A 69,587-nucleotide genomic window follows, 5' to 3' on the forward strand; every position below is an offset into this window, starting at 1 on the left:
CTCATCCAGTGCTACCCCCTGCCATGGGCAGGGACACTCCCTCTGCCCCAGGCTGCTCCCAGCCCTGTCCAGCCTGGCCTTGGGCACTGCCCGGGATCCAGGGGCAGCCACAGCTGCTCTGGGCACCCTGTGCCAGGGCCTGCCCACCCTCCCAGGGAACAATTCCTTCCCAATATCCCATCTATCCCTGCCCTCTGACAGTGGAAACCATTCCCTGTGTTCTGTACCTCCATCCCTTGTCCAAAGTCCCTCTCTTGGAGCTCCTTTAGACACTGGGAGGGGCTCAATAGTCTCCCTGGAGTCTTCTCCAGGTGAACAATCCCAACTCTCTCAGCCTTTCCTTCTAGCAGGGAATCCTGCCTAACAATGCTTCCTTAGAAAGAAAACAGCTCCTTGAGTCCTTATGGGAGAGTCTGGAAGGCCCTGGTTATCCTGGGAAGGACATCCTGCGGGTTGGTTTGGAAGAGGGCAGAGGTGTTCTGTGCCCTACCTGTGATTCTGATTGTAAAAAGGGATATTAAATCCCTAACACACCTCAGTCAAGGGAAAAGGTGGTGAGTAACAGCAGCTTGAAACCCCCTGGGCAAGCAGAACTCCCCACAGAGGAAAGAAGGGGCCAAACCCAGCAGCACTAATATAGAGATTTTATTTCAACTGTATCGAGTTGTACAGCACATTTTGTTTGTCACAATGCCATCAAACTGACTGGAGTTTTTGGCCAGCACATTGTGACACTGGAACTCACAAGAGCTAAAAGCAGTTTGGACTAATGGCCTGAATGGAAGGGCCAGCAGTACCTGGTTTCTGGCTTCCTCATTACTTGCAGTCATTCCAACACGTGCAAAACAGGAGCAAGTTTTTTCTGCCAGGCCAGTGATCACGCTTCCATGTCTGGCAATGACTGCAAGGTACAAGGCAGGGGAGAATCTGAAGCAAGGTGCCTTCTCTTCCCAGAGCCAAGTTGGTTGTTCCCAGTATGGAAAAGAAGCAGAGTCTAAGTACAGGGTCTTCAGAAGATGAGCTTCACTTACACATCAGGATTTACAAAACCAGAGGCTGACAAGTCAAAGTGCAGGAAAGGGTCCTTATTTCTTTCCTTCTGATGGAGATGACAAACCATTACAGAAAGATCTGGGAGATCACAACAGTGTCGATTCCTTTGCCTTGTTAGCAGACCAATCAATGTCCTTTGCTTTGTTAGACCAAGGTCCTCCCTGCCACATACTGAGTCTCAGCTCCTGAAGTGCAGAATATATTGGAAAGAAAACCTACATTTCTGCAAAGAAACGGCCCACTTTCAAACTCTTCTTCCTGACTAGTATCCACAGATGCCTTACAGAGGAGGCAGGATGGATGCTCCCCAAGGGATCAAGGGATTACAAGCCCACTTTATAAACCATTCTTCCTTTCTAAACCCAGTTCTTTGTCCTTAGGATGAGTTGGGATTCCTGCTCTCTAGTTTAAAGAAAAAGCAGAGAGGCATTTACAAGTTGGCAACTCTGAACTTTGACCACTGTACAGGAGACAAAAAAAGAAGTCAAATTCAAGAGGCATTTCAGGTAGCACTGGGGCAAGTCAGAGAGATTGTTTCCACCACTGAACAAATGCCACATGTCATGGTTATCACTGCAGCTGTACATCCTAAAGTGAAAAGCACAGACCGTAGTGTCTATGTTAGCCAGTGTCCTTCCCCACCCCCATTTTGGTATCGATGCTTCATTCTCCCTTCTTCGGGTTACATTAAGTGCACAGAAATATATAGCAGCATTTGGACTGAAACCCTCACATACACCAGACAGCACATTCCAGGAGGTAAAACAACACATTATGGCCTATACCCTCAAGGTATCAAGTTTTCCGGATAAAGAGCAGTAGGAAGTGGAGAGCTGAGGGCAGAAAAGGGGAGGAGGAGCAACACAGGAACACGAGTTCTGTTTCCATGCCAGGAGAGGATCAGGGTGCCATTCCTGTGTTAGCACCAGGCTGTGACACAACTGCAGACAAAGCAGATGGGCAGAGCAGAAGTGAAAAGCCAATCTCCCATCTCCCCATGGTGCTGGGGGCAGGGACAAAGTCCAGTGCGACACCGATCCCAGCGGAGCCTGAAAATGGGCACAATCTGCTCAGCCCTTTTCAGCTGGAATGAATTTCTCTTCAGAGCCCGAGAGAAAATCAATTAGTGATGGCCAGTGAGTCTTGTTCACCAAGCTGATCGCAAATCACACTCAAGAGAAGAAAATCTGCTCCAGGCTGAGGCCCTTCTGATGCCCATGGGACCATCAGGAGCTTGCCCTCTTCCTTCTCACAGACAAGCCTGCCTTTGGAGAGGGAGGTGGTTCTAAACATGCCTTTCTATTGCTTTGGGGGGACTTTGCACAGGCAAAGAGCTGTGAAAACATTGCTTTCCAGCCCACAAAAGGAAGAGGTTGTGATCTTCTCTCAGCCCTAGGCCATCAGGGCTACACCACACAGGCCCACCAGCTCTGGGGTGGGAACACAGCAAACTCTGATCTGAGCTCCTCTGCTCCAGCCTGGTAGTGAGGCTGCTGCAGACAGTGCATTCCAGCTTGGTGTTCAAGTGTTGCACCAAAGGCCTTCACAGATACCCTGGAGGCAGAGTCACCCTTCAAACCCACAAGAGAAAAGGCTGGGCTTAGACAGGTCCCTTGTCTGGCATTCAGCTGGAAGCTGTGGCAATGGGTTTCTTCATATGTTGGCTCATGAGCTCCCTGGCACGAGACACTTGGATATGGTCATAACAGGAGTTACAAACGAGGACAGGGTCGTACAACTGCTGATCAGGGATGGGCAGCTTCAGATGGCAGCAGGTAGCACAGAACACATTCCCACAGTTCCTGTCAAGGAGCAAGAAAACCAGTGAGAAGAGAGCTGAGACCATGACAGCAGAACTTTAGCAAGCGCAAAGGGTCCAGGTCAGGGCAAAGCACCAGCCTGACTGAGGACTGTAAATGTGTTTTTTATACTGTGGTCAGCAGTGTGAGCAAACTGCTAGTGCTCACAGAGACTCACTGCTGTCCCAGAAAGGGATCAAAGGCCTTGGAAAAATAGAAACAAGAACAATGTAGAATGGAACTCTGCAGGGAAGTGATGAGGCCTGGCGTGTAGTGGAAAGACCTAAAAGCTTCTCCTGGGAGCTGGAGGGAACAGACCTGGCGAAGGGGCATTTTGTGACACCAGGCTGAGGGGAAGAAGGGCCCAGAGCGCTGACATTTTTACCTGCAGTGGTGCCTCCGTTTGGCCAGCCAGAACTCACAGTCGCAGTTGAAGCAGTGTGAGGCCATGTGGTCTGGGACCCACCGCGTGACCTAGGGCAGACACCAGTTAGCTCCCATGTAAAGACCCCATGACAGCTCTGGGCAAGCTGAGGGTGGCTTTGGGCCACACCTCACAGTCAGCCTACCCAGTCTGAGCCATTAGCAGCAGAAGATGTGTCAAGGACATGCTCACTGCCTCACTTCCAGACCACTCTCTGCTGCTGTGCCCACCCAGGTCAGCTGCAAAAAACATTCCCTCCCACTGCATCACAGCTCCATGATGGGATGCATACCTCAGTCTCCTTCTTATCCACAGGTTCCCAGCTTGCTTCTGACAAACAGTCCTCACTGTGGTCAGAACAGAAATCCTCCGTGTCGCTGCCATCTGATTCCTTAAGACATGTCTGCAAAACAAGACCACGTCACCAATCCCCTCTGCTGCTGGGCACACACTCCAGGGCACACCCTGCTCCACACACTCTGTGCTGGTGAGGGACATCTGGCTGGCTCCCGATCCCCCAGACATGGGACAAAGCATCCATGAGTGTGTAGGAGGTTTGGTCCTCAAGCAGCAGAGATACCTCTGGGTGGAGGAGGACATGGCCAGGACAGGGACACGACTGATAGAGGAACCATCTTTCCCACCCCCTCCCAAAGGTATGGAGAGCTGTGGGCTGGAGAGGGAGGTGTACAGGGGTACAGGGACCCAGCGTGGGGTGTGAGCGGCCTGTACTCACAAAGTCATCCTCGTAGTCCATAGGGGGCTCGGCTGGAGGGGCGCAGAAGTGGCGAATGTCCAGGCGCAGCTGCAGCTCCCGCACCTGCCGGCGCAGCTGCTCCACCTCCTGCTTGTAGCTGGCCTCGATCTGCCGCAGCCGGTGCTGGATCACATCCGTGGGGAATGGCAGCCCGTCGTCGTCCAGGTAGAGAGGAGGCACAGGAGAAGGACATTTTGGCGGCAGGTGCTTGGGACCAGAGGCTTGTTTCAGGTGACAGGGCAGCCACAAACGGCTGGGCTTCCCGAAATGTGTGCTCACATGGCCAGCGCAGGCTGAGGGCTTCCCACCTTCCCTGCCAGACCACGGGCCACTGAGGCACAGGCCCGGGGCCCGCAGGGGTTTGCTGCTCAGCCTCTTACTGCAGCAGCCATAGGAGAGGAGGTGTCTGGGTGTGGGCTCCCCATTGGGGAGCGATGTCACCATGCCTTGAAAACTGTCCCAGTTGCACCCCAGGAAGGAGAACTCGCTGCTTTGGCTCTGGGAAATGGGCTTGCGCCATTGCTCCAGCAGGAGCCTCCCTGGCTGGCCAGGCTCTTCAAAGGGCATGCTCCGACCAGCATCACCTCTGCTCTTGTCTGCATCTGGGCATGGGATACCCAGGGCAGGGCCTGGGATGTCCTGAGAAGGGGTGCCTGGTGTCAGGGACTCCTGGCTGGAAATGTCTGGGCAGGTGGAGATTCTTTTAGGACAGCCTCCTCTGTTAGACACAGTGCCAGCAGTCTTCAAAGGTTCCTGGGGACAGGTTTCCAAATGCCTTCCAGAACTGGTGGAAACCTTGTCACTGTTTTCCTGTGTGGAAGGATTTGGATCTGGACCTCTGCCATCCAGTTCCTCCGTGAGTGTTCCATTTCCCTCTTCCACCTCCACAGGGATGCTGCTGGCTGGCACAGCAGACTGGCTGCCCAGCTGCCTGCTTGGCCCTTCATGCTCAGCATGGCTGCTGCCTTGCAAGGGAGGGTTCTCCTTCTCCTCCTCCCTGGGCTGTGCCTCTCCTGTGGCCACTGCAGCACCTTCAGCCCCCTCAGTGTTGGCATGCCAGGCTTCCAAGCCCACCCGCACCTCCTGACAGTGGTTGTTCAGGTTGGGGTCACTGGATGTGCGGGTCAGAGGGCTGCTGGAGTCACAGGCTGAGAGCAGGTCATCCATAGATCTTGTCTTTGGTAATCTAGAACCCAAGAGCAAAGCAAATCTCACAATAAACCTCCCAAAACTTCCCTGGTTTCACTCAAAACTGAGATGAGGGCAGGGAAATATTCCCCATTACAGCTCCAGGGGTTGGTGGAGATGGGCAGTGCAGCTGCAGGAGCTGAAATGCACAACATCACCATGTGGCCTCCTGCCTTTGGGGTGCAGCAGGGACCTCAACTCCTTCTTGGAGTGGCTGGGGCACTGCTACAGAGCTCTTGCTCCCACAAGGAAGATGAGGGAAACTACAAGAAACTACAAGAAGGGCAGGAAGATCTGTGGGTATGCAACACCCTGAGCCTGAAGCTCTAAGCTCTTACCTGTCCAAACACCTGCCACTGAAGTCCTGGCTCTGAGATCCGGGGGGCATGTAGATGTCCATGTCCTCCTGTCCCAGAGGATGTGGCGAGGAGGCCGGGAGGTACACGGCTGTCCAGAGGTGCAGGGCGCGCACATGGCACACGGGATGCAGCACCTGCAACACCGTCCGCGTCAGATCCAACGCCTCGGAAACCCCTTCAGCCCTCCCCAGTGCCTGCCAGGGGAAAAGCCTGGAAAGCAGGGTCAGGAGCTCTACTGACCTGCTCGGATCCAGGCATATAGAGCAGGTTGTGGAAGTTCTTGTTGCCAGCCCGCAGCAGGGACCACACGGAGCACGTGCGCTTGTAGATGTTGTGCATCTCGCGCTCACAGGGGCTGTTCCCCAGGAAGGTCCCGTAGAGGCAGGAATAAGTGTGCTGCACCAGCTTCACCTGTGGCACAGAGGGGGAAACACACTCAGAGCCACGGGGAAAATGGACATGCCTACAGGAGACATGTCTTCCCTTCCTCTGGGATGGCTCATGTACTGCCTGCCCTGGGTGACCTCACTGCTGTCCTGGCTTCCACACTGGGCAGGACAGGGATCACTTCAATTGAAGGGAAAGTAACACTCAGCTGATACCAAACCCATCCCTCTAGAACCAAATGACTCTCTAGAACCCTGTCCTGCATTTTTTGTTAAGACAGAGATTAATTTTTTTTCCCCTATTTTATTTTTTTAAAAATATTTCAGACCCATGTAGCTCTGAGATATGCAAATGAAACCAGTACTGCTGTTGGCATCTGAATTCCCTGGGGTGGAAAGGGACTGGAGAATGGATTCAAGAAAACCAGAGTATATAAACCCTCTACCACCCCTTCATGGGAGAACACATTTAAACTAAAAGAAAACGAATTTAGATGAGATGTTACAGAGAAATCGTTCCCTGTGAAGGTGGTGAGGCCCTGGGCAAAGCTGCCCAGAGAAGCTGTGGCTGTCCCATCCCTGAAAGTGTCCAAGGCCAGGCTGGAGCAATCTGGAGTAGTGGAAGGTGTCCCTGCCCATGGCAAGGGATGGATGGAATGAGATGGGCTTTAAGTTCCCTTCCAACCCAAACCATTCTGGGATTCTGTGATCACATCACGATGTCCCAGGTTCTGCAGACCTCTTTTCTTTCAACTCCAGTACTGTAAAACATCACGACCAGACACTGTCTCTGCTCACATGTATTTCTTACCAGAAAAGCTTCATTAAATTCGAAGAGGCAGGGAAATTGCTTCAGTAGCTGATGAACAGCATCCAGCCACTGGAGAAAAACTGGGCACTGCTCGTTCTGATCCTCCACCTTTTCCTGGTGTCCACAGCGATCCCCAAACTTGTGACCAAAGTCCAGCCAGTCCGATTCAACGAGCACCTGGAAGCCCTATGATTAAAAGAAAAAATAACTGCAGAGACTTTGCTGAGGACACGTGGCAGGACAAAGCAAGCTCCAGCCACCAGGAAAGGCTAGGAGGGAGGCTGCTGCGGTGCCTGGTTTGGAAGCAAAGCTCACCAGGACTGGAGGTTTCCAGACACAAACTAACAGTTGTTATGTCTATGCAATAACCAGCTCAGAGAATCTAGAGCAGGGAAGCAGCTGAACTTTGAACACAAGATGGTATGTCACACAGCACTTCCCCAGGCTGTGCAGAGGAATGAGGAACAATTCACCCAAAACAGGCAGGAAGAGAACAGAGAAAACTCAACACCCACCACAGCAGCTCAGAAACACCACTAAGCTTATTCCTAAATGCAGCACTGCTCCTTTCCATGGGGATTCTGAGATAAAAGTTGCCTTTGAACAGACATGAACTGCACCAGAGCACAATCCTACCTCCATGGTCCTGTAGTAAGGGTCCAGGAGAATCTTTGCTAGCGCCACAATCTGTGGAGTTCTGTCCCAGCCGTCAGAGCAGTGAACCAGCACTGGACGCCCTTCTCTATCCACAGCATTGGAGACCAGCACTGCTGCCTTCAGCATGACAGACAGATGCTGCAGCCACTTGGTGCTCTCCAGGGCTGAAAGCCAGCTGCAAGCAAGAAAAAGGCAAGAATGGTTGCTTAGCTGTCTACTGAAGAAATAAAAATACATCTTAACTTCAGTTTTCTTAGAGTCCTCAGTGAAAATCAGTCTTTTCTAAAACATGTCCCAGAGGAGCCAGGGAGCCTGGAAAGAAGGGCAAAGAATCCAACCCCAAATTTAATTTTTCTCAAATAAAACCTCCAGAGGATACACACAACCAAGTGACACTGAGACAGTGCCACAACCCCTTCTGGATTAATGGATCTAAATCAGCAGCATTCAAGCACTGTGGACACTTTCCCATGCCTCCATTTTCTCAGTTAGAAACCTGGGACAAAAAAAAGGAAAATGGAGTGGAAACCCTCCCCAGGTCACTGACGCATATGGCATCAAACTCAGCTAGAGAAGAGTCACTCACTTGCTGGGGTCTGGCACTTGACTGCAGACAGCACGCAGATACTGGAAGCTGTTCCGGATGGAGTGGATGTTGGCCATGCCCATGAACACGACTTCACAGTTGGGGTAATACTCTGATACAAGAGACAGGAACATTTAGAGAGAGCTACAGCAGCTACAGAACATTCCGAGCTGGAAGGGACCCACAAGGGTCATCAAATCCAACTCTGCTGCTACTGCAGCAACTGCCTCCACACCCCAGTGCAGCCACCCCTCCCACACCACCCCTGGTATTCATGGAGTCACTAAGGTTGGAGAAAACCTCCAAGGTCGTTGAGCCCATCCATTTCCCAGCACTGCCAAGGCCACCATTGACGCACGTCCCCCGGTGCCATATCCACGGAGCTGTTAAATCCCTCCACAGACGGGGACTCTTAACACTGCCCTGGGCAGCTGTGCCAGGGCCTGACAACACTTCAATGAAGAAATTTTCCCCATATCCAACCTAAACCTCCCAGGGCACAGTTTGATGCCACTTCCACTCATCCTGTGCCTTGTTCCCTGGGAGCAGAGCCTGACTCTCACCTGGCTGTCCCCTCCTGTCAGGGAATTGGGCAGAGCCAGAAAGTCCCCCCTGAGCTTCCTTTTCTCCAGGCTGAGCCCTTCCTCAGCTGCTCCTGGTGCTCTAGACCCTTCCCTAGCTCCATTCCCTCTTCATGGTCTTTCTTGTCCTAATGGGCACAAAACTGACCCCAGTGGCCAGATAAGGGGGACTGTCACTGCCCTGTGACATTGCTGCTGGTAAAGCTCAGGTATCATTGACCTGTTGCTCACCTGGGCACACCTAGGCCCATGTTCAGCTGCCGCCAACCAGCACCCCCAGGTCCTTTTCTACTGGGCAGCTTTCCAGCCACTCTGCCCCAGCCTGGAATGTTCCAGTGGGGCTGTTCTGAACCAAACACAGGACCCAGCACATGGCCTTACTGAACCTCATCCAATTGGCCTTGGCCTGTTGATCCAGCCCATCCAGATCCCTCTGTGGGAACCGGCTCCCAGAGACCAAGCACCAAAATGCTGTCCCAATCCCCAGCTGTGCCCTAAGAGCCACTGCCAGGCCCAAGAGGAAGATGCTTTGGGATGTTCTTGGCCCTTGGTACCTTCGCATTCGCAGCCGCCTCCCTTGGCCCTGTTGGCCACAGCTGCCGTGTAGGATCTGGCATCAAGGATCAGCAGCTTCTGAGGGGTTCCTGCGTTCTCCACGCCTGAACACGCTGTCAAGGATGAGTCTGCAGGGACACACAGGGACTGAGATCCCGGCACCTTCCTCCCTTCCTCCATCCCAGTGCCACCGTGAATGAGCCCAGAGAGCCACCCACACACCACAGTCATGGCACGATTGGGTCCAGGTTCTACCCCTGGACACTGGGGTAAAGCCCTGCCCTGGGACAGCCCTGGCAGCCCCTCTGCGACGTCCCCACTGAGGAGGGCTGGCAGGAGCCATCTCACCGAAGTCGGCGTCGCAGGGCTCGCTGCCGTCGCTGCTCCCGGCATGCGGCGCGGCGCCCGACGCCCTCGCTCCGGGGTTCAAGGCACAGGCTTTGGCAATGGATGTCACCAGGTACTCGTCGTCGGCGTTCCGCCAGCCCCACCAGCTGATCTCGGGCTGGCTGCAGCGCGCGATCACCGCCCCGTTGCGCACGTGTCTGCGGGGAACAGAGAGCCCCGCTGAGCCCCGGCAGCGCAGGGCCGGCCCGCCACACACTCCCGTGCACAGCCACACCGCAGCTACTCCTGGCTGCAGCTGCTCCAGCTACAGCACTGACTCTCAGCAAGAAGTGAAAAAGGGCAGGGAATCTCAAATAACCATTTTTGATCACTGCAGCACTGACAGAGAGGCTAAACTGGACTTATACTTTTATTTACAATAATATAGAATCATTTAGGTTGGAAAAGACCTTCAAGACCGCCAAGTCCAATCTCTGACTTCTATTTATACATATTAATATATCCTGTAGCCTATAAATAGATAAGATAGATATTACTGTATATAGATATGACTGTATTTATAAATTAAACCGGAGAGAAGAACTTAAAATCATTATGGTTGTATTTTGGGAAAGTAATAGTTATTTCACAGAATCATGGAATACTTTGGGTTGGAAAGGAGGTTGAAGATCATCTTGTTTGACCCCTTTGCCATGGGCAGGGACACCTTCCACTTGATTTTAAAGCTGTTCTGTTCTCTCCTCTTTCTTTATTTCCTCCCTCAAATTACAGACCTGTTGTTAAACCATTTCACTTATCACCTGTAAGTTGGGAAGATGAGCTCACTTGGCATCAGACCAGGGAGTTTCTGGGTGGAGGCTTGGTGTTTATCAACAACCCCTAAATGTGAACCCTACCCTGGCTGTGCTTACTGATGAGCAGGCCTGAAGTAAGAATCAGTGCATTTCTCACATGAACACACTGGTCAAGTCATTCCCAAGTGGCCTGGAAAGGGAAGGGACTGTGATGTGACAAAGCTGCTGACGATAGAGAATGACCCAGAGAGTGTGAAATTTAGCATTAATAAGTGAAGAGTATTTACAGATAATCAAAGCATAACCCCAGCTGTGACACAGAGCAGTTTGGTGCAGATCCCAAAGACTTTGAAGTCACTGGGAAGCTCTCAAAAGCCTCAACTCAGTGCCCAAGAGAAGCATGAAGGTTAAGGATCTGCTAACAGTTACTGGGAAAGGAGTAAGAAATAAAATATTATGGCTTCACATCTTAGCCATCCTAAAATGACACAAGTTCCTCTCAAAAAGGATCATGTTGTAGTCGAACCAAGCTCCAGAGATGGGTGGCACAGACACAAGCAAGCACTGGAATGGTTATGCCATGTTTCAGAAACACAAGTATTTCTTGGACAAGAAACAAAACCAAGAGTGGACTCACAGGCACAGTGCAATGTATGTGGAACTACTAACTGGTTCCAGCACTTGGTGGCAGGTTCACCAAGTGACCATGAGATCGTCACCCATTCTCCCAAATGGGTGTAGGAAATCTAAAATAGCAGATGCACCAGGAAAGAGCACCTACATCCCTATCCTGTTTGTTACGTTTTCCTGAGGTTCTGCTCCTGCTACCTGGTCCTTCTTGGAGATGGGAAACTGAACTCAACAGCCCTGAACCAGACCCACACACAAACCATGCTCAATCATCCCACCACCCCTGCTGCAGCATTTATCTGGAGACCACAGAGTCAGGGCATGATTTGTGGTGGAAGGAACCTTAAAGCCCATCCCATTCCACCCCCTGCCATGGGCAGGGACATCTTCCACTGTCCCAGGTTTCTCCAAGCCCTGTCCAGCCTGGCCTTGGATGCTTCCAGGGATCCAGGAGCAGCCACAGCTGTGCCAGGGCCTCACCACCCTCACAAGGAACAATTTTTTCCCAATATCTTATGTCACCCTGCTCTCTGTCATTTTATGTAGCTTCCTTAATGACATCTCACAGATAATAACAATGAAGACTTTAAACTGAAGCCTTCCAAAGAAATAATGCTCATGTCTGGCCAAGTCAAAAACCGTGGGGACCCTTTACTTTAAGTGCTGCTCTGTTTTGCTAGGTGACTTACAGAGCAGTCACTCTCTGGAGATCTATTCCTGCCTTCAGGATCACTCAAGGATGGATAACAGAGAGCAGCAAAGGCTTTGTTTATGGTAGTAAATGAAACAGAGCCAAGGTGTGGACTTAAGCACCAGCCTGTGATCATCCAAGCCTGTTTGTGAGCCACCCACAGCTCCTGGCCTGTGCCAAGCAGCACTTTCCCAGACAGTGCCTGAGCACGTTTTTTGGGAAAGGCAGGTGCTGTGCCAGGGACTGCTCCCAGCAGGCAGCTTGGGGGGCAGGACAGGGTGCAGGGCACTGCAGCTGCTCCGGGCAAAGCTGCCGATGTGGCCACGGTCACGCTGAACTCACAAAATTCTTGGTAACACAAACCTCTGAGCACTGAAAAACGGCTGGGGACCTTCAAGGGACACGGTGACCTGCCAGTAAACAAGGAAATGTGGCAGCACCAATGAGTGTGAAGCCACCAGCAAGCAGAAAGTACAGCAGGTGCCAGCAGAGGAACCAAAACCACAGCTGAGCTTGCAAGGAGCTTCCCATGGCAGGGGAGCACCAGAACTTGACTCTGGCTTCCCTGCACATCTCCCCAGCATGAGCACAGGAACCATTTAAGGTCTTTTCTTGCCTGGGAGTTTTGGGGAGGTTTTTCTCAAAGGAAAAAGTTTCTTTCTTGAAACTGGAATGTCAGAAAGTGCCAGAGTGTTTTAACTTATATGGAGCAAATTATTCTTTAGGGATCCTCAGTTTAGTTTTAATGACTCAAGACCCTTTCATGGTCCAAAACTGCAATATGAAGTGCCTCTGTAGTTTATCAGTCGAGTTTTTCCTCACAGATTCATTCTGAGCACAAGGCTAGAGTACATCTGATACTGTCAGCATATGCCATTGAACCTCCAACAATCCTCCACAATGGATTAATACCCAGTTTAGTGGAAGGCAGCAGGGGGGTTGGAAGTAGACAATTCTCAAGGTCCCTTCCAACCGAAACCATTCCATGATTCTGTGATCTCCCAAGTCTCTCTGTTATTTCCTGGACAAGTCAAGGAGCTTGGCTTAAAGCACAAGAAAGAGCCTGGAGAGGGTTTACTGAGCTGAGCCTAAAGGTTCCCAACCAAGATGTGTGTGTATAAGTGCTCCATTTCCCAGACCACTGGGATAAACTCTCGTCTCACTGTGGCAGGATGTGAGAGCCCGAGAGCCAGGCTCAGCCATGGGGTGGAGCAATGCCCGCTGTCCCCTGGCAGGGGATGCAGAGCGTTGGGAGGAGCATTCCTGCTGCCACAGGCCCAAGGTCTCCTCAAGGTGGCTGAGCAGACAGAGCCAGAACAGCCACACCATGCCTGTCTGCCTCTCTACTCAGCTAAATAATTGATTGCATCCTTTGCCTTGTTTTAGAAATGGATTGTGCCTGGAGGCTTCTGCATCTCTCCTGTGCATCTCCACTGAGGACTGAGATGGAGACCTGAATTTCTGTTTTGCTTAATAGCTAAATTATACTTTTTCAAGAAATCTGATGCTGTGGTACCTGTGGTGTCATGTTTTACAGCTCTGACTGTGACCCTGTGAGATCAGCATTATCCAAAAGCTCTACGGTCTATCAGAGTCCCTTGGCATGCAGGCACCCATCCATTCTCTCCTGAGCTCCGAGTGAGGAGGAGAAGCTGAGTGACAGGCTTTTCATTTCCACACAGCACAAGGCATTGCAGAAAAAGCCACAACCCTCAAGGACCCTCCTGCTCCAAAGACTAATCTTCAGGGCAAAGACTAAAAAAAGTGCACGAAAATCAGAGACACATGGGCAAGCACTTGCCCCATCTTGTAACATCACTTGTCAGCATCTTCTAATCTGATCCCAGGCTGCAAAGGGTTGTGCTCAGCTCATAAATTACTGGGTACCATTACAGAGATGTAAAGCAAGGAACAAAATAATTGCTGGAGTAGGAAAAAGACATGGCTTTGCCCTCGGGTGGGGAGGCACAGTGGGACAAGCTCCAGCACCAGGCCATTTTTAGCAAAACGAATCACAAATACAATTAACTTCTTAGCTGAGTTGGCTACAAGGAGGGAAAGGCTCCATCCGATAAGCTGTGCTCATTCCCACTCTGCTGCAGAACTGAGTTCCAGAAGGAACACACAGTGTTTTGCCACATCCAACAGCAAGCCATGAAGTGTGATGATGCAGAGTTAAGGTACCTGTAAATTCACTGGTTTTGCTTCCTGACTTTTGTATTTTCCAGTACAGCTCTGATCTTTTAAGGTTTTTTTATATATGGATTTGGTGACTGCTAACACACAGTCTAAGGCTACAAACCATAATGTACATTTTACAACAGCACAACTGCCTGGGTGCCCCTTTCCATCAGCCTCCCGTTGGTTTCAAACACATCAGTCTCCCAGGAGACACATTTAATGAAGAACCTGCCCCTACCCTGCATAGCCCTGCTCCATTGACTGCATGGCCTCCTCCAGATTATTTCTGGAAGGCTGGTTATAGAATTACAGATTTTTCTATAAACTTGAAGGGATCCCCAAGGATCATCCAAGTCCAACCCCTGTCCCTGCACAGACACCCCAACAATCCTGCCCTGGGCATCCCTGGGAGCTCCTGGAGCTCTGGCAGCCTCGGGGACATGTACATTCCCTGGGGAGCCTGGGCAGTGCCCAGCACCCTCTGTGGGAACAACCTTTGCCTAAAATCCAACCTAAACGTCACTGACATAGCCATTCCCTTGAGTCCTGTCCCTAGTCATCAAAGAGCAGAGATCAGAGCTGCCCCTCGTGAGAAGCTGCAGATTTGGGCATTCCCACGTCTGTCCAGGCCTGCACACCCTGCTGAGCACAGGGCACCCAGCAGGATCCTTTTGGCTCAGATTTCTTTGCAAAGTAGCAGCCAGACAAGGACCAATGTGTGGAAAGATTTTGAGAGAACTTTAATTTAACCTCATCTTGCAACATCTCCCATAGGAGGAAAGTCACCCACACCTTCAAATCTGACTGAGAACAGCAAAGGACAGTTCTGGAACACTGCTTCTCTCTTCTGGAAAACACCCTGCTGCAGATGGTGCTGGGAGAAGGAGCCTGGGAGCATCTCCTTTGCAGGCAGAAGGCAAAAGGATAAACAGTTCTCCTAACATCCCTGTCCCAAAGCCCCAGCAGGACTACGAGGACACGGCAGCTGTCATGGGTTTGGGGGAGAGAATTTGGGTTTGCATTTACCTGTACACCACCACAGGGATCCTCTTCCATGACCTGAATGAAGCCACATTCTCCAGCTCCTTGTCAGTGATCCAGACAGGGACCAGCAGCTTCTGGGGATAACTGGAACAAAGTCTGGAGAAGAGAAAACATGAAAGGCAAGATGAGGACTGAGCAATCAAAAATCTGCCCCAGAGCAGCTCACATTTCCCCAAACTCAAGGTGCAGGACTTTGGGGCATCCTGCTCATATCTGTCTCAGTGCAGCCTCAACATGTGAGACAAAACATGCTGTCAGGAATGAGCTGAGAGAAGACAACCTCTTTTCACCTCAGGCCTCACCTCTGGGCTCATACTAAGGATCCTAGTACTTCTCAGGATGCCTTTGGAACAACCTCTGGATTTAAGAATTCATGAGGATTTAGGGGAATAGTCAATAATTTACATGGAATTTTTGTTTTCTTGTAGCAGGCACACACAGAGCTTCTGGTAAAGAATGGCCTACCACTTTCTGCCTGACAGAACACGACACATTGTTCAGTGAGGAAGACACAAATCTGCCCAGAAATTTAGCAGTGGGGACTGGGAGTATGCAAATAAAGTGACAGGAGTGAGATCTACATCATAACTTGTTTGGTAGGGTGCCAGAAATCAAATTCTTATAGCTATCTGAACATGTACCAGTAGTGAGAGAAGAACTCTGAGAGCAAAGACCACTGCCAGAGGGCAGGGTGACATGGGATACTGGGGAAAAATTGTTCACTGGGAGGGTGGCGAGACCCTGGCAGGGTGCCCAGAGAAGCTGTGGCTACCCCTGGATCTCTGGAAGCATCCAAGGCCGGGTTGAAGAGGGCTTGGAGCAGCGTGGGATAGTGGAAGGTGTCCCTGCCCATGGCAGGGGGTGGAATGGGATGGGCTTTAAGGTTCCTTCCACCACAAACCATTTTGGGATTGTAGCACACACAAAATTCCAGGAGTGCAGGGGGGCTTTCTGGGTCCTGCAGCTCCTCCCCTGCCCCTGCTGCTCCCAGTACAGGCCAAGGGCAGGCTCAGACACAGCAGTGCCTGGGAGCTGGACCAGCTGAGCCCCTGCAGCCAGGCAGGCACAGGAGGGTACACAGCAAGGAACAACAAAGAGCAGCTCTGGCTCAAGGCTATCCCACATCATTTAGCAGGAATGTTTCAGGGCAGATGGGGAGCAATGTGAGGAAGATGACAGGATCCAGCCAGTAAGCTCCAGAGGGGGGTCTGGTGTTCCTGAGCCCAGGCTATTCCAGCTGATGGCAACAGGCACAATTCAGTATTAGTTTATGGTGCTAGTGAAGAACTGCCTGCCACATCGGAAAATGGCACTGCAGTGTCTAGACAGCTCCTCTGAGAGCCCCAGGCAGAAAGCAGGAATGGCTGAGGGATAAAAACAATTGGGTGAGTATGAGGAATTCAGGAAGCAAAATTAAAGCTGTCAGTTAAGAAGATGAAGACTAGGTTGTTTGTGGTAGGATGTCTGGGCTTGGACAACTCTGAAATGCCTCAGATTCCATAAGTAAAGGTGGTCAGGAAATTAGAGAAGCAGTGAAGCATGACTGAAGATGCAGGAATGTGGGAGGGGGTTAGCACCTGCTCAGGTCTGGAGGAACTTCTGGAATCGCTGAGTCTATACATGAACAGGCTTTACTGAAGTGCAAACAGTTCCCTGACACCTCAGATGAAACATGGGTAAGTTTTAAAAGTACAGACTGGGGAGAGATAGTCCAGGAGAGGCTCAGGAGTGTATCTTCCAAGAGTTAAATCACTAAAACTCTGTAGCCTTAGGAAAACAGTAAGATAGAAATCAATAAAATTCAGGTAGGAAACAGGACATCTTTAAGAAGTGAAGCCAAATTCAAGCAGGGTGCATAGAAACAGACAATAAGGTCAAGACAAAGAGACATGTCTTTCTAGGCTAGAATTCCAGAGGAATACAGTAGAGGAAGTGAAAACTCAGGATAAGCAACTCTGTTGTCTTAACAGTATTTTATAAACTGATACAAGGAAGGATATCTGTGGCGCCCTGAGTTTCAGGGTACAAGCTTTATAGGAAGGCCGAAATAGGCTGAGCTTGTGAACAAAGTGTGGGCAACTTCCAGAGGAAGGTGGGGGTGACCAGCATCCACCAGAATGTGCATGGATCAAACCCCAAGCCTAAAGAGAAACAGAACAGCATTGAGGCAACACTACCAACCCCTGCAGTGACAGTAATGGCATCCAAAGAGAAGAGAAGCAGAAAGCCTGCAAGGGCAGAAATTCCCATGGGAGACTTGTATTGCTTCCACACAGAACACACAAGTGTCTGAACCAAAGGTGACATTTTCAGACACAGCCAGGTGTTTCTCAGTGCTCGCAGCAAAATCATACAGAAGTCTCTGACTCTTCCTTTGGACCTAAGCTGCTCCAAAGTAGAATAACTGAAAATTCCCTTTGTTACAGCATTCATGACTCAGTAGATTAAAAAATGTTTTTAGAGGGGATAAGGCTCCCACAACAGTAACACCACCACAAAGGGTTAAGTTCAGGGCACTTGGGTTTTGAGTCAACATGGCTGTTGGGAGGGAGGTCACTCTCCATGTGTGAGAGCTACCTGAAACATCAGTGAATGAGCAGAGAGGGCAGATTTAGATTTTCAGAAGGGGTTTTTTTAAATTTTCTGTGTGCCTGTGTTTAACAGGTGTGTCGCCATAGAGCTGAAGGATGCTCCTCTTAGGAAACAGCTGCTCTTGAGAAGATAAGAAATAGCTCATAACCTCAACGATCATTTTTCACCACAACGGGAGTCCTAAAGGGAACCACCTGCAGTGGAGTGATCTGGAAAGCTCCAGAACCAGCCTGAGCCAGACAACGAAGGGAAACAGCCTTGAACTGTGAGGTTTGATGGCAGGAGAGGGTGGCTGGAACAACACAGACACAGGAATCAGCACCTGTGAATGAGTATCAATGGAGAACCTTCTTACCACAGAGATAACAGCAAGGGAGAGGAATCATGGAACACCCTGGGGTTTGGAAGGGATCCATGAGCCCAGCCCCTGGACGTGCACAGGACACCCCAACAATCCCATCCCGTCCCTGAGAGCCTTGTCCCAGATCTTGTTTCACAGAAGGCAAACACATGTACCACTAACAGTCCTCACAGACTTACTGTCCACACGTTCCTGGGCAAATCCAAGCAGGGACGGTAATTATCGCTTTCCAATGGTATGTATAGTATCAAAATTTATAGAGAAGCATAAAAAAGACAAAATTTGAATTAAGAGCAGTCTCAGAGACCAGTAGGAAAACCATCTGGCTAAAGCAGTAACAGAACTCCAGGCAACTTTCTCCTCATAAACTTAAAAGTTAAATAAAATCACAACTGTAAAAAGATGAAACCTAAAAATGAGCATCAACACTGGAGGAAAAGTGTTTTTGGTTTTTTCCTTTTTTTAAAGGAACTACATGTGTACCAAACACACCAGTACTAAGGCTGATATGAAACAACTACCTCAGAGAGCCTGTATGGACCAGATGGGCAATGCTGGAGTGATCCCATTTCCCTGGGTATAAGATCCCTGAAGATGTGAGAGCCAGGGAGAGACTGTGTAATAATTTTATTATCACTGTACACTTTTATCAAGACTGAAGGAGTGGTTATTATAAGCTTGTATTGCTCTCATTTTACAATGGCTGTCGCCAGGAAGGAGGTAATAGTTCCCAGATAAGGACATCTCGGAACAGACTTGAAAGACAAGGAACAAAGCCATTACCTTGGAGTATCCTGTCTTTAACAATGCTGTTTTGCCAATGCAGGGAAATAAAAGATAAAAGGACTATAAACAGTTAAAAAGTAACCTGATCTCTGTGAATAGAGGCAGGTGGTTATGATCAAAAGCCAGAGCAAGATTTAAAGCCACACTCCCCCAGCTGCAAGAGAGAACTGGTTTGAGTCGCACAAGGCAATTACACCACCCCTGAGATCCCAGGATGTCTGCAGGAAGCTGGGACCTGCAAGGATCCCCAGGGAGGAACCTGGCAGGTGGAGGGAAGCAAAGCCAGGCCCACGCCCAGCTTGCTGAGGTTTGTTTTAAGTCCTTTCTTCCCTGGTTTGGTTAGAAATCAAACACTTTTCTTCAGAGAAGGTGGCTAATGGCTGTGGATTATTGGCCACAAAGCAAAGCACAGATGGTCAATGGAAGCTGAACTTCCTGAAATAGTCAGAGGGAACCACACCCCAAGACCCAGCAGGGAAGAAGGCCCGACATACAGAGACTCTGTCTAGGGCAGGGACCTACAGGCTGTGCACTCCATAACAGAGAAGTTCAGGATAAAACTTTTATTTGGCAACCTTGGAGAAACTGTGTAAATGCCAGCAAATTCATGTGAACAGTCCCAAAACAACAACGTGGTCAGTAGGGCAGAGGTAAAATGGAAATCACCCCCCAAATTTAGTGCTTGTGGCCTGGATTCTTCAGGAAAAGAGAACAGGCAGCAGGTTCCAAAACTGGGATTTCCCCAGTCCAGTGTGTCTGAGATTTCTTATGGTCTCTACAGGAAACCAGTGACCTAGAACTGTCCAATCCATAGGTGATGGGGATGCCTGGACTGGCTGGAACAGAGAGGAAAGGCTGAGGGATATCAGTGGTTTCAAGAACAGGATTATAGGAAATGCACAAATGAGTATGTCCATCAAAGTCTGAAATCCCATTGGCTTAATATCACCTGCTGCAAACAGTGCAGCTGCCCTTCTCCAAGAGTCCTGTGCTTCTGCTGGAATAGATGGCAGGCTAGAAACACTGACTGGTGGCAAAAGGTCTCTTCCACTGTGAGAGTGGGAAAACTTTGTAGAGATCTCCACCCCAATGCCACCAGGGAACACTTTCAACACTGGCTCAACTGAAACATGACACCATAGTGATGGAGAACCCCCTGTGGGGATGCACCCAGCACACCACCATGTTCCCAGGAAATGCTCTTTTTCCTTCCACACTGTGAAGCTCCCAAGGTGCACTTTGGGGCTGCCACCTCTTGTTCTGCCATGTGCCACTGCCAGAAGTTTTACTCCATGCTCTTTGTGAATGCCTTGCCAGGAGCTGGAGGCAGATCACCCTTCAGCTTCTCCTGCTCTGACTGGGAAGGAGCCTCGCTCATTCCAGACTCCTGAACCTGCCAACAGCTCTCCCACTGGCTAACCCCAGCTCCTCATAGAGCTGAACAGCTGCCTGAGTGTATGAAAACTGTGACTGTTATGTCAAACTGAGCATTTCAGAGAGAAGGACTGACCTGAAAGACAAACCCACAATGGATGAACCTCCAGACTCCCAAATGTTTTCCATGAGGAGTAAGAGCCACCACATGATAAACTACATGAGACAGCATTTACAGTTCCTGCTAGCTCTGATGTTTGGGCTGTATTCCCTCTCTAATTCCACAATATGAAAGGCAGAAAGAAAAGGGATCTGGCTCATCCTCCGATCAGCCTGGGGGCTGTCAAGGCCAGGAAGGAGGGTTAGATGGAGTCTGACTCACCCACTGCTCCGCACGGGGATTACCAGGGGAAAAGTAAGGCAAGAGGAGAGTGGGGAGGGGCTGGTGATGAAACACTCACTTGTAGTTGTTGTTGATGTCAGAGACGCGCCAGGCGTTCTGCAGGTCGAAGCCCATCCTCACCAGCTCCATCTCGAACCGGAACCTCACGTGGTCCCCTGAGGAACAGAGCACAGGAAGTTACTGACAGCACAGAGGAATCTGAACCTGTTTGTGGAACTCCACAGCAACTGTCACAGGCTGGAGAGAGTCACGAAACCACAGAAAGGTTTGGGTCAGCAGGGACCTCAAAGCCCATCCTGTTCCACCCCATGCCATGGGCAGGGACGCCTTCCGGTATCCCAGGTTGCTCCAAGCCCTGTCTAGCCTGGCCTTGGACATTTCCAGGGATCCAGGGGCAGCCACAGCTGAGCACCCTGTGCCAGGGCCTCTCTATTCCCTGATTCAAAAATTCCTTTCAACAACCCATCGAACCCTGCCCTCTCTCTTAACACTGTTCCCCCATGTCCTGTCACTACCCACCCTTAGAGAAATCTCTCCCTCTTTTTTATAATCCCCTTCAGGCCCTGGAAGTGGCTCTGAGGTCTCCCTGGAGCCTTCTCTTCTCCAGGTGAACACCCCCAGCTCTCTCAGCCTGGCTCCAGAGCAGAGGGGCTCCAGCCCTGGGAGCATCTTTTGGCAAGGAGAAACTCCAGGACAACTGGATGGCAGAAGGGATTGTGCTTCAGAAGCCAGGAAGACTTGTCCCTCAAAGGGGTACCCATGCTTGTTTTGTCAAGTCAGATCTCATCTCAGGGCACAGAAACAGCCTCTCCATGTCAAGGGGGTGTATGGGGGTTAACTGAACACACTTCTGCCCATCTGGCAGAGACAGCTTCAAAAGTGGATGTCAGGAACCCTATGGCAAGGAGCACTGAGCACCCACCTGAGGCAGTTCCTTCCTCCAGACTGCTCTCAGATGCTGACTCAAGGTTTCCTCTCTCATGTTTTAGCCTTGCCCCACTAATTCTGGATGCCTTTGTTGCTCCAGTGTCAAATCTTGTTAATAAATAAATACTGCAAAGCTCTTTACCTCAGCCATATCCTGCAGCAACAACTTGAACTGGTGAGTTTATTTACACTAAACACTTTCCCTAAAGGAAACACAGCAAGTATCTCTGATTGCTGGGGTTTGGGGTAAGGACATAGAGCTTACCTTTCCTCTATCAGCTTCTCTTGGAATAGGTGTACTACTGAACCCCACCCCTCCATCTCTCCTGTCTTTGGACATTCGATTCAGGCTACTACTGCTCTCTTCTAGGATCAGATCATTTTTCAGTCTAAAGCCAGGTTTCTCACTCATATAATCCCATTTTTAAACAGCTTCATCATCGATAAGAAAGCAACTGCAAGTGAACTTTGTGCTCCCAGGGAAGGGAAACTCCCAGTCCACACGAGGGCACCAGCACAGCTCTGGTTTTCTCTTCATGGACTCAAAGCTTTGATTTGCTCTGGTTTTCTCTTCATGGTCTCAAAGCTTTGATTTGCTTTGATTTTCTCTTCATGGACTTATCCAGTGCCAGGATGAGCCAGAGCTCTCCACAGACCTTATTCTGGGAATGTCACAGCATTTTTGGGTGTTGGTGAAGAGATGCAGATGGGCTCATATTAATTAGGCTGCCTCAAAACTGATGCTATTTGCCACTCCAGGACAGGACTGCCTGAGGTCTCTATCACTGTGATGAGATAACTTAAGTATGGGATGTTTTCTCTCTCAAGGAGAAAGGGAAAAGTTGCTTCTGTGTTGCTGGTTCAGAAAGGTTTTTGTTGTGTTTATAACTAATTCCTTTCACTGTGCTTCTTATCCAGCAGCATATGGCCATCAGCTGGATCTCTAGGCCAGGCACAGGATGACCCAGGGAGGCAAATTTGAAACTGGACAGGGTTTATGAACAAGAGCTCAATTGCAGTGCAGTGCTGCTTGCCAGAGCAGCAGGAAGGTCCAGGCCAGGAGCTCACCAGGACGGCAGAGATGTGCATGCTGATCTTCCTCATCCACACACACCCCCAGGCACCAGGCGTGGTAGGCGAACGCAAAGAGGTCCTCGGGCTTGGCAGGGCGGGCAATGGCTCGAGTCAGCCTCTTCAGCCACTCCTGGCACTGCTTGAAGGTGGAGAAATGGCACCTGCACACCCAAGGCAAATCACCCTTAGTGGGGACATTCACACAGCCAGGACTGAGACAGGAAAAGGAACACGGCCCCAAGCCTTAGAACCATGACCATGGGCAGCTCAATTCCAAAGGCATCACAGGGGGAGCCACCAGAGCTGGTCCCAGCCTGCAGCACCAGCAGCTGCACCACAGCAATAAACGAGATACCTGATCACTTTGGAGTCTTTGCAGACGATGTGAAGTTGGAACATATCCCGACACTCCACACTTTCCATCATCCTCAAAGGCACCTGTGAGGGAGGGACAGATGTAGGGCATGACACCACAGGCCAGAGCAGCCCCAGCAGCCATGCCCGCAGGCTCCTCACGCCGCAGCACAGCTCCACCAGCCACGAGCTGCTTCTGGGAACTACAATCCCACTCCCAGGGTTATGGAGCTCCATGAGTCAGCACAGAGCTCTTCCATGATTATTATTCTGACTTCTGCTCTCTCTCTCTCTCGGTGATCTCCCACTTGGGGCCAGTTCCTGACACAACCCACAGGTAAGTGGGGCCAAATAACAGCTACAGTATGGGACGGCAAGTAGTGATATCCCACTTGGGGCCAGTTCCTGACACAACCCATAGGTAAGTGAGCCAAATAACAGCTACAGTATGGGACAGCAAGTCAAAGCAGTGAGAGAAAGCCTCAAGCTCCCACTGCCTGACTCTGCACTGGTGACAAGTCTCATTAAAATTGGCTTGCAAGAGACCTCAACAGCCTTAAAACCACCAAAGTTATCGCTTGAATTTAAAGAGAACAGCAAAGGAAAGACCTACTTACTATCCAAAGGAAAACCCCATCCTCACACTTAAATACACTAACAAAACAGCAACTGCACGCCCAGGCCTGGCATCCTCCAAGAGGCACCAGGTAAGTGGGGCCAAATAACAGCTACAGTATGGGACGGCAAGTCAAAGCAGTGAGAGAAAGCCTCAAGCTCCCACTGCCTGACTCTGCACTGGTGACAAGTCTCATTAAAATTGGCTTGCAAGAGACCTCAACAGCCTTAAAACCACCAAAGTTATCGCTTGAATTTAAAGAGAACAGCAAAGGAAAGACCTACTTACTATCCAAAGGAAAACCCCATCCTCACACTTAAATACACTAACAAAACAGCAACTGCACGCCCAGGCCTGGCATCCTCCAAGAGGCACCTTCCTGTGCCACAGCCCCCAGGATCGGGGAATTCCCACCCCTGCCTGTTCTGAAACCCTGGGAGAGGTGATGGTGCAGGCAGATCCAGACTCACATTGATCACAGAGTCCTTGAATTTGATATGCAGGCGGTAGTTGGAGATGGCGATCACGGCGTCGTTGGCATGGCCCAGGTACTCCACCCCCTCACCCTGCAACACAGTGAATGGCACCTGGAAGGGAGACAGCACCAGGTCAGGTCACACATGTACCTTGTGCACCGGAATTCCCAGAGCCACTCTTCCCATTGCCTCTGCAGTGCATCCCCAAGGAACCATTCCCAGCAAGGTGCTCCCCGTGCCCTGAGAGCAGGAAGGACAGACGGCAGCGCTGCCCCTCCCCACACACAGCTCCCCAAGGACACCTCTGCAGCCAGCCAGCACCTCCTGAAGGACCACCCGTGTGCCATGCACACCTGCTGGCAAGGGCTGGCCTGGGGACAGAGGGACTGATGGTCCCTGCTCTTCAGAGAGGGGAAACCAGCCCTGGCACAAGAGGCATGGAGAGGGACACGACTGCAGGACAGCTCAGAGAGAAGAGGGGAGGGCTCTGCACAGCTCCTGAAAGAGTCCAGCACCATGGGGGAGCACTGGAAGGGGCTGCCCAGGGAGGCGGTGGTGTCACCATCCCTGGAGGTGTCCAAGGAACAACTGGATGTGGCACTCAGTGCTCTGGGCTGAAATGTGGGGATCAGCCACAGGTTGGACTTGATAGCCTTGGGGGTCCCTTCCAGCCTTAGTGATTCTGGGATTCTGTGGCTGATCAGAAGCCTCTGTCCCAGGGCAGTGTCACTTATGTGATCCTGCTGTGCCATTTAAACATGGGGTGCCCTCAGCAGCCCTGTGAGACTCAATAGTACCATCCAGGTAAGCAAATGAACCAAAGTTGTACCCAGTTTCTGCTAACAAGGCTCTCAGGGATTCTCTGTGTATAGTTATTTATACGACTGAGGAAGCTGGTCCGGATTAAACTGCAAGAAAGCGTCATTAAAGCTACCTGTATTCCATTTTTTTAAATATCTCCATAATCAAGTGTCTGTTTTTCCCCATCAGTCGCACACGCCATAGTTGTTTTTAAAACACGGGATCCCAGCAGTCAAGTTTGACTTTTCTTATTTACCTGTATTCCGTTTTTTTAAATATCTCCATAATTGCACCCCTACACATAATCAAGTGTCTGTTTTTCCCCATCAGTCGCACACGCCATAGTTGTTTTTAAAACACGGGATCCCAGCAGTCAAGTTTGACTTTTCTTATATTAAAAAAAAAGAAGGCAGAACAGCCTAAAATTCACCAGGCCTCTCTGTCCTTAGCTAATCAGGCTCCTCCTGCTCCCTGAATGCCACCTACACCAGGTGATGTTGGTAACCAATTATGCAAAAAAGTCATGACAATTTATCACTTCAGCCAGAGCTGAAACCTGCCAGGCAGGGCAGCTGATGACACAATTCATTACACTGTAATTAGTACAAGTCAGACCACCTTCTCTTTATTTTGAAGTTGTTTCTATAGCTTGGGTATGAAAACCTGAATTTCAGACTTCAAGGGACAAGTGTACTAACAACTTCTCCTTTCTTTGTACAAAAATAACCACCTTAGCCTGACATCTGTCCGAAAACTCTTGAAAAATATTAATTATTTGCCTAAGACAATATTCTCTCTTTATTTCTGCAGTTGATTTCTGCAGATTTGCCAGAGCTGTTTTTATCTGACATGTGTCTCTCCTGCTTACGTGGCTCTTTCACACAGCAACAGAAGGGAGACAGAACAGTAAGGGGCTGGTAAGGCTGCAAGAAGTGACAGAGGGAAATCCTGGAATAAACCAGCAGGTGCCCCAGTGCAGCTTGTCATCAACTGATGGCATCCTTCTAGAGTCACAGGATCCTGGAATGGTTTGGGCTGAGAGTGACATCCCAACCCAACCTCATCCAGTTCCATGCCCTGCCATGGGCAGAGACACTTTCCACTGGGCCAGGTTCCAAATTCCAACCAAGTTGGTCTTGAACACTCCGCTTTACAATAAATTAACAATTTACTGAAGGCAAATTACCCTTGGGAGGGTTGAACTTTACTTCTCCACACAGCAAACTAAGGCAGAGTGTGCTGTTCTCCACAAGTCTCAGCTCAGAGTCACCTCAGCAGCTTCACCCCCACAAAGCCACAGCCCTGCACAACTCCCCAGCCTGTAGCTGTTCCTTTAAGCCAAGAGCTCTCAGTCCTTCTTTTCCCCAGCACTGTTTGCCAAGGCAGTGACAATCTCAGAACAAACTCAAAACACTGCAGCAGCAAGAACAAGGTGAGCCTGGCTCCAGCCCCAGGAGGAGGACAGTGAGCACTGGAGGATGTTAACGGAGGCACCAATTCCCAGGAGGGAATGCTGCCCTTGCTGCACAGCAGCAACAGCACCCGGGGCTCTTCCCAGGGCTTTCTGCAGCACAAGGCTGGCACCATAGAGAGGTGCCTTCTTCCAGCCTCAGTGCAGCAGGAAAACGCCGGGGCAAGGTGCTCAGGGGAGAGAAGGCAGTGCAGCTGCACAGAGCACAGCCCCCACGCTCCCCCTGTCCCAGAATCTCCCTGGTGCAGGCTGCAGGACAGGGCAGGCGGCAGCACTTCCCACAGGGAATGCCGGGGCTGGCTGTGCACTGCAGCAGCTCCGGCCGCGCTCCCGGTGGCTGGCGATGCCAGACACATCCTGCCAGGGCTGGGCAGGCAGGCCAGGGCCTTGGGAGCAGCTGGCCTGGCCCCCACACAGGGACCCGCTGCCCCCAGTGTGCCCCACCGGCCCGCCCGTGGCCTCCAGGATGTGCTGGGCTGGAGAGCTGCTCTGCAGAGCCCAGCCTGCACATCCCAGAGCTATTTAGGTGTTTTTACTTCCTTACCTGCAGTGACTCCTCCTCCTTTATGAGCTCCTTCGGGGGGAATAAGTCCTTGGCCTGGATGTACTCCAAACTGGGAGGGCCTTCCTCACCCTGCATTGCAAACAGAGCAGACAGTCAGACAGCCTTGGCCAGAACATGCTGTGAAAGCCAAAAATTGAAGCTGCTGGATACTCTTGGCAGCCCAGGAGCTTGGGGATACCTGTGCACGGAAATGCCTGCTCTGCCTCCAGACCCCAGCAGTTCCTCTGGCTGTTGCAGAGTGCCCACAGCACAGTGAAATGCTGAAGCCTCCAAGTCCCACCTCTTCCAGCTGAGTTGGTGTTTGGAAAGGCAAGCAGACACACCTCGGCCTTAGGGGACTGATGTGACAGTAACTTGTCACATCAGCTGTCCCCGTTATCTGCTCCATGGCACCACAGCAGACACACCGTGACACAGGTTTCCATCTACAGTCCAATGTCAGCCTATTCTTCCTCCTCTTAAGGACTGCTTTGTTTTGGGAGTTTTCGTTTTCACTCTCACACCAAAGAAGTCTGGGAAGAGCCTGAATCTTTTGGAGGAGAAGATACAACTGGGAACAACCTACAACCACTGCACCCCAGTGCACATAATTCACAACAGGCACTACTGACTGGTGCCAGCACCAAGCCCAGGAGAGCTGGACATGTCCAGCCTGTTCAGATGGACACCCAAGAAAACCCAGAGAGGCCCCAGGATGGTCACACAGAACCTGCACATACCATCCTTGACAAGTGGAGTGTATGTCTCAGTTTGGAACATGAGAATCTTCATTCACTCATACAATCAGAGTATCCTGAGCTGGAAGGGATAAGGATCATCAAGTCCCCCTCCTAGCCCTGCACAGGACACCCCAAATCCCACCATGCATCTCAGAGCATTGTTCCAACGCTCCCTGAGCACTGGTGTGAACTATTGGTGCCAATTTTCACCAGCCCTCACCCAGGCCCTGTCATATCACTGAATTGCTGCCCAAAGGAGTGGCATCCAGACATTTAGCTGCAGATGCTCACTGCTGGGAGTCCAGGATGGTGCTAATTCCACACGTATTTGGTGTGGGAATGTTTTCTTCAGAAGGCTGCTTGCTCTCTAACTCTAGCTCTAGCATTTACCAGGAAACACTGTGTTCTGTAAGCATTGAGTAATATTTTAAAATGACATATCTTTCTGGATATGTCACCCAAGCCAGAATCCCAATTTCAGCCTGAAGAAAGGAGATCCCAATCCTCAGGAATATTTCTAATTATGCTGAATCCTCTTGTGTTACTGACAGGGGCTGAAGCCTCAGTGCCTGCAGGAAGAGCCTGGCCTGAGGTGCTCCCTGGACCTCAGACAGGGGCAGCCAGACCCCTCCCACCTCACATCCAAGGAACCTACACACATGTAACATGCTGTTACAGCCTTCATAAAATTCAGCATCAGCCCCAGCTGGAGGCAAAGGCACTGCCCCTGTCACCACACTGTGAGGGACACAGGGCACAGCAGCAGCTCCAGCAGCAGCCTATGCTCACTGGAGACCACGAGGGGCTTGGGGCCCCCTCCTGCCAGCGGCTCACTCCAAGGCTGAGGCACCAGCCCAGGAGAGCACAAAGGGAAGGTGTGTGCCCGTGTGCCGGTGCAGCAGCCAGGAAAAAGAGATCCTCTCCCATCCTCACTTTGCAGTTTGCAGCGAAATCCCAGGGAGCAGCAGGAACTGGAACAGGGCAGCCTGAGCTCTCCACCCGCCTGGGTGTCCTTGAGTCCCTCCTCGCCTGCAGCACAGGGCAGGCAGAGGCTGAGCATCCCCTCCTGCCACAGCCCCGTCCCCGGTACCGGCAGGGCGGGGGTCAGCACCCTGCTCTCTTCACAAGCCTCCCGATGCCCTCGGAGCCCCTCTGGCCAGGAGTGCCCTGGGGGGCTGAGGGTGGGTCTGCAGGAAGGGTCAGAGCAGGAAAGCCCCTCACGCTGGAGGTATGAAAGGCGCGAGCGCAGGACCCCTCAGCACCGCACGGCACCGGAGGGGTCCTGCACAGCCGCAGCAGGGAGGGGCGCGGGGCTGCCCGGGGGTCGGCTGCTCTCGCACGGTCATTCCCAGCTCCAGGCAGGGGCAGAGCCTGCGGGGCCCAGCACAGCGGCCCGGGCAGTAGGGGCTCAGCCCGCGGCGCCGGGCACCGCTGTGCCCTTGGGCCCGGCCCGGGCAGTAGGGGCGGGCCACGGTGTCCTCCGGCGGCAAGCGGGAGCCAGGAGAAGGGGATCCCCCTTCTCCCCGGCCGATTCACAGGATGCCTCCACCGGCATGTGAGTTGGAGAGCGCAGCTGGCTTACGGCCCCGCTTGCATGGAGGAGAGATGGGGAATAAAAAGCAGCACTTACAAAGCAGTTGAGCATGGAGCAGGAGACGCGGCCTGGCAGACTCATGTTCATTTCCCGAGGCGGCAGCAGGGCCGGGCAGGCACAAGCAGCATCTCCTCCCTTCGGCTGCGAGCTGCGGCCCCGGCACTGCGGCAGCGTCCCCGCTCCGCCGGGAAGGGCAGGAGCATCCCGGCCGCCGGCGGCCCGAGCAGGTGCCGGTGCCGCCGCCGACAATGGAGGGAGGGCGGGCGGAGGACGGGCAGACTCCACCTCCCTCCCAGGGCCGCCGAGCGCGGCTCTGCCATCTGAGCGCCTCCGTGACGGGCGAGACAGAAAATGGAGCGGGCGGCGGCAGCGCGGGCACTGCCCGCTCCTCGGCCGGGAGCGGCATTCCCGGCCCATGGCGCTGCTCCCGCCGGCACCTGCCTCGTGCCGCACTGATGGCGGCACTGGCAGCGCCGGGAACAATAGCGGGAAGCTGCTTCGTGCCCCGGCACCGCGCCCTCTGCCCCGAGCCCTCCACCCTGGCACCGAGCCCTCTGCCCCGAGCCCTTCAACCCCGTGCCGACTCCTCCAGTCCAGCATCAGGCCCTTTGCCCCGAGGCCTCTGCCCCCAGCCTTCCACTCCAATGCCGAGCCCTCAGCCCTGCTCCCAGAAGCTCAGCCAGGATTTGCCACTGCACCCCTGAGCCTGCTATCCTCCAGCAGGCTGGCTTACGGACCTCCGCACCTGGACCGGGAGATGAGGATAACGGGGCTGCCCTGCTCATCTCACCACTCAACACTCCCAAGACTGTAAGTCCTCGGTTCCAGGAGCTTCATGTGCACAAGGACTAGTCAGACGTCCCTGACTCCCACCAGCACCTGTGTGCTGGAGCCTGGGCTCTGGAGTGGACAAGGCTCCTCTTGCTGACCACCTGGACACTTGGCTCCCATGTGAAGTTTCCCCAGCTTCCACGGGAAATGCTCACAGACACAGGGTAAGGCCATGGGCGCAGGAAATGCTGTGATTGAGCACCCACCTCCCCACACCACCCCTCTATAAGCTCACATTTACTACCTGCTGTTCATCAAGCCCAGGAGCAAACAGCTCCCAGTCCACAGTCTATCTCAGGAACCACAGGAGCAGCTTCCTGGGCAAACCCATTTTCATTTCTACCATCAGCTGCTGCTCTGCCCCCACCACTGAGCCAGAGGGAAAATCTCTTGTTAAAATGCAAAATTAAAATCTGACCCTTCATCAGTCCTCAAAGGCCCCACTATCTGGCTCAAATCACATCAGCTTTTTGCTCCCAAACCACAAATCAAACAGAGCACAGCCTGTAGCCATTGAGCTCCTCTTAGATGTGTTTGCCCCAAAGCACTGCAGACAGCTCTCCCCAGCAATACCAATGGGATCTCAAAGAGCTTTTCTTAAGTCAGATAAAAGACTTCAACATTTCTCTGCAAAATTGTTCAAGGTTAGATTATTCAGAGCTGCCCCGGCTAAAGGGACAGCTTTGTGACACCCAGACATGCTGCCCACTGTCACTTGCAGGGCAAAATTCAGTTCCATGAGCTCCCTTGCTGACAAAACAATCCCACAGACTCACATGGTTACACCAGTTTCACAACTTAGGATAAAAGACTTAGAAGAACACATAGCCACACCTGCAGATAAGCCATGAAATCCCATTTCACCCTTGCATTGCCCCCTACTCTACCATTTACATGGAGCACAGTGGGTGGATGTCAGGCATTGCTCATCCTTGGGGAACCTGAACCAGTTGGCACCCATAAACCAGAACACAAGAACGGAGGGTCATGGACACAAACAGAGGGTTACACAGAGGTTTATGGATGAGGTTACAGATTTGTCTTGGCCAAAAGTGAGCGGTAGGAGAGGTGCCCTGCTCCCTGCAGGTGACCTTTGCCTGGGTCACTGGAGGGAATGCTGAGAGAAGACAGAGCAGCTAAAGCTGAAGGAACCTTTTATACTGGAGTGAAAGTGTGGCTAGAAACACTATAAAGCAAATATTTATTGGGTTCTTGACATGTATCAGGGGAACAGCACATCCAGGGAACAGCTGAAGTTGGGAGTCTCTTGGGCAGAGTGTGAGCACATTGCTGTTAAGTGCACACAGCACAAGACCAGAGTCTTGAATACACAGAACCACAGACAAGGTAGGTAAGAGGTTTGCTCCAACCAACAGTAAGATTTTTAGGGTCAAGGCTCAGTTCAGGGCCTGACACAGGGATTGTTTGCATTGTAACAGCCCTAAGCTGCAGCTGTGCAGAGTTAAAGGGTTGCTCATCAGATCAGTACTCAGAATTTCCAACCTAAGCTGACCTGAACATCCACAAATAGAACTTCTGCTTTCACTGAAATATTTCTGCACTTTTGGTATCAGAAAAAGACTCACACATGACTTAGAAACTTCTGCCCAAACACTGAGCCTGGTGCAGAGCAGAAACCTTGCTGTAAAGTTCAGTGGCTTCACAGACTTTCAAGAGGAACTTGATTCAGACTCTGCTTTCACTTCTTCCAAGAGTTCCCAAAATACCTGCCCTCCTTTCCCTCCAGTGACCCAGGCAAAGGCAGGAATGGTGCTGGGCAGCCCAGCACAGGACTGCAGAGTGCTCCAGACTCCTTAGCTGGCTTAGCCAGAGGGAATTCCTAAATGCCACCTCGGTTGCCTCCCCAGCTGGGCTCTCTTCTCCCCTGTCACAAATCACAGAGGAAGAGAAGGTTCTTTAACAGAACTGGGCTCCTCTGAGTGTTCTCAGTGTGTGTTCATGTAGGCAGAGAGAGAAATCTCCTTCATCATCTCCCAACCACCCTTACAAGTGTTTCTCAGCTCTGAGGAAGAGGAGCTGAATATAATGTGGGCAACATGTTCTTAGGGGCAGCTGGCAGTGATTCGCCCCCTTTCCCTCCCACTAGCAATGCCCACTGTTCCTGTGCTGCTCCTCCCACCCCTCCCTGGATCCACACTGCAGGTAAACAGCTTGCAGCCTTCTGCCAAAGGTCCCAAAAGGGATTTAGAGGCTTGGAGATTATACAGTGCTTGGCAAAGATAGGACTGGCACTCAAGGGGCCATCCTGCAGGCTCCAAAGGAGATGATATTCCTTATGGAGACACGCCTACATGCACCAGGAGCCCAGCCTGCAGCACAGGGTTCACAGGGAACATCTGGTCCCACTTGCCCAAGGAATCTGCACTGGGAGCACGGGACAAGCATCAGGATGCTGAAATCTCTCTTGTGGTCTGGAGCCAGTCAGCATCCTGAAATTAATCATTTTGCCAGTGGCTGGTCCAGCTTTCTGCAAGTTTGGGAAAGGGGGGGCCAGGGAGCAGCTAATTCCCACCTGGCCAGGTCCCTTCTAGCCCAAACCATTCCATGATTCTAAGAGAAAAACTTGTCCCATTCACTGCAAGGAGCTGCCAGCACACCTGACTCAGCCTTCCACAGACATGTACACCCTCCCCAGCCCTGACGTAGCTTTATCCTCTATTTCTTTTTGGCACCACAAATAAAGTTGCTCTCTCCTTAGGTAGAAGGCACCACACATACTGCTTCTATAGATTAAGGGTGAGCTTTTCCTCACCCCAGCACAGGGCACCACCCTGCAGATGGAGGGGAGGGAAGGCAAGGGCTGGCAGAAATCTGCATGCACAGCCCTGTCCCTGGTAGCACATCCACTGCACAGACTGCCCTGATCTGCCTCCAGCTGGAGAAAACCTACAGAAAAATTGGCAGGAGGAGGTGACTGCCCTGGAAAGGGAATTCCAGGACATGAGAAGTAAGTCAGCGAGAGCCAGGGAGGCTCTGTCTGACAGCCAGGGGCTGCTGCAGCAGAGGGGCCATCAGGATACTCTACTTTAGATCCTTCCAGGTCTGAATATTTATTTTCAGTGAAGATCAAACTAGGAACTGGTTATCTAGATTTTTTTTTTTTTCCAGGTGAAATGGGGAGTGGAGAGACTTGCATCATTTATCTCATTCTAAAAGTTAATTTTTTTTCTTTTTCTGCCTGGCAGATACCTACATTGGGTGAGATGAGCTGCCCTCAGACATGTATTTCTCTCCATAAGCTGATGCTGACACTGATGAGCTGTGGCCAAAGGCCCTTCTTGTTCTGCCTCCCCTACTTCTGTTGCACAAAGAGCATCTTTGTTTCAGGTCCTGCTACATAAATAGTTCATTTTCTCAAAGCCTAGGGAGATTTGAGGGTGAACTGAAAGGCTGCTGAGCCTGAGGTGGAAACAAACCCTTAAACCTGTGCAAAGAGAAGTTATTGTTTTATACCCCATACCTCAGGATTGGGATGGTGGGTGTCATCTTTTAATCTGGAGAGGATAATAGAATAATTTATAGATCTGTAATACTGCATTTCGTATTTGTTCAGAAAGGTGCCCAGAGGTGAGCATGGAACTGAACGTGAATCAAGAAACCTTTGAGGAGAAGGACAAAAGGGCACAAGACATGGGCTGTCAACTCCATGCACCAGCACGAGGGGATGAAGGGTGGCTGCCAATGCCCACCTTGGATAAGACATGGGCCCCCCTCAGGGTAAGAACCAGATGCCTACAGTGCCAGTATCCCAGCAGTCAGGAGAGGGAATGCTGCTGTGGGAGCTGAGCACTGAGTGCCAGCACAGCACCTGCACCAACCCACCTGCCAGATTAGTTTTAAGTAATGTATTAAGGTACCAAGTGCTCGTTAGAGCTCCATTAGAGTTCAGGATTAAACCAGCACTAGCGCTGTCTTCAAGGTCATTCCCATCAGCAGCTAGTTTTGGGGAAAAGTGGGAAGAGTCATGCAATCCAAGCTGTTAACACTAGACCACGAATCTGGAGCAGCAGAAAGGGAAGAGCAGGTGGTGAGGTACATCTGGGGTGCTGCTGGGCGAGGGCAAAGCTTTTGGGCCTGCCCTTGCCAACCACAGGACACTGGTGCTGTGGCCTCAGCCTGCTGTGAGCACAGGGAATTGAGGGAGCACTCAGTATGCCTGCAGGGACCAGGCAGGCAGCCAGCCCCGAGGCACACCTTAACCCAGAGCCCACCTCCAGCCCTCCCTGTGTCTAACTCGGGAGCCACAGCCCTCTGCAGAGGGCTCAGCAGGACTCCAAGGAGGCTGTCAGGAGTTGCCATCAGCCCTCTGCCTTCAGCTGCTGACAGAAGCTCAGGGAAAGGGCTGGAGGTAAGTGCTTATTTCTACAGCTTGCAATTACAAATCACTTTCTCTCCCTTGCCATGGGAGACAAAAAGCCCATGGTCTCTTCCCAAAACAGTGGGTGAAATGGGAGGGGCTTTAGGTGGTTGGTTTATTTTTTCCAAAATGAAAAAATAATTTTCAAAAAAATCACAGGAGCATTTTAATAAAATATTTAAAAAAACCAAAACCTTTTCAGAAGATCCTTTGAAACAGTAAAGGTATATTAGGGTACTGATAAGGAAACCCTCTTGTGTAGAAGAAATCAAACAATGATTAGACCTAAGGGCAGGGCCAGGTCAGGGTAAGGTCTGTCCAGACACAGGAAAGGAGTTCAGGGAAAATAAAAGCTTCCATGTTTTAGTAAATCCAAAATTCCAGTCTCTGCTCTCAAAAAAAAAAAAAAACAAACAAAAAAACCCCAAAAAAACCCCAAAAAACCCAAAACAACAACAAACAAACAAAAAACCCAAACCAAAACAAAAAAAAACACCCAACAAAAAAGCAACCAGAAAAACATCAAAAAAAACAACCAACCAAACCCAACCCCTGTCCCCAGAAAAAACCTAAAAACAAAAACCAGGTCCATGAAGGGGTGATGAGAACTAAAGATAGCTTTACTACAGAGAATTTAAAAGACTAGAGCTCTTCTGATGTCTAAGGGGAATGTGTGGAGATCTAAAAAATCCTGAGGGGCAGGAGATGCTCACAGGCAGCACCACACTTTATTGTTATTCCCAATACAAGAACCAGCCAAAACAACACAGGGCTGGTTCCAAAACAAAGCAAGAGGTGCTCGGCAGCACAGCTCTGACACAACTGCAAATCTTCCCCTGGTTTTTAAAAGCCTGATGAATTCATGGAAGGAAAACCTACCAAGGGCTCATGAAACATAAATAAATAGTTTCTGGATTACCAAGTCCCTGAGCTGCAGATCCTGCCAGGTGAGGGCACACACCTGAGTCACGCACCCTGCAGCATTCACTGGGCTCTGTCACTCAGGTGACAGTGTCTGGCTAGCCTTGCCCTCAGGGGGCCCAGTCTGGCCTTCTCCATGTTTCCTGGGGGATTTTTGATGCATTTTCCCTGTGCTTATTCCCTTTTTTTCATTCATATCTGGATACATCTGCATCCCTCTCACCTCAATCCACCCAGAGGAGCTGTTGGGTTTTACAGCTCCAATGTGACACCAGGGCAGCTCCAAGCTGAAGTGTGAGGCCCTTTCTCAGGTTTTGACAGGCAAGGACTTTCACCTCCCCACCCCAGACTAAGTTCCTCACCCTGCAGTGTGGGGATCAGCTCTTCCAGCAGGAAGCAGAGGAGATCTTGAGGCAGCACCAGGGAGCACGAGGACAGGGGCTACAGCAAAAATGCTGAGTGCGTAACTACTCAAGCTGAGAGCTTAAGTGATGCAGAGAACGCATTTCCTTTCCTGTTCCAGGTGTTAACAAAATACATCGGGGACAATCCCTCAGGAGACATCACCACTTCGTCAAGCACTCTGCCAGATTTTTATCTTTTCTTTTTTCTGATGTGTTTAACCTAAATTTTCATGCCCTCAGTCTGAATTTCCAGCCCTTTGTTTGTCTCTGCAGTTCTCCTCAGCACCTCTTCCCCCACAACAACACGAAGCTGGTGCTGATCCATGTCACTGCAGCAAGTTCAGGCTCTGCCCACCCACAGCCCACATGCAGATCATCCCTCTTCAAACTACCCCCCTCAGGACACTCTCAGCATATCTTTCACCATTCCCAGTCTCTAGTTTTTTCCTCCCAGCAGACCCCTTGTATTTTGGGTTATTTCTTGCTGGAGGTATTAGAGGCCCTTTATCCGAGTTTATCAGCAATCTCATTGCTTTGGCTGTGGTTCAGATGCTTTGCTACCACATTTTGCTTGACTAATTCTTGTGAAATTTCTGCTTCTTTGGTGGCACCAGAGCTGTTATTAACATGGTGTGAAATCCATCACTGAGAGGTGACAGAGGAACACAATGAGAAATCCCAGCAGTAAGTTTTAAAGAAAAAATAAATCAGTAAGCCACAAAAACTGGATGACTATGTCAGTAGTACAGGGAGACAGAAGAGGGTTTCAGTCTTACTGACTTTTTTCCCCAATATATTCCAATAAGAGATTTAGGAATAAATGTTTCCTGTTAACTGCATCTTGATGACAGTGATAAATCCTTTCTATTATATTATGGTATATAATACACAATACTGTTGCACTCTTCTTGCCCATTCTTGTATTTCTTCTCCTACATTTAGCAGCAGTACAAGATTTGGACATACAAAGAACAAGACCACCCACAGAAGCAGACCAGAATCATGGAAGCAGGAGGGTTGGAAAAGCTCTCTGAGATCAATGAGTCCAATCCCCAAAGCACTGCCAAGGCCACCACTAACCCATGTCCCCAAGTGCCACATCCACAGGGCTGTTAAACCCCTGCAGGCACAGAGACACTGACACTGCCCTGGACAGCAGTGACAGGGCTGGACAACCCTTCCAGTGAGAAATGTTCCCAGTATCCACCCTGGGGCTCCCCTGGCCCAGCCTGAGGCCGTTCCCTCTCCTCCTGTCCCTGTTCCTGGGAGCACAGCCCGACCCCCCGGCTGTCCCCTCCTGTCAGGAGCTGTGCAGAGCCACAAGGGCCCCCTGAGCCTCCTTTTCTCCAGGCTGAGCCCCTTCCCAGCTCCCTCAGCCCCTCCTGGGGCTCCAGCCCCTTCCCAGCTCCTTTCCCTTCCCTGGACACTCTCCAGCCCCTCAATGTCCATCCTGTAGAGATGAAATAGGACATGGACTCACCATCCTCAGGCACTGTCCAAACCCTCACGGTTCAATCACAGCTCAGTCTCTTCTTGTTCTTCCACAAGTCACACCTGCAGCAAAGAGGAGACAAACCAGAGCAGAAGTTTAGCTTATATGAATTTAGTTAAGAAATTTAATTTACAGGAACAGTACTCCAGTGTGAACACAAAGGGGGGAAAAAATCAAGACCCCCGAGGCCAGTGCCCAGACTTTCCCTATCCCTGCCAACCTCTGTTTTGTGCCCTTTCCAGGAGCTGCTGGAAACCAGATTCAGCATCAGGGGGAGCCACCAAATCCTTCTGGTCACTCACTAACACAGCACCCAGGACTTGTCACATAAGCACACAATAGCTTGTGCCCCACAAGCACAAAACCCCCACTTTGGAACACAGGAGGGAGCTGAAGGAACACAGGCCTGGTCATTGTGGTTCAAAGACCTGGGGAAGATCCTTCACAGGGAACTTGAGTGTTTGGAGAAGATCACTGTGGTCCTGGGAGGAAAACACCTCTAAATCCAATTGGCAGGATGCAAACACTCCAAGTACCAGGAAAAACCAGCAGGTCCTTCTGCCAGCTTTGCCCTGCTTGATGGAGGTCACAGGGGACATCTCTAGGAAGGGGAAAGCCAAGCAGCAAGACTTGAACAAGGTCCTGCTCCAAGATCTTTTCCAACAGGACCAGATGCTCCCACAGGTGATATTGGGAACTCCATGGAGGAAGAGACCCTTCCTCAAAGTTTTCAGGTGTCTCCAAGATCAGTTGATCACCAACATCTCTCTCATCTGCCCACCTTTTGCCTGTGTTTTGCTCTTCCAGCCCCCCAGAGGGGATGGAATTATCTACAATTAAACACTGTGACCAGGGAGGGGCTGAGCCCTGGGCACTCCTGTCCTGGTACCACTCATGTGCCTGAGCCTCCCACTGTGCCATCCCTGGCAGTGTTCAAGGCCAGGCTGGATGCAACCAGCCTGGCCTTGAACACTGGGAGCAACCTGGGATAGTGGAAGGTGCCCCTGCCTGTGGTAGGGGGTGGGATGGGTTTTAAGGCCCCTTCCTACCCAAACCATTCTGGGATTCTGTGAAGCAGCACAGAAATCTGCATGTGTGTGTCCCAATGTTTTTTAAATACAATGACATTTTAAACAGGGATCTTCAGTATTTCAGTGTAGGTTGAGGATGGCTCAGAGCTCACCAACCCAACCTGATTTCTGCCAGTTCCCTGTAGCATGTCAGAACTCTGGGAATGCTCAAGGTCTTCCATAAATTTTGCCACCATTAATTTTAACCTTTCTCCTCCTCAGGTGAAATACAAATGCCAACAAATGTGCAATTGGAGATTATCTAAACATCTCACACAACACACCTCAGCTGGGAATCCCCCTCCTTCCACCACTCAGGAACTGTACTGGCTACAGAAGAGCTCTGAATACCTGCCCAAGGCTTTCCTTTGCTCAGGGATTTCCTTCCCAGCCCAGAATTAAGTCACCTCTGACACCCACACATCAGAAGGCCAAGCTGAATGCCAGCATGGAGGAGTCATTGCTGAGATGTGACTCCCACAGTGAGGCAGCTGCTCCCACCCTGCTCCTGCCGTGCCCAGGTTGGAATTGTTATCCTTGGCCTTTCAGGTCATCTCTCACATCCCACCATGCGCTTGACAGGAAAGGACAGGAGAAAGGAATGGGAGGTCAGAAAGGACTCCAGACTTGTGCAATACATCTCTACATTTAATTCTTATCTTTCTGGGGCCATGGAGCTGCTCTGAGGGGCTGGAGCCTCTCTGTGATGGAGCCAGGCTGGGAGAGCTGGGGGTGTTCACCTGGAGAAAGAAAGGATCCAGGGAGAGCTCAGAGCCACTTCCAGAGCCTGAGGGGGCTCGAGGGGAGCTGGACAAGGCATGGAGGGACAGGACACAGGGAATGGCTTCCCTCTGTCAGAGGGCAGGAATAGATGGGATATTGGGCAGGAATTGTTCCCTGGGAGGGTGGGCAGGCCCTGGCACAGGGTGCCCAGAGCAGCTGGGGCTGCCCCTGGATCCCTGGCAGTGCCAAGGCCAGGCTGGACAGGGCTTGGAGCAGCCTGGGACAGTGGAAGATGTCCCTGCCATGGCAGGGGGTAGAACAAGATGGTCTGTAAGGTCCCTTCCAACCCAAACCATTCTGGCATATTACCTTACATTTAAAAGCAGATCACCACATTCCAGGAAACAATGATTCCCACACACTGAGAATAAAATTTCCTATGAAAACAGAAAAAGCCAAATACTGCACCATCACCCTTCAAACCCAGATCAGTCTGGCTTTTTTGAACTATAAAAGCCTTTTTCCCACTACTTAGCAAATGATCTCACATATCAGACTTTACAGAGGAAAGAGCCTCCAGCAGGAGCTACTAGGAGAGTCACTGCCAACCAGTGACTTGCAAGTGATGTGAGAAGCACAATTAGCTTGTAGGTAAGAAAGGGAAGAAAAACGTTAAATATGCTTTTTTCACTAAATCTGAAGATATTTGAATTATTGACAAAACTGAACAACAGGAGTACTGTTCCTGCAGTGTGCTTTAAACCAATGTGCAATCACTGCTAATGGCCAGCACAGTTTCTCAGCTCCTTCCTTGTACAAGTTGGTAATGACCAGAAACTGAAACTCTGTGGCTGTGTCATGACTGAGGAGGTTCTCCTCACTCCCATGCCCCAGCTCTCTGGACAGCCAGTTGCCCAAGAGGAAGGCAATCCATGGTAGCAGGATTCCTTGCCCCATGAGCTCAGCCTGCCAGAATGCTGCTGCTCCTGTGTCCCCAGGGCCTTCCTCCTCCTTTGGGTAAACGGGTAAAGCTGGAGGGGTTCCTGAGGATTTATGGGGCGAGGAAAAGCCAGGAGATGCCACAAAAATTCAAGTGCTGCTTGTACCTCTGGGGACCTCCAGCCTTACCCAATGACACCCAGCCCAGGCCACCAGACAGTCTTGCTCGAGCACTTGTGCAGCTCCACATGCTCCTGTGCTGGCATCTCAAATGCATCCCTCTGTTTCAGGGCTGGCCATGGCCCTCCTCCTTTCAAAGGCTGCTGTGCCCCTGTGGCCTCTAGCCCAGGGTCTCCAGCCCTTGGGAGAGGTAGTAGCTGCCCACTGCACCCAGCAATGCTGTCCAGCACCTCTCTGGGCTGGACCCACCAACTTCTCCTGTAGAAGTCAGGTTTGGCACCTGCTCAAGGACCTGCTTCCCATGGGAGAGGCTAGATTACCCCAAAATTCAGGACAGAAGCTCTCCTTAAAATCTTGGTGACAGGGGATGGGCTGGGGCTGGCCACCTGCTATGCCAAAGTAGAGGCTGATACTACAGAATTAAATGAAGCAGGGACCAGGGACAGAGAAAGCCAAGACAAAAAGGATGGCACTGAAAAGGAGATAAAAGAGAACAATGGCCTTTCACACACAGATGGAATCACTTAATCACAAAATGCTTTTGATTGAAAGGAACCTTAAAGGTCATCTTGTTCCAGCCCCTACCATGGGCAAGACCAGGTTGGTCCAAGCCCCATCCAGCCTGGCCTTGGACACTGCCAGGGATCCAGGGGCAGCCACAGCTGCTCTGGGCACCCTGTGCCAGGGCCTGCCCACACTCACAGAGAATTCCTTCCCAATATATCTAACCTAAATTTCTTCTCTCAGTTTGAACCCATTCCTCCTTGTCCTGTCTCTGGCACACCGATAGCTGATGTTGAGTTTTTTCACCCCCAAGTCACCCCAAAGCCCAGAGCCTCAGGCTTTTCTGCTGCTGGCAGAGCATGGGGCCAGCACTGCCTGCCCTCCCCACAGCTCACTGGAGGGGGGCACAGGAGGGAGGCACTGGTGCTGCTGGTGGGGCTGGTAAGGTGATGGCACCTGACACACCTGGGCTGGGGGAAGTAGAGAAAATAATTCACTTCCCTTGAGCATTTTTATAGCGTGTAACCTCCTCTGGAACTCTCAGTCTGGGAGACAAACCCTCAGATAATAAAGCCGTGTCAGAGTTGAGAACACTCGTAAAACTCTTCATCTGCTCTCGCGTAGCCTCCTGCTCGCGTGACTCAACCACACTTCCTTATGCAACCACACTGCTGCCTCCAGGGATCTTTGGCCCTCCTGCTGAGAAACAGAGCGCCAGGGACTGGAGCAGTGTCTGGAAACCTCTGTCCCAGTTCCCTGCAGATGGTGGAAGAGGCTGCTGGAAGAACCTGGCCAGGACCGAGCTCTGCCTGCACCCTCCGGGATGCTCAGCCTTCTTCCCTGGCCAGACTGTCACACACACACCAGGAAAGGACTTTTCCAAACTGCAGCACTGGCCTGCAACACCCAGGTCCCCTCTCAGCTGCAATCCAAGCCAGGATGTGACAGCAACTGGGAATCACAGCAATCCCCACAAGCAACTGGGCTGTCAAAACGCAGGAGAATCACTTCCTATCCCTCTGACCCCCAGGTCTCACAGAGGTGCCACAAAAGCAGTGCTGTGAATTTACAGGAACCTCTGAAAAGCTGCAAGTCCTGCCTCTAGTAGAGTGGGATTACCAATGTAGGAACACAGAATAATGAGGAACAGCAGCCGCTCCCTGCCATCACCTGCCTGCACAGCACGGGACAGGGTCCTGTGGGAAGGAGGGAGGGGGCCCATACACCTACACACACAGAGCTTTGGGAAGCTGGGAAAGGGAGCAAGAGCTGGCTAAGGCTTCCTGGCTGCAGGGGTGTTATGGGTGCCCCAGGCGAGGTGGGTGGCCCCTGGCAGCTCCTCACTCCCTGCTAGGAGACTCGATTTTAATTGCTCATAAAACTCCAGCCATTGTTTGCAGTTGGAGCGGAGCTCTCTGCACTCAGCATCTGCCCCAGGCAGAGATTTTTGCTTTAAAAATTTCAACTAAAATGGTAGAGTTGGTCCTGGTGCACTTAAAGGGGAAAAACTAGTCCAATATTAAACAGGGGATGTTAGAAGGAAAAAAAAAAAAACCACAGGAAAGCTATTAGCCTTATTGTGATCCCAAATGAAACAGAAACAGCCATCTCAAGCCTCGCACTAATTAGAGGCTGAAAATGTAATTGTCAGACCCCATAGTTACATGCAAAGCAGATTGTATGGGCTGGTCTTTGTTATTTTAAACAAAATTACAGCTAAGAGGGTTGCTTCTAATGACGGCCATGACCAGCTGCTCTTCAAGAACAAAACTCTTTTACTGCTGAATAACTATTAAAAATCAAAGATTGGGCTACGAGAGCTCCCACATGTCACAGTAATACCCAATGATGGTGACAAGTTGCCAAAGTATTCAGATTGCTCTGCAGCATGAAGGGACCAAAATTTATGGTCTAACCAGGGGGAAGGGTTGAATTCCAAGATGAAGAATTACCCATGGATGAAGGGCTGCTGGAAGTGCAGATTAGACGATCTCACAGGCACCCCCACATGAGCTGCTCAACAGGGACTGGCAAAAAGTCCACTGCAAAAATATATAATAGCAGTGATGACAGAGGAGACTGCTGGGTGGCACCTCTGTCCCCAGCACTGCTGGGATCATAGCTACAACTGCCACAGCTAAGCCAGCACACTTGGAGCAGGAAGGCCAATGCCATGTACTGATCCAAAGTAAAACCAGCTCACCTATGCAGTTTTAAAACCCAAAGATAATAAGATAAAAGAATTCTTCAATATACTGCAGTATTTATGCTAAGTATTGGTCCTGCTGACAAGGACAGATCTCAATCCAATTACTGGTAGATGAAGTTTCAGAATGGAATAAATTCCATCAAGTTTATGGGAAAAGTTGTCTTTTTTGTCACTTGGAAAGCAGAGCTGCCCATGGTGCCCTTGGCACACCCCAACCTCCAGGTGCTCTTCCCAGGATCAGTGACTTGGGATCACAGACTGAGTCTCATGTTCAAAGTTATCCTACCTGAAAACTGTGGGGAGGGCAAGAGGAATTACCCCAGGAGAGGGGGCCACCTGCCATTACAGTGCATGGCCCATCCTGAGTTCCAGGGGACGGCCTCAGGCCAGCACAGAGCAAGGCACTGCCTCACTCAGCCCATGGCACAGAACCACATCCCACCCCGGCTCACCCACAGCCACCAGGAGAAGGTCACCACTTGCAAACTCTTCCTGGTCACACACCCAGGAGTCAGGTCATGATGAAAATGCCTGAAAGCATTTTTCTTCATATTTCAAAGTAATCAGGACTTCTTTGAAGGCTGCTGAGGCTTCAGTTGCATTCCAAGTGGGAACATCTAGGTTTCAAACGTGGGATTGCTCCCACGAGCTCAGGCCAGAACACATAAATCAGCTCTCTGCAGGACTGCAGGGTTCGGGGAAAGGTGCCATAGCCAGAAATGCTCCTGACTGCACAGCATCCTCCTAAGGGAGAAAAGCCCTCAAAAACAGACCCACATGTGGCCAGTGCTGGGCTGGTCCTCACGCCCATTCCCAGGGCAAGCACATACAGCTGCACAGGGAGGATGCTGGAGGCTGGGAGCAGCCACACAGGGACACAGGGACAGATTATCCAGGCCTGTAACTGACAGCCAGGCCCAGGGGGAGAGGGACAGAATATGCCTGTGCCAGCTGCAAAGGAGGGCATGGGCTGTGTGAGGATAAGGTTACACAGAGCAACAGGACAGAAACCAGAGCCCTGTGGGGACAGCAAATCCCCAAGGAAGTGCAGGAGGAGCAGAAGAGCAAAGGAGAGAACGGGCAGAGCAAGTTCAGGATTTCAGGAGCACAACTGCCACGGAGTCAAATCTCCCAAATGGTGAAGGTGGGGAGAATAACATGGAGATTTAGCCAAGCTCAGGGTTTTTGCAGCAGCAGTTCCAGGCTGAGGAGATGAGGGACTTCACTTTGACTGGGCTGTGTCCAAGGGACTTATCATGGAAGTGGGCATAGGAGGTGAGTAGGAGCAGAGGTGAGCTTTGCTTTTAACAGGGGAGAAACTACACAGCATGGAGAAAGATTCAGAGGCAGCCGAGAAACTGAGCAAGGGGGGAAGAAGAATAGTGCAACAGGGAGAAACAGACAGCACAGGGGCAGAGATCAGAGGACAAACCAGAGGAGAACTTGTGCCTGCTGCAGGGAAAGAAGCACAGTGCCAGGAGGAATGCAGAGAGGCAGGAAGGAATGCTGACACCATATTTTGTCCTTCTCCCTCTAAAGAAACAAGGTCCTCTGCAGTAAAAAAGGTGAAAGAAGGTTGGAGAAAGCAGAGGAGTGCCTGGAGCAGCCACATGCTTAATGCCCAATAAAAGCAAAGCTCTGGTTTAGTAAAGCCCAGAGTAGCTCTGCCATAAGCGCTGAGCCTCCATGGCTGTGGGCAGGCCTGGACCCCAGAGCTGCCATGGATGCACCACTGCCAAAATGGAGAATGAACAGGAGAAATTTCAGAAAAGGAAATACATGAGGTGGCTGAAGATCACAGAACTTGGGAAGAACAATGCAGACCCTGGGGCAGATTTGCTGGTGGGAACAGGGGTCACTGAGCTGAGCAGGCATCACTGGAGCAGGAGCAGCACTGGGGTACAGGTAATTTTGGGGTTCATGCTGCAGAACAGTGTAGAACTGAGGACTGCTGAGGGTGGAAAGAACAGTGGAAGCCTTGGAAAGAAAGATGCAGGAATGTAGAAGAGGGGTAGAAAGAGCTGGAAGGGGAGACAGGCAAACAAGACTAGATCTTGGGGGAGGAAAACACCACCAAAATTTTAAAAATGCTGAACTTGATAGGCTGGGCCAGGGATACACCTGGAGCCAAGACCTGCCAGCTACCTCTACCAGGCTCAGGGGACAGCTTAGCCTGGGGACACTGTCAAAGCAGTGTAATGACAACTTGTTTTGCAGAAGAGTGAAGGAACCAGGGAGGGGGAGATCCTTATGGTGCATCCAAGCTCCAGGACCATGTCCCCAGCGGCATTTTGTCCCATCCTTTCCTCCACCACATCTTGCTCAGCCAGGAGAGATGGATACACAGAGGAGCCAGAAAACAGTTCATATCATGTGCAAGATGCAACAAAGTTATCTTTAAGGTCCTTTTCAAACCTTGCATTTTGCGAGTCTGTGAGATGGGGGTGCACAGGCAGATTCTGACAGACCCCAGCTGCGGGGTCCAGCAGTGTCACCCAGATGCCATCAAGGTGTATGGGCTGATGAGGGAAGAGAAGAGAGCCCAGCACTTTGCCAGCAAACTAGCACTTCTAGCCATCTCTGCAACGATTTTAAGCATAATTAATTTCAGCAGCCTGCCTGCCAGCTGACTCTGCTCTTTACATTAGTGGCAGTGAAATCAGAGTTTCAAGGGGAACGCAATGACGGTGGAGGAAGCAGAGCCAGGAGCGCCTCAGCTCATCTCCCCTCTCCTGCCGAGGCCGTGGCTCTGCCGGCGCCGCAGCCCCGGGGCTGGGCAGCCGGTGGCAGCAGGTGGCAGCAGAACACCGGGGACGGTCCCCTGCCAGGTCAGCGTCTGCCTCCTCCTCCTCCTCCGTGCTCGGAAGGAGCAGGGCCGGCAGCAGGGCCCAGCAGGGCCGGGCGGAGGCGCTGCCATCCCAGCCAGCCGCACACAGGGACAGAGCCCTCGGCCTTTTCCATGGGGGCACGTGGAGGAACCACGGCCAGAGAGCCCTGCTGCCCCCGTGCCATGCCCACCCTACAGGCCTTTCATCCCAAGCTGGCAGAGAAGGAATTAAAAGCCAAGGCTCCAAGCTGAGCTCCATAACCAAGGGACTGACAGAGACAGGAAGCAGAACTTTGGCAAACATTTTCAAAGTTCCCTGTAACTCCGGCCTGTTGTTCTCCAGCTTTGTTTGCTTTTCTTTAAAAAAGCAGTTGGGACATTTCAAGTCACAAATAAGCCTTTATTCAAGTGCAAACAATTGCCTGGTCCCTACCCAAAGCAGTGCAGACGGGTCCATCCCATGTGCAGCCCAGGCTCCTGCCTGCTCCCGGCGTCCCGCAGCTCCGAAGGGAGGGATGTGGGCCGGGGCTCCCCTCATGCTGCCCGGGCCCCTCCCTCCACACCGTGCACGGACTTCAGCTCAATCTCAGGAAGGAAGCGGCAACAGCTTCAAGGAAACGGTGCCTGCACTACTGAGGTCACATTCCAAGTCTCCAGGCCAGAGAGGTGCTGTCGAAACTGGTCTCTGTGCAAACACTCAAGTTCTCACTATGCACAAGGAGAATTCACCTTTAACTCCCATCAGCCTGGGGAGTCTCTGATAGCCACAGTTTTTTCTGAAAGGCAATCTTTGTGACTGCAGAAAAAATCTGAGATACGTGACCCAAACACACCAGAAGGATCTGAAATCCAAAGATAAAGTCCCGAAGCGTGCCACTTCCCTTCCCTACCCCACTACAGGTTTTCCCAGCCAAGCTCAGGGCTTTCCCAAGCACTCAGGTCTGATACTCTGACATTCAACATGTGGGTACTTCCAAATAATTTCAACCAAACAGCAGCAAGACAATGTCAGCCCTGTTGTTATTACAAATGTAATTATTATTATTTTATACAAGTGCATAAACATACCCATGTGGTATTACTTTAGGAGTCCTAAGGTTTCTGAGGCATGCTCCTGCAGCCAGAGGACAGGATGGATGGGGGGAACTATAGCCCTTGGTAAAGGGCAGCCAGGACACCTTTGGCATCTAAAGTGGTGCCTACCTGCAAGGACAGGGAATCTCCTCTGGGACAGTCAATTGAAACAGTGTCTGAAAGCAGAAAATACTGCTTTTACTCCAGGTGATCACAGTAACACTACTGGAATTCACAGCCCTGTGACAGCCACGCTTCAGCTCTGGCTGAGGCTCCTCAGCTCTGGAAACTCATGCTGCTGGCTGGAGGCAGAGCCCAGGCCAGAGCTCAAGTGCCACCATTCACCACAGGCAAAATTTCTATGAAAGCCTGTTTTCTCCAAGGGTAGTTTTCTTCCATAGGAATAAAATGAAGCATCTTTTAGTAACCCACATAAACACATATGTGAAAAAGCTATGACTGAAACCATCAGCAGGCTTGAGAGGACAAGGAAGCATCAGGATTTATTCTCTTGACTCACCCAGACCAAGCCCAGTTTCCCCAGCAGCCTCCTCACAAGTGACAAGGAAGATCCTGTGCCAGGCCCTGCAGCACTGACCCTTGAAATGTGGCTGGGAACACACAGCTCTACTGAACGCTCCTCCCCAGCACTGGAGGAAAGCCAATTCCTCTCCAAAACTTGCAATAATTGTGCCATCATCACATTAAGTTCCCAGCTCCTCCTTTCACAGGAAGAACCTCTAAAACAGAGCAATGAACATCTGCTCAGGGTTTCTGCCATCAAGCTACAGAAGATAACAAGAGGAGATGAAAACCCTTGAGAGTTATTAATAAGCTAAGAGCTCACTTTCAATTGCATGTCCAACCTGAGCACTGTCGGAGCTGTTGGCTCCCATGGAAACCCTGAGTTTGTAGGCACTGTCTCCTGATGGTTTGTTATGTCTACAGCCTGAACATCCTCCTTCCCAAGGAACCCTCTCAGGGCTTTGTGCTGCCACAGCTGCTCTTCACAACCAGGCAACAAACTTGGAAACTTGGTCTCCATGAGGCTTTTCTGGAGGTGGTATCCCTCCCAAAACCAAGCAAAACCTCACCTGGTGTTTAACAATTCTCCTTTCCCACCCCAAGCCCCCAGAAGTTTAAGAAGATTAAATCAGAGCCTTTGGTCTTTAATTTCCAGGTATCTGGAGCCTTTCAAAACTGGTTTGCACTTCAGCAATGGAAAATCCCATGAAGGTAGTGCCTTGCACACTGACCTGCTTTCATTAATAACCTCACCTCAAAGGATGTGGGCAGTTCAGCAAGTTCAGCTGAGCTTAAGTGCTCCCATCTCGTGCTCTCTCTAAGCACGAGCTTAACTGCTTCTAAAAACAGCACTGGCCATGCTGGCTGCTCCAAAGGCACTCTTAGAAAGGGAAATCCCCAGCCAATTGATACAAGGGAAGAGAAGGCAATTTGATATATATATAGTAGGTCCCCAGCTTATCTAGCAGCAAGAGCTGCTCAAATTCACACATGCTGTCCCTTCCCTGCTGGCAGCTTCCAGCAGGACGAGGGATGAAGGTGGCCACATGCTGAGCTCACTACGGAGAGAAGCCAGAGGATTTATTCTCATCTGCTGCAATTCACACAGGGAACATAGCCTGGGATTTCTTCCCCTTCATAACTGACTATAATAAAACTCATTAAGGATCAAATTCCTACCTCTACAAAGTTTAGGACAAGACTGCAATTTATCAGACTTTATCTAACACAAAGACAAATCTCAGGAAGTACTGGGATTTTTATCATCTTTGCCCAAACACAGTTCCCTTCCTCCTGACAGTGCATCACTGACATGCACTGATGGAACCCCACGGTCACCAACACCAGTGGCAGCTCTATCAGCAATTCCAGCTGAATCCAGGTTTTCCCCAGCACTGTGTTTTCACTCCAGCCCCTGCTGCCACACAGTCCAGCATCCTGGGCTCCAGCCCCACAGCTCTGGGGAACAGGCAGAATGGAAAGATGGAGTCGCAGCACTCAGTGAAACATCCCACTAGCCAGCTTCTGTCAATCCAGTATCAACTCTTTGCTGCAGGATTCTTGGGGGTGGGAGGAAACAGGAGTGGCAGCACAAGGGCAGTGGAATCCTACCCGCTGGGCTGCTGCTCCCCAGGGAATTCCAAGGAGGAACTGGCTGCTCATTCCAGCTTCGGTTTTGAGTACTTCGTCATTAGTAAAACATGCTGAAAATGTTACTTCCTCTGCCATGAGACCTATTGAACCTTTTCACAGAAGTCTAAGTAACTTCCTCTTCTATTTCAATAAAAGACAAGCTCACAGGAAGAACAGTTCCTCTCATACTTCTGGGAATTCCTCTAGTAAAAACACCTATTGAAGAAGGAACGATGCAGTGGAATAAAGAGAAAGGGAGGTGGGGGATTCACTTGTCCACAAGTCTGTGGTTTATTATAAAACAAAACTATGAATTCACTTCACAGCACAGAACCACTTTTACTTCCTCTTTTGCCTCATTTAGCAATGGCAACAAAAGCTTTCTGCAGAGTTTCCTAATGAGCTAAAACTGCACAGAACCTCTGCATTCAAGAGTTTCACATTAAAAAATAATCTCAATTTGCTCTCCTTGCTGAACAAAACAGGCTCTGTCTAGGATCATCTTAGCCAGCATCCAAAGGTGCTTAGCTGCCCACTTTGGTTTGGAAATGCAGATATGAGACAGCAGAGAGGGATTCATCTGCTCACTGGCATACTGGGAAGAGTGGCACTCCCTAGAGAGTCCCGATAGATTAACTTTCCAATTCCAGAAAGGGGAAAGAGCAAAGAACAGGGTAAGGAAGATGTAAACTCGTGCCAGCCCAAGGAATTGCAAAGGACAGCAGGGAGGGATATGAGTCTCTCACTGGCACATCCCAGCCCTGGCATCCACCTGCCATGGATCTGCATCCAGCCTGTGCTGGCTGCCTGCCGGTAACGTGGCATTCCCTCTGGCAGCTGCCTGCAATATGTCTCCAGGCTGCCCTAGAACAAGCACAGTACCTTGGATGCTGAGAGCTATCAGCTCCCCGAGGAACACGCAGTGGTATGAGTCAGCCAGAGGCACCAGAAAGGACGTGACCAATTCTTCAGGCCAAAGCAGGCCCGTTCATTCAGTTCTTCTAATCATGTATTGTCTCAAAGTCCTGCAGAGGTTTCTCTGCAGCCCCTGCTCCTCCCTGCATCCATCAAATCTCAGCCTCAGGCAGCTCTACTAATTACCCCTTCCTGCACCAAGACTCATCCCTCACCTTCAGCAAGCAGCAAAGTTACTCTCCAACACAGTTCTTTGTGCTGCCAACCAGCTGTGAGAGACAAACAAAGGATCTGCTCTTCCAGGGCAATAATCCCCAATATCACCACATCACACAGAAACAGCCAGAATCCCTGTGGAAAGTTTATGACAAAGATGAACTGTGCCCAGGTCACCCCTTTGAAAGACGCTGCCCCAAACAACCCCTGTTGTTCTCACCGGGCACGGTGAACACCCACTCCAAGGATCCCAAGTGGCAGGAGGAGCAGAAGTGGAGCTGTCACAAAGCAAAGCTGCTGCAGCAACAGCTCTGCTGAAGGCACTGTTTCCCCTGTGGGCAGGAGCCGTTGACATGGCCCTGAGGGATGGTGCAATCCAGCAAAGATGCAGGGAACGTCTGGGACTCGCTCTTGGGTCCCCTTGGGGATTTCTGCACAACCCTCCAGTGCCTGGGAGTCTCCCACAGCCCCTTCCCTCACCACAGCAGTTCTAAAGAAAAGATCCTCTATTCTTGCCATTATGTGCCCTTTAGAATGTACCGCAGGTTCAACACCCCCTAGAAAACAGGGACTTCACAGCACAAAAAAGCAGTTCTCCTTGGAAATGAAGGGACTTTCTCTTCCCATAGGCAGCTATATCCAACCATGAATGCTCAGGGCACAGTGATAACACACATTCAGAGGCCGATGCAATTTCACCTGAGTTAAGAGGCAGCAAGGCCCTGAGCAGGGCAGCAGTGAGGGAGCTGGAGTGCAAATAGGATAAGGATATGGTTATCCTGGGTATGATAAAACTCCCTCAACATAGTAACAAAATTACTTTGTAAAGGCACTGTATCCTGTGGGCTATAGCATCATCCAAGGCTGGCAGTGTCAGAGCTGGCATCAGTACCAAAATTCTCAATCAGCTGCTCACCAATCAGATATGCTGGGCTACAGCTTCTTTGGGAAGAGCCACTGCTGACCTCAGCTCTTGTTTCTCTCCCTGCACATGGTCTTATTCCCTCTTTCTGCAGAAGGGAAAGGGACAACAGGCACAGCCCCTGGCACTTAGTGGAAACCAGGTCTAGAGGAGATGTGTTCTTGCTACAAGCAAGATGAGAATTCTCATTGCCCAGACTCCCTCTCACTGTATCCACTTCCCCTGGCTGGGTTTGCACACACATCCATGGCCTCAAGATATCACCTGTTTGTCACAGGAGGTGTGTAGACACAAGGAGCCTTCTCTTCCTAGAGAAGCTACCTCTTACAAAGGGGTGGATATGAAAATCACAAGCCAGGACTTTCTGACAACAAAATATTAAGCACTGGCACTTTCCAAGAGCAGCAGATCTTCCCTCCACAGGAGGCAGGTGATGAAGAGCCCAGTGCAGGCAAGACAGATACTTGCAGAGGACTGAGAAGAACCAGGCACATTGTTTAGGAGCACAAAGGATCCAAACACACAGAAGGAAAAGCTGATACCCCAGAGAGGGGAGCCAGAGTTAATCCCTCCGCAGGGCTCCCAGCCATCCCATGGTCCATTGGGACTGGAGGGAAATGGCTGCCCCAGAGCACACAGACAGACACTCCTCATGCCAGAAGTCAGCAGTAGTTCCCTAAGTCACAAGGGCCACAGCTTTTAAAAAATAAAGCAGTACTGATCTATAGCATCAAAGGAAATAAACCCCACATACAGACGACATAAGTCTCAGGCTGTAAGAAACCCTGAAGCAGCATTGGAGAGGGAATGTATGGCTGTAAAGGGTCCAGACCTACCCAAGGGCATAGGAAAGTTAACAAGAGGACACAAACTATGAACTGTACTTCAGCACAGCCAGAGGAAAGTTTAACACCCCAGGTCACTGGGAATGTACCACAGACACAGCATCCTCAGCGGTACATAAAGCAGCTTGAAAAACATCTCTGGTGTTTCCAGAGGAGCTCACCAACTCCCACTTTGCTGTGTTTCTCCCCACGAAACCCCCAAATACCTCACAGCTGTTCTTCCCCCATCCCAACACACACTCTGTCCTAGCACATACAGGCTGCTCCATTCCACATCCAACTTCAGCCTCCCTGGGCCTCAAGCGTGAAGAGCCTCAATTCTGATGCCCCAAACCTGAACTCCAGGGCAGCACAGGCTTTTTGGCCTGTGTACAGATGCCACGGGCTTGCTCCAAAGTTTTCAGCAAGAACAGAACATTTTAGCCTTTGGGAAGTCCAGTGTGCCATTTAGGAAGGAAGGCAGAAGTGCCTCTGGTACAGGGCAGCTGCAGGCTTGACCTGGGGGAGGCAGGAAGGGGGTGCTGTCTGGCTGGAAAGCAGAAGTAAGCCCAAATGATGTGGACTGGGGGGGTGAGAAGCAACAACTTCAGAGCTCCTCACATCCTCCTAAAAAGCTCCTCCTGAGCACCCCAGGTCACAAGGCACCCGCAGGGTGATGAAGCTGCCAGGTGGTGCTGGCAGCCAAGCTGAGCTGCGGGAAGCACGGGCATGACCCAGGCTCCAGGCTGGCAGCCAGCCATGCTCTCCCAGGGTACCCTCAGTGAGATGTTGTCCAAACTGGGTGTAGGTGCCTCATAAACGAGATACTAAACAGGACAACGGCTACTCTCGCTCCCATTAAAACAGTGAAACAGATCCCACCTGGCTCTGTCCCACTGGTGGCCCTGAGTGTTATGTGTTAGTCATGCTCCTGCAATAAGAGTTCTGCTGAGACCTTTGAAAGATTAAAAAAAAAATAAATTATTGCAAATCCAGGCAGCACAGTTGAAACAACAGAGACAACTGAATAGATTCATGCTGGGTTGCCACAAGGCACTCATCCACTCGGGGGAAGCTGTCGACTTCAACAAGCTTCTAGAATAAAATAAACCAACAAAACCCTCTGAAGTTTCCAGAAGGAACAATGCAAACTGCAACCCTCATTCGCTCGGAGCAATCCTCAGCTTCAGCAGGGACCATCAGGAAAAGGCTGGCAGAGCCTAAGCAACTGAACTGACTGTAGAGTAGAAATGCTTTGAGGGTCCTTACCATAAAGCTGTCACTCACAGGCAGTGCCATGTCCAAGCACGTTCTGAGAACAATTCCACAATTTCATTTTATGGTGAAGAACTGGTCAAGTTGGAAAAGGAACAAGGACTCCACTTCCCAGCCAGTGCTGTTCTGACAGCATGAAATGGCAGAAAGCTGTGCTCCAGAGAATACCCTGCTGCAATTCTGGGCTTAAGTTCAGCTACAAGACTTTGCCCCCGAGCAGATAAGTTGTGAGCCATGTCTACCTCAGTCCCTGATGCAGGCACAGGCTCCTCTGAAGCAGGGAGGAGCTGACAGTGGTCAGTCGCCTCAGCAGATTTGGCTCTTGCTCCATCTCAGACAGAGGTACACAATATGTCACCCGTACTTTGTTACCAGAACATTCCCACCTATCTTATTTCTGCAAACCCCATTCCCAAGGCTTAGGAAAACCATAATCCTAACTGCCACCCTTCCTGTCAGTGCTGTGCCTGTCTCTGTGGTGGGATCAGGCCCACACCCTGCAAGAGACAGCGCAGTGTTTCTGTCCCCCAGGAAAATCAGTGTTGGCAAAAGCAGAACTCTGTCATGCGTGGCCGGGCCAGCCAACCATCCTGGGTGTGCAGTGCCTGAGATCAGCTGTGTCACACACACTGCTGAGCAAACACTCCACCTAGAAGTGAAGCAATAGGATCCACAAGGGAAGGCAGATCAGGAATGCTCTCCATCAGAGACCAAAGAGAGTAAAGCGCCTAAAAAGCTCATAACATAAAAGGAAACTTCTGAGGCCAGAAACTTGATACATGTTGAAACAGAATATACTGACACATAACTCTCCTCTCTTGGGATAGGCCCTGGGCAGGCTTCTCCCACTTGAAGAAGAAATTTGAGGGCATCTCTCAACTGAGAAAGAGCAAGACAGACAAAGTAATAAGTAACAACAAAGGCCTTACTGCTGTTTATAGCAGGAACTGTCAGGTAAGTTCTGCTGATGCTCTGTCCCACTAAAGTTAACTCTGTCTGGAAAGGCCGAGGCTGCTCCCACACCCACACACACAGATCACTGCACGACATTGCAAAACACACCCCATGAAAACTATCCCCACCCCACGAGGCAAACCCAGGTACGTCAGAGCGACCAGAGGCTGCACATCAAACCTGAGCACGTGTGTCAGAATCCCTCAGCAGCCCAGGACTGACTAAACTAGAGAGAAAGAAAAGGAAGTTTGAAGGAAATAGGTAAGGGGGAATGTGTGCAACTCAAAGAGGACTCCAAGAGCTCAGGCTTTGATACAAGGGTGCCCCAGTACCAGCACAGGCTTCCTGGCAGGAACGCAGGCTCATTTCAAACACTATTCAGCCACTGCACACGTCTCAGATTCATTTCAGCTCACATTCCCAGAGAAGAGCCGGTTTCCCAGTGCTGTGCCAGCACACCCAGCAGCACAGTGCACTGCTGCTGCCGGAGCCTCCCCGTCAATCCCCTCTGAGGCTCTGGCTGCAAAGCCAAAGCACCTTGCACCAGGGCAGTTTCCTTCTGGGCAGAAATCCACCATCTCAAGGGAAAGCATCCCCCTCTCCTTGGATGTGGCTCTGGGCTGCAATGTGTGGATGCAGTTGTACTCATTGCTTTGGACACGACAGGGACCAAATCACCCTGGAAAGTAGGCCTGAGCAGGCATTTGCTATTTATAAGCTAATCATCTGATCCCTCCAGAGGGAAATCCTACCCTTTGGGGCTGTTGGGAGTGCGTGGAACTGCGGGACCGTCAGGGAGGAACAGGAGGGAAGCGACTACACCGGCCTGGAGCGTGCTCCAAGTGACCAGACAAAATTCCTCCCTGCTCCATCACAGCCCCAGCATCCTCCTGAAGAACAGGCCAGTGATTACGAGCAGGGATGAATCTGTTAGGCTAATTTACTAAGAACAAAGTAATTTTTAAAATAGCTCTTATCTCCATTCATTATCTAAAAAGGGCTCTGATCTAGTTCTGCAAAGAGTGCCAAGTCTCACAGTAAGACACCACTAGAAATCCAAAAACACATGGGAAACCAGCTAGCTGGAGGTGCCTTGAAAGGGGAAAGGTATGAGCTTTCATAACTCTTTGATAATTATTAATTCCTTGGGGGAGCATGTCCTGGGAAGTTGAGTGTGATGTGCAAGTATGCAACACTGATTTCTTTCTTTCTGCTCACATTTCTCTCTCATAAAAATAACCTGGGTTAGATGACACTGCTGGATTTTCCTGTGAAACAATGCTCAGTCATTTCCAACACCACTGCACACACTCAGTGCAACCACACACACCCCAAAACAATCTCAGTTCTCTCTACCCTCCTCTTTCCTCACCTACCAAAGTATTACTGAGAACAACCCTCTCCCTCCACTGACAGCAGCCTCTGAAACAAACTGGAGACAGAAAAGAGGGATGGAAATAGCTCTGTCTCAAACAGCACAGACTAAAGCCACATCTCTTGGAGGAGAAGGCCCAATTCCCAGAGCAATCCTCACCAACAGGGCGGACTAGAGTCACCCAGGCCTGGCACCTGCCCCCAGGTGAGCAGAGCTCAGCCAGACACAGGCACCAGGCTGAGGAAAGGCTGCTCACATCACCCTGTGCTCCCCAGCACTGGCACAACGGAGACTTTGAGAAGCCCCACACAAACAAAAAACAAAAGCAGGCCAGTGCATATTTGGCAGATTGAGATCACAATAAAAGCCGACACAGCAGCATTCTCCAAAGTCTCTGTGGCAAGATCTTCCCTAAAGCTCCCCTTGATTTGGGTTTTTGGTTTGTTTTTTTTTCCTTTTAGCTTGCTACAACCAAATCTGACAGGTAAGTGACACAATTGTTGAGACAGATGGGTCCGTCCAGGACCCTGCCACAAAACCCACAGCAGTAACACCTCTGAGGAAATGTCCCAGTCAATGCTCTATCAAAAAAATTAAATAACTGTCACAGCCAGATAAATTCCTGAGAATGCAAAGAAAAGGGGAACGTAGATGTTTCTAGAAATTTATAAGTGAAACTTTTACATTTATTTCCCAGTTTAATTACATGTCAATCTTCCAGCAAACTCCCTTAAAGACACCACAGGCACCTCACAGACCCCCCAGCAGAGCAGACCCCAAACTCCTGGGGCTGTGAGCCCAGTTGCTTTTATTAAAAAAAAAGAAAAATATGGAGCCTCCATATAAAAGTTGGCAGCCAATACAAAGTCATCACGGACTTAGGGAAGTTTGTTCTCACGCTTGCATCTCTATCACCTAAAGATATACATTTTGGATTCCATGTAGACATACCCTGACCAGCCAGACTAAACTCCCAGTCTCCAGCCTCTGTTCTCCATAAGCAGATGCAGACTGGCCAGATCTTCTCTCAAGTTCTTGCTGGAGAAAGCAGATGGAGTTCTCTCAGCACCACATGGCAGCTTTTTTCACCTTTATTCCCACCTCATACATGTCCAAACTCTGCCCAGCTTTGCACCAGCTTTGAATCACACACAAACACCACACGCGGGCACAGCAGCTTTTGCACCAGTGTGGGAGCTGAGTTAACACTCCCTCTCGTCCTCCTCAGTGAGGTACCAAAGACCACCTCCAGCCTACCTCCCTGTGTTCAATACATTCATGAACCCAGGCAAAAACTCCTGCTTCCCAGGACAGATCCCATTTCTCCCTCCCTTGTTCCTCTGTTCCCATTTCAGACTCCCCCTGAAGTTTGCTTTCTCTGGTAAAACATATGTGGTCTCCAGTGCCAAACTGACCAGGCCACAGTGTCGGATTCTAATCTCCCATTTTTTACTCAGCACTCTGAGTCACTCATGCAGTTCCTCAGCTTTTACCTGTCAGCTTCCTTCAAGTCATTGCCAAAATCACAGTCAGGATCCTTATGAGACAGTTAACATAACATGCCCAATAACGTTCTAGGAACCCCATTTTACCACGGATTATTTTGAGTTCATTTCACTTCAGTTAATTCAGCAGGAAACCCCAAAGGCATCACATCAGCTGCTTTAGGGAAGCCAATGTTTACAACACAGTTAGCTGAGGGGTTTCTGAATAAATGTCAAACCTGCATCACCACCTCCACACCAAACTTCAGCCAGCCACAGTTCCAAACCAGCACAGAACCAGCTCCCACCCAACACGGAGGGGAGGCACCTGCTCCAAACGCAGCCGTGTGTGGCCTCCAGCAGGGCACCGAGCAACCCCACCGCATGCAAGACAGAACCGGCTCCGTGCCGCCACTCCAGATCTCTGTGGCACGAGAATCTCCCACCCGCCAGGCACTGCCAGGCGGGATCTGCACGGGCCCGGCGCGGCTGGGCAGCAGAGGCAGGCGAGCCGCGCCGCAGCCTCGGCCCGGCAAGGGCTCAGGCCCCGCCGCAGGGCCGCCCCAGCGGCGGCTCCGCGCCCGGCTCCGGCCGCGCCGCTCCCGCCTCTGCCGCGTGCAACTCCCGCCCGGCCCCCCCCGCCGGCCCGCGCGCCCCGGCCAATCAGCGCTCGCCTCCGCCGGCGCCGCCGACCAATCAGAGGAGAGAACGCGTCCCCGCCCAGCGCCACCGGCCGCCGGGCCACGCCCATCCACCCTCCCGCCAGGCCTATCCCGTGACACGAGAGGGGGCGGTGCCCGCCGCCAGAGGGCCAATGAGAAATCACAGCGCGTCCCGCCGCAGCCAATCGGCGGCCGCACAGCGCCGCTCCTCAGAAAGGGCGGGCGGGCGGCGGGACGCGGGGTGGCCGGGCCGTCCCGTCACGTGACCGCGGGGGCAGGGACTCCCTCAGCGCGCGGCGCGCGGGCACCGGAGCTGGCGGAGCCCGGGCCCGGGCAGCGCCCGGGGCAAACCCCGGGCATGGGTGGGACTGGCCGCCTCCCGTGCCTCGGCCGGGGCAGGATCCCGGGGTCGCTGCCTCTGGGCCTGGCCTCGCGTTCTGCGGAAGCCCCGCTGAGCGGTCAGGAGATCGTGAGGCCGCCCCGCTCTGCCGCCCCGCTCGGCCTCGGGCGGCTGCTGCTTGTCTCTCCCGAGGTGCGTCCCGGGGGCTGGATGGCCTCTGCCCCTCGCCCTCCCTGCGTTTCCCAGTCCGTGGCATCACTTCTGCCGTTCACGCGCTCACCCTGCGCGCCGGCCCCGCCGATGTAGGCAGGGGGTGACCTCAGGCTTTCGCACAGCCTGGGCGTTACATTCCAGGATCCTGCGGGCTGCAATCACAGAGCAGTTGAAACTGGAAGGGTCCTGTGGAGACCACCCAGCCCCACCCCCCGCCAAGGCAGGGTCACCCAGAGCAGGTGACAGGAACGCGTTTGGAATGTCTCCAGAGAGGGAGACTCCACGGCCCCTCTGGGCAGCTGTGCCAGTGCTCCCAGCTGCCAGCACCAAGTGGTGCTGCCCGAGGTGGTGTCTCTGCAGCCTCCGGAAAGGATGAGCTGAGCCCAGCCCCAGACAGGTCTGGAGGGTTTGGGGGGGTGGACAGAGGGATGTTGGTCCTCGACAGAGAACAACCATCCCTGCCTCGTGCCAGCTGAGGGTGGAGCTGTCCGGGCCTTCCTCTGAGAGGTGCAGAGGCACCTCTTCCTCCTTGTCCCGCAGATGCTGATCTTTGCAAATGCATTGCTTTGAGTGATTTCCCTGGGAAAAATGTGTGGGAAAAGGGGGAGGTGAGTGATGGCAGGAAAAGCCTCTGGGCTGGAAAATGAAGGAGGAAGCAGCACTCTGGGTTGGCAATAGGGCAGGGGGAGCAGGTAGAGAGGTGATAGGCAGGAGGCAGCACCTGGAGGGAACTGGGTGGTGGGGCAGCTGGAGCTGTGGTATGGGGCACATGGTGCCATCCTGAGGAGGAGCTGCTCCAGAATGTGCAGAAAGAGTTTGTGGAGTATGTGAGCAACCCAGTGGTCTCTGGGATGCTGGACACCTGCTGACCCAAGGGGTTCTGAGCCTCGGTCAGGTGGAAGAGCAGCCCTGGGGAGTGTCTAAGACTCAAAGGCAAGGGGCAGTTGGGTATCACTGCCCTGAGACCCCCTTGCCATCCTGTGATGACGGAGCTCTTGGGAGTGGCTGTCCCCCACCATGGGCCTGAACAGGGGCCCCCAAGGGGACCTGCCCTGCAATAGCTCCTCTTGCTGCAGGCACTTCCCAGTGTAACTGAGGGGCTTTCTGCTAGCAGGGCCCTCTGCTGTGCCCCTGGCCTTTCCTGACCCTGAGGTGCCCCCTTAGCCCCCGCTGGCATCCAGGACCAGCACTGGATCCATCAATGCTCCCTGAGTGAACACATCGGGGACAGAAGGAGCTGTGGGCAGAGCAGGTGAGAGGAGGGCTGGAGCATAGCCCTGCCACCCTGATGGGGCAGGCAGGGGCTGAGCGGAGCCAGGGGCCTGCCGACCAAGGAGCAGGGCAGATCGCAGAGTAAGTTAAATTGGAAAAGATCTTGAGCCGTTGAGTCCAGCCTTTAGGGCAGGGAACCCCACTGCCAGGGTACGCGGCTGCCCAGGACACGCTCACATCCCGCGGGCAGCGCCAGAGCTCTGTGACCGCCTTCCCTGGCGCCTCCCTGGAGGCGAGGCTCCCACCCCCACCTGCCCCAGCTCTGCCTGCACTCCTTCTCCTGCTGATTTTATCTCCCCTGCCAACCCCTGCGGTGGAAACTGGCTTCTCCTGCTGGGTCTCAGATGGCTCCAGGCCATGCTAGCGTGGCTGCTTGGAGAACAGGAGAGCAGAGGCTTGAAGAAAATATTCACATTGCTTGTGTCTTCCCGAGGATGCCATGTCCTTTTTCCATGCTGTTGGTCAGATGGGCCATTTGGTCAGATGGGCCAAATGATCTTGGAGAAGGCCAAATGATCTTGGAGAAGATGGCCCAGTCTCCCGGTCTGGCACCCACCATTAACCACTGTTGCAGTGAGGGCCACCAGTGAAGTCACACTTGACATCTTCTGTCACCCCAGATCCCATGTCCTGCGGGTCATCAACAGGCTCTGTTTCTACCCAATGCCCGACTGAGCAGTTTTGAAGTCATGCCTGCAACAGCCACATAGAGGTCTTCCTAAAGGTGGGGTTTGTGGTTAACTGCAGCTGCGTCAAGGATCAGACGTCCTGCTTGGAGCAGAGCTCAGGCCAGGACAGGTCTTTTCTTGGCAGGCTCCTTGGGAGCAGGCTGTCAGAAAGAGGCCTGGTTTTGCCTGGGGACTCAGCTGGATCTCTGGAGGCATCAGCACCCTGACACTTGACAGGCATAGAGCCCAGTGAGTCAGTGCAGCCCATGGCATCCCTCCTGCCATCAGACATATGCCTGGACGTGCCCTTGGGATGTCTCTTGAATTCCCTGAACCCTTCCCATGCAGGAACAGAGCTGCTCTCATTTCTCCCTGCTGTCTCTCTCACCCCAGGTCAACAGGTCTTTTCTTGGCAGGCTCCTCGGGAGCAGGCTGTCAGAAAGGGGCCTGGGGACTCAGCTGGATCTCTGGAGGCATCAGCACCCTGACACTTGACAGGCATAGAGCCCAGTGAGTCAGTGCAGCCCATGGCATCCCTCCTGCCATCGGACATATGCCTGGACGTGCCCTTGGGATGTCTCTTGAATTCCCTGAACCCTTCCCATGCAGGAACAGAGCTGCTCTCATTTCTCCCTGCTGTCTCTCTCACCCCAGGTCCAGCAATGCTTCCCTATGCTCTCTCAGCAGATGCCATCACAAGAATGGACTACAAATGTTGCTCTACCTCTAGAAAGCTCTACCTCTCCTCAGGCCACTGATCTCCTGCCATGGTGAGACTCTTCACCTTGCACCTTGTAGCTTCCTTTTGTCTGTGCCCCAAACCTGGTACCTGGCCAGCAGGAAGGAGTGGGGAGAAATCCCCCACCGATCCTGGGCTCCAGAGCTTATGGCTTAGTCCAAAGGTCTTGTGTGCTGATAGCTGGGGCCAGACCCCACCCCCAGCTGGCTGGTGGCACCCAAGGAACTACTTTCAGTAGTTGTGACTCTGGAGCTTATTGGTCTGACATTCTTCACAGGAAAAAAGTAATACACAGAGAGCAAAAGTGTTTGAATTTGAGGGTGATATAGCAGAAAACTCAAGGCCAATGTAGCCCAGCTGGAGAGGAGAGGAGAGGAGAGGAGAGGACAAGAACAGCTCTGCAGAAACAAAGCAAATCTCCAAAGCAGTCCCTGGTGCCTGCTCTGCTAGGCAACTACAGCCAGACCTGGAATAAAACATCCTCAGTCTTCTGCCCTCCCTCCCTTTTGGGGCCACCCCAAATTAAGCAGATTCATCCCAGGGAGCAGCAGACACCTGGCTCTGGAGCAACAAAAGCAGAGATAATTAATGTCTCTCTCTACTGTCTGCACACGCAGTGTGTCCCCAGTTGTGACAGAGATGATTTGTCACCCCCATAGTCACTTCTACCCTGTCCCCAGCTTTACCAGTTGTCCAATAAAGGGATTTTTGCAGCAGACACCCTGCTCCTCTGCCTCCAGCCCATGGTGGGTGGGTGTTATACTGCAGGAGGATGCAGAGTAGGTAGGAGGGAAGAAATTGTCAGGAGCTCAGGGATGAAGTGACACCTGCCTTTGGGACAGCCTGGGCAAACATGCTCCTTGCTCGGGAGGCAGATTCCAAGAGCAATGATGCAATTTCCCCTGGAAGCCAAGAAAGATCCTCAAAGCTGTGTCTCATGTGCACTGCTCCCACAGCATGTCACATCAGGGCCCAGTCCAGCTGTCACCTCCCACCAGCATCCCTGCTTCCAACTGAGAACCCCCTCCTATGCCCCCCACACATGCCCTGCCCACCATGGCCACATCCAACCCCTGTTCTGCCTTGGCATGGATTCAGCTTTATTGCACATTCTGCAAAGTCACAGCCAGATCCATGGAAGAGTCTGGCAGCAGGAAAAGAAGAGGGCTCTCCTGTCCCCTCCATATGCCTGACACCCCTGTGCAAGCAGGACAGTGTCCTGAGCCAATGGCACCCCATGTCCCTGAGAGGTGCCAGGAGATCTCAGCAGGATGCAGGTACCTCTCTGCTCTGGCTGCAGAAGAATCAGGATGGGAGAAGGTCGTGCAGGCAGGATCAGACTGCAGTGAGGGCAGCCAGTCCCAGCTGAGCCCATCCTCAGCCCAAGCCCTGCATCACTGTCCAGAGCTCCTCAGGACCCACATGGTCCCTGCAGAAACCCTGGTCCCCAGTGCTACAGCTGTGGCAGGAAATTGAGGACAGCAGTGATGAATTCTTCAAATTTATCCTGATGGACTATGTGGCCTGCTCCTTTAATGTACTGGATCTCTGCCTTGGGGAAGAGACGTTGGATCTCTGGGTAGTCTCTGGAGCTGCAGGACAAGGGAACATACTATGATCAGAGGTCCCTCCTGGTGTCTTCCCTCACCCTTCCCAAGCAGAGGATGATCCCAGATATGACTCCTTTCCTGCTGGGAAAGCCCAGAGGGCTCCCAGGTTCCCCCTCGCTCCAGTGTGTCGGTGTCACTGGCTGCTGGAGGAACTGCCCTTGCTCAGGACCTTCCCCATGCTGGGAGCTCCTCCCACTCTTGGCAGCTGCAAAGAGCACAAAAGGTCAAACCACAGACCTGGAACCGCTTCTCTCCAGTCTCACCTGATATAGGGCGAGTCGGACCCTCCCAAGAAGAGTGCAGGACCAGGATATGGCTTTTGGAAGGCGGGGAAGTTCATGATATCTGCCAGGTGCCGGGAAATAGCCTCCAGGTTCACCCGCCACACGTAGCAGCCCTCCACCTCCACCAGGTTGGTGAGGAGGAACTGTCTCAGCTGTGGGAGCTGCCATGGAAGGGGATCGTGTGCTCTTCAGTAAGAGCAACAAAACAGGATGTCCTGGCACCCTCCCTCCTCCCCATCTCCCACGGGATTTCCTACCTTGACCACGGGCTGCAGCTGGTCATCTGCCAGCTGGCGTGCTGCCGAGCGGGACAGCCCCGCTGGGACCTTCACCTCCTTCATGGCCGAGATGTAGGCAGAGAATTCGGACACAGGGGCGGTTGAGCCAGGACTAATGTCTACAGAGATGAGGCGTTCCACCAGGTCTGGCTGGAGAAACAAGCAGAGTGGATCAGATGCCAGGATCTCCCGAGATCTCTCCAATGGGAGTAGGCACAGGGCTCCACTCCCAGTCAGATTCCCTGGAGGCTCTTTGCTCCCTCCTGTCTCAGTAGAGACGTCCATGTGCGCTTCCCAGAGTCGCTGTCCTCGGCACAGATCTCCAAGCTCCCTCACAATCAGTGCTGGAAGGACAGGGCAGAGCATGGGCTGGTGGACATAGATTTGATCCTGCTCCCATAGCCTGGCTTACACCCCCACCCTGATACAGACAAGTCCCTGTGGAGCTGGGGGCAAAGCTGGCCCCGATGAACAGTCTCAGAAGGTGCTATCCTCTTCCTACAGTCCCCCCAGAACTTCCTGAGCCTGTGACCCCACTCCCACCCCCATGCTGCTGACCCGCTGCAAGGCCAGTGTCATGGCTGTCTTGCCCCCCATGCTGTGTCCTATGAGGATGCATTTGGTGATGCCCAGGCGGCTCAGGAGGTGCTGCACGTCCAGGCTCATCGCTTCATACGTCATCACGGGGCTGTGGGGGCTGCTGCCATGGTTCCGGGCGTCCACTGTCAGCACCTGCCTGGGCAGAAGCAGTGTGTCACCCCAGGCACTGCCCCACACGACCCTGGACCCCTCCCTGTGTGCTGTGCCTCCCCCACGCCCTGGGTCTCACCTTGCCACTGCCGCGGCGCACCAGTGCCTTGGCCACTGTCTGAAAGTTGCTGTGGCTGCCAAAGAGCCCGTGGAGCAGGACGAGGGGTGGCTGATCCCTGCGACCCTCCACCTCCACATGGGTCAGGGGCACTGCACTGCAGGGAGACAGGAATGGGGTATGGCCCAGAGGTGCAGGGGGGAAGTGAGCCTTGCCCCTCTGCCCAGCCCTGGTGAGGCACATTTGGAGGATTGTGTCCAGTCCTGGGCTCCTCAGGAAAAGGAAGACACAGAGCTCCTGGAGCGGGGCCAGCTCAGGCTGGGAGGATGAGGAGGGCCTGGAGCATCTCGGTGCCCAGGAAAGGCTGAGGGAGCTGGGGCTGCTCAGCCTGGAAGGAGTCCCAGCTGAGAGGGGCCCTCAGCCCTGGCTGTCCCTGTGTGCAGGGAGGGCAGAGCAGGGCCCAGGCTCTGCTCCAGGCCCAGCAGTGGCACCAGAGCCACGGGCAGGGCCGGAGCCCAGGAGCTGCCCCTGCCCAGGAGGCAGAACTTCTGCCCTGGGCACTGCCCAGCCCTGAACAGGCTGCCCAGGGAGGGGCTGGAGTCTCCTCAGCGGGGATCCTGCAGAGCCCTCTGGGCACAATGCTGTGCCCTGTGCTCTGGGATGGCCCTGCCTGAGCTGGGAGCTGGCACCAGGGACCCCCCGCGGTCCCTTCCAGCCCAGCCCAGCCCAGCCCGGCCCGGCCCGGCCCGGCCCGGCCCAGCCCAGCCTGGCATTCCGTGAGAGCGCGGCCCGGGCTGGGCCAAGGGCAGGCGGGGAGGGGGCGTGGCAAGGGGGCGTGGCCAGCAGGTCACCACCCGTGTGTGGAACATCGGTGCAAGGGGCGTGGCTTGAGGGAGGCGTGGCCAGCTCCCTCGTGGCGGCCACGCCCCCGCTCGCGGGTTACCCCCCGGGACCCTTCCCGGGACCGCTCCCGCCGCCCCCGCCCAGCCCCGCGCGCGGCCGGGCCCTTACGTGGCCACGGAGCGGGCGGCGGCGGCGGCGGGCTGCGGGACCGCAGGGCCCCTTCGCCCGCTGCCGCCCGCAGGCACAGCGGGACCCGCCGGCTCAGCTCCGCACTCGCCGCCCCCGGCCTCGCTTTCCCCAGGACCGGCCCCGCGCACCTGCGGCGGCTCTTGCCCCTTTGTCCCTGGCCGCTGGAGCGTGGCGGCGGGCGGGAGGGAGCGGCCGAGCAGGGCGGCCTCGCCCCAGCGCGGCTCCCGGCGAGGGAAGCGCCTGGCGGCCCCCCCGGCGGCCCCAGACTTTGGACTGCGGTAGGGAGTGTCCCTGCGGCATCCAGCGGCTCCTCCGCTGCCTCCCGCCCCGACCGCTCCCGGAGAGCTGCCCCTGCAACGCAGGGGGACAACGGGCTCCCCCCGAGCAGGGACGCCTGCGGCTGAGCCCTCTGTCCCAGCCCGGTGCCGCACGGGTGCCCGCGTAGCAGGGCGTGCAGGGTGCCTTGGGGGGCTGGACCGCCGTGTTCTCCCTCCCGGTGCCCACCTCGATCGTGCAGCACATCGCAGGGACACTCGGGTACCAAAACAGGACACGTTTATTGACAAATGTAACCGGTACAGACCACGCGTAACAGGGACAGACGTGCCGGGCCAGCAGCGATGGGGCACACAGCGGGGGCCCCCTCCCCATCCCGTCCTCATCCTGCCCCATGGGCACGGCAGGACCTCGCCGCGTGCCGCTTCTCCCGCCGACCCGAAACTGCCTCGTGTTTAACCGAAACTGTCTCTATTTACACAGCCTGGCCCTGACCCCGCGGCCGTCCCCGTCCCCTCCTTCGCGCCCCCCCGCCCCGCCCCGGCGCTGCCACCCACGGAGGGCAATGAGGGTCCCAGGGTGGGTGGGTGGGGTGGGGGATATCGAGGGGTGCCGGGGGACCCTGGGGGGGCTCAGACATAGTTCCTCTTGTCGTAGCTGGTGACGGCGGAGCGTGGGGCGGAGTAGGCCACCTTGCCCGTGGGGTACCTGTCGTCTTTGGGGGGGCAGGAGCAGCAGAGCAGGCCCCCCCCCAGCAGCAGGAGTGCGGAGGCTGCCCAGCCCACGTAGAGCGAGGTGCCCAGCTCCCGCTTCTGCGCTTCGATCACCAGCGGGTTGTAGAAATCCCGGATGATGGTGTTGGCCGACCAGCAGACAGGGATGAGGGTCATGACACCAGAGAGGAGGAAGATGACGCCGGAGACGATGGTGATCTTGGCTTTGGTGCTCTCATCCTCCACGCAGCGGGTGCACTGGGCGCCCACGATGGCCACCATTAAGCCCAGGACGGCCAAGATAATGGCCACCACCAGCAGGGCACGGGCGGCTTGCAGGTCCTGAGGGAGCGCCAGCATGGAGTCATAGACCTTGCACTGCATCTGCCCCGTGCTCTGCACCACGCAGTTCATCCACAGCCCTTCCCAGAGGATCTGGGCCGTCACGATGTTGTTGCCGATGAAGGCCGACACCTTCCACATGGGCAACGCGCAGCAGATGATGCTGCACAGCCAACCCAGCACGGACAAGGCCACGCCGCCGATCTCCAGCCCCATCGACATGGTGGACGGTTCAGTGACGCGCTCCAGGCGATGGCGGAGAAGAACCCACGGACCTAGACGTCGCTGCCACCCGCCGCCGCTCGCAGCCGGGGGATCGGCTTACACCTGTGCGCAGTGCTATTTATACGGGCTGGCCCCGGGGTGGGGTTTCAGTGCTGGCTGCTGGACGCTCCTCTCTGCTCCTCCGTCACCGTCACCTGTGTCCCACACCCTCCCCTTTGTTTGCAGAGATGGCGCCGAGTAACCAGAGAAGGGCGGGAGGAGGAGAAACGCCACCTGCCACAGCCATCCCCTGGTTTCGGCCGATGGGTATCGGGAAGCACTACCACCACGCTCATTCCCATCAAACCCCTTCTGTGGACCTGGAAGTCCCAAGGGCTCACCTTTCCTCCATGGAGAAAATGTGGCAGGTCAGGGTTTGTTGATTTCTGTAGTGTTGTCGGTGATCACGTTTAACTGGGGTTCCGTGAGTGTTGGGCACCTTTGCATCACCGTGCAAAGTGCAACCCCTCCGCCATCCCATGAGGTTTGTGTCACCATTCCAGGGGACCTGCAGGTGCTCCTGGCCCAGCAGGAACCCCTCCAGCCTGGCCCCTCCTGTTCCCACCCTGCTGGGCTGGGAGCTCAGTCAGAGATCCTCTGACTGACTGATAAATATCTTTACTCATCCTGCACAAGTCTTGTGACCTTGAAGGAAGCAGATAATGCACGTAACCACCGCGGCAGCATCACCCTGACAACCTGAGCTGGCACCTGGCAAGGGAAAAATATCCCAAGGCGTGAGCAATCTCTTCAGACCTGGCAGCAACAGCCCCATGGCTGTGGGGTGCATGTTTCCTCCCCCAGCCTTGCATGCTGGGGGTAGTGCCAGTGCTTCCAGTCCCCCTCCCCCAGGAATGTGGTTGCTGGACACAGGCTTGCTCCTACCTGTTCCCTGCCTGCTCCAAAAATCTCCTCTACAACTTATTAACTACTCAAGAGCGCGGTGGGATGCTGGCAGCTGGTGCCGTGCAGCTGGGATGGGGGCGGCCCTGCAACTGCCTGGCTGTACCCCAGAGTACCCTGACATCCCACAGCCAGAGGGGTTGGAGTTGGGTGCCCCCAGAGTATCCCAACACCCCATAGCCAGAGGGGTTGGATTTGGGAGCCACAGAGTACTCTGATACCCGGTAGCTGGTGGGTCACCTTCTATTACCCTGCAGTACTCTGAACCCCCATAGCCAGCAGGGTCACCCCACAGCACCCTGATACCCAGTATATACCTGGGGCAGCTGTTGTCACCCCATGTCACCCCAGCACCCCATATCTACCCCACTTGACCTCCAGCCCCCTGCAGCACCCCTTTTCTCACCTCCACCATGCTGTGACACCCCAGTACCCCCATATCCAGCCTCTGCCAACCGATGGCACCCCCAAAATACCCTGTACTTGGCTGGGTGAGCTTCTGCTACCCCACTGTACTGTGATCACTCCCCGAGGGCACCAAAATCCCCACAGCCAGCTGGGGGTACCCAGGGCTGACCCAGCGCATGCAAGCAGCCCCCAGGGTTCTGTGCCCTTGCTGCTGGGGGCGCTGGGGGTCCCGGCCCTCGGGGGCGCCTCGGCCTGAGTGTCCACGGTCCAGCGCTGTCACAGGGCCAGCCCCACGGGCTGCCAGCGGCGGGCAGAGGGCGGGGGCCAGGCTGCCGAGGGCCCCACGTGTGCAGGCAGGGGAGTGCCCGCGGCCCCGGGGGGCGGGAGCGACGGGTGCGCAGGTGAACACACACACAGACAGACAGACACACAGACAGGTACACACGCACATGCACATACACACACACAGGCAGGTTCAGGCGCACACACACACACACACACACAGGTACAGACGCACACAGGTACATACACACAGGTACAGGCACACACACACACAGGTACAGGCACACAGACACAGAGAGACAGGTACACACATGCACACACACAGACAGGTACAGGCGCATACACACACACACAGACACACAGACACACAGACACACAGACACACAGACACCACAGGTACACACACACATGCACACACAGAGACAGGTACAGGCGCACACACACACACACACACACACACACATACAGGTACAGACGCACACACACAGAGGTACAGGCGCAGAGACACAGACAGGCACACACACACGTACAGAGACAGGTACAGGCGCACACACACACAGGTACAGACACAGACACAGGTACAGAAACACACAGGTACAGGCACACACAGGTACAGCCGCACACACACACACAGAGGTACAGGCACACACACAGACACACACACACACACACAAATGGGTACAGGTGCACACACAGACACACAGACACACAGACACACAGACACACACACCCACACCCTCTGCTGGCCGCAGCGCCCCGGCATGCAGCTGCGCACAGAAACGCATGGACACATGGACACACAGCAACAGACTTGGACACACAGACTCATGGAGACGGACAAACATATTGACTGACAGACACACACACACACCCCAACAGATTTCCAGACACACAGAGACTCGCGGACACATAGATTCAGACAGACACACACATGCAGATTCAGACTCACACAGAGGCAGAGGTGGATGGTGCTGGTACAGGTGCACACATACACACCCTCACACAGTGCACATGAGGCTGTGGGGCTGTGGGCAGGGGCTCCCCTGCAGGGCTCTGGGCCAGGAGGGGACCCCAGGCAGGGCTGTAGGGTGTGGGGATGCCCCAGGCAGGACTTTAGGGCAGGGTTATACCCCAGACAGGGCTCTGGGGAGGAGGGTTGGCACCCCAGACAGGGCTGTGGGGCACAAGAATAAGGGAAGGGCTATACCCCCAGGTCTGTGGAACAATGGGAATACTCAATAGCAGGGCATGGGGCAGGGGAGATAACCCATGTAGGAATGGGAGGTAGCAGAGAGGGATGCCTTTGGATAGGGATATGGGACAGGGAGGGTATTCTAGGTAGGGCTGTGGGACAGAGTGGCATTCTTGAGGCTGGTATATGGGATAGGAGCTACTGGGGCAGAGCTGGGGTGGGACAGGGCAGTGAAACACCGCAGCCCCCGACCCTGCAATCAGAGCCCCACACGCGGCGTCCCCACTTTGTCATCCCAAATTGCCCAAAGTACAGGCTGTGTCCAGTGTCATGCCGGCCTGGGGCAGCTGCCGCCGCCTGACTCACGACAGAGGAAGGGGCAAATCACCGGGGTTTCGGGGTGCTGGTCACCCCCGGCAGGACACATTCTTGTGGTGAGCAAACCAGCTCACTGGTGTTTAGTGAGGAGCTGAGCAGGACCAGCATCCCTGGGGGATTCCTGAGAGCACCCCCATCCCAGCTGCTGCATCTCCCTCCCCGCTGCAGTCCCTCTGCACTTCCACACAGCTGGGGAGGGATGAGGAGTATCCAAGTCCCTCGGGATGGGGACAAAGTGTGATGGCTGCAAGAACTCTGTGGTGACACGGGGACAGGTTTGCTCCACTGTGAT

At 52.8% G+C, this 69,587-nt stretch overlaps 3 protein-coding genes across 5 annotated transcripts; all 3 read right to left on the bottom strand.

The window, feature by feature from the left end:
- Positions 1–630: 630 nt before the first annotated feature.
- MTMR4 (myotubularin related protein 4) lies at positions 631–37,045 on the bottom strand. Of its 2 annotated transcripts, none has more exons than XM_039732896.1 (18): positions 36,972–37,045; positions 26,624–26,713; positions 23,802–23,918; positions 22,717–22,799; positions 22,356–22,522; positions 20,419–20,515; positions 14,827–14,940; positions 9,505–9,701; positions 9,156–9,284; positions 8,021–8,132; positions 7,414–7,609; positions 6,778–6,963; positions 5,821–5,991; positions 5,560–5,714; positions 4,013–5,219; positions 3,569–3,679; positions 3,238–3,326; positions 631–2,855 (listed from the first exon to the last, which is right to left on the bottom strand). In XM_039732896.1, the coding sequence occupies exons 1-18, from the start codon at positions 36,972–36,974 to the stop codon at positions 2,678–2,680; spliced, it is 3,402 nt and encodes a 1,133-aa protein (XP_039588830.1). In that variant the 5' UTR covers positions 36,975–37,045; the 3' UTR covers positions 631–2,677. The 2 variants fall into 2 exon arrangements, with proteins under 2 accessions (XP_039588830.1, XP_039588829.1); XM_039732895.1 differs by lacking the exon at positions 36,972–37,045 and adding an exon at positions 28,994–29,224.
- Positions 37,046–61,077: 24,032 nt separating this feature from the next.
- On the bottom strand, positions 61,078–64,556 carry ABHD11 (abhydrolase domain containing 11). 2 transcript variants are annotated; one of them, XM_039732945.1, is made up of 6 exons: positions 64,517–64,556; positions 63,527–63,662; positions 63,256–63,433; positions 62,677–62,847; positions 62,399–62,580; positions 61,078–62,117 (listed from the first exon to the last, which is right to left on the bottom strand). In XM_039732945.1, the coding sequence occupies exons 2-6, from the start codon at positions 63,643–63,645 to the stop codon at positions 61,979–61,981; spliced, it is 789 nt and encodes a 262-aa protein (XP_039588879.1). In that variant the 5' UTR covers positions 63,646–63,662; positions 64,517–64,556; the 3' UTR covers positions 61,078–61,978. The 2 variants fall into 2 exon arrangements, with proteins under 2 accessions (XP_039588879.1, XP_039588878.1); XM_039732944.1 differs by lacking the exon at positions 64,517–64,556 and having other exon boundaries at positions 61,079–62,117; positions 63,256–63,429; positions 63,527–63,875.
- A 519-nt stretch (positions 64,557–65,075) lies between these two features.
- Positions 65,076–66,676, bottom strand: CLDN3 (claudin 3). Its single transcript, XM_039732947.1, has one exon. It carries the CDS (start codon positions 66,088–66,090, stop codon positions 65,446–65,448), a length of 645 nt encoding a protein of 214 aa, XP_039588881.1. The 5' UTR covers positions 66,091–66,676; the 3' UTR covers positions 65,076–65,445.
- Positions 66,677–69,587: the final 2,911 nt, after the last annotated feature.

The sequence above is a fragment of the Passer montanus genome, unplaced genomic scaffold (genome assembly GCF_014805655.1).
Source record: "Passer montanus isolate IOZ18808 unplaced genomic scaffold, ASM1480565v1 scaffold81, whole genome shotgun sequence".
NCBI classification, from domain to species: domain Eukaryota; kingdom Metazoa; phylum Chordata; class Aves; order Passeriformes; family Passeridae; genus Passer; species Passer montanus.

Coding starts and splice junctions, on each gene's coding strand:
- ABHD11 (XM_039732944.1), bottom strand. CDS start 63,748: ATGTGCCTCACCAGGGCTGGGCAGAGGGGCAAGGCTCACTTCCCCCCT. Junction 62,848..63,255: donor TGACACTGGCCTTGCAGCGG/GTCAGCAGCATG, acceptor TTGTTTCTCCAG/CCAGACCTGGTGGAACGCCT. Junction 62,581..62,676: donor AGCTGCAGCCCGTGGTCAAG/GTAGGAAATCCC, acceptor CTTCCATGGCAG/CTCCCACAGCTGAGACAGTT.
- CLDN3 (XM_039732947.1), bottom strand. CDS start 66,090: ATGTCGATGGGGCTGGAGATCGGCGGCGTGGCCTTGTCCGTGCTGGGT.
- MTMR4 (XM_039732895.1), bottom strand. CDS start 29,044: ATGAACATGAGTCTGCCAGGCCGCGTCTCCTGCTCCATGCTCAACTGC. Junction 9,285..9,504: donor GCCCTGCGACGCCGACTTCG/GTGAGATGGCTC, acceptor GTGTCCCTGCAG/ACTCATCCTTGACAGCGTGT. Junction 8,133..9,155: donor AGGCGGCTGCGAATGCGAAG/GTACCAAGGGCC, acceptor CTCTTGTATCAG/AGTATTACCCCAACTGTGAA.